This window comes from Anas acuta, chromosome 4 (assembly GCF_963932015.1).
Source record: "Anas acuta chromosome 4, bAnaAcu1.1, whole genome shotgun sequence".
In the NCBI taxonomy this organism is placed as follows: Eukaryota; Metazoa; Chordata; class Aves; order Anseriformes; family Anatidae; genus Anas; species Anas acuta.
This window is the reverse complement of record NC_088982.1, coordinates 58,339,834-58,392,062: the sequence shown is the minus strand read 5'-3', so window position 1 is coordinate 58,392,062 and position 52,229 is coordinate 58,339,834. Positions and strand designations below refer to the sequence as shown.

Below are 52,229 nucleotides of genomic sequence, written 5' to 3'. Positions count from 1 at the left end.
GAAAAGTAGATAAGAAAACTAAACCAGAAGAAAAACTTTATTCTTTAATATTCCTGCTTGCATCAGAGTTTCTAACATTATTTCTAGCTTAGTTTTATGATATCACAGAATCACAGAACTGTAGGGGTTGGAAGGGACCTCAAAAGATCATCGTGTCCAACCCTCCTGCCCAAGCAGATTCCTCAGAGCAGGCTGCCCAGGTAGGCGTCCAGACAGGCCTTGAATATCTCCAGAGAAGGAGATATTCAATATAGGAGATACAGCTTATTCAGTGTATCTGCTCCAACTTAGAGGTCCTGTTTATCTTAAATTAGGGCAAGGTTTTTCTCAAAATAGTTAATAATAATAATAATAAAATCATGAATTCAGTTTCAGTTAGTTCTATAATGTGACTATATGCTTAAGGAGACATTTTAGTGATAATTCTAAATACTCCTGAAATAGCCTGAAATCTGAATAGAATAGTTTAAGTTTTATTTTTTGTTTTTGAGTCTCCCCAGGTTTTGAGAGTGGATTTTAAAATGGCAGGTTGGAGAAGAGAGGTATGATTGTAACAGCAACATTTACTTACTGTGCAGGCTTCAAACTCGTGGTCATACTGTATGCAGAGGACAAGGGAAATACAGGTTTGTGTTGTCACAATATGAAAATGAAACAAAAATGAAAGCTTTTAATCGTGAACTTTACACAGGAATCAGTAGACTTCAAAGAGGACATACATAGAACAAGAAGATCTGTGCCCTGTTTAAGATGAAAATTTGGTTAATGTGTTAAACAAGCTTTAAACTCAAGGAACAGAATGAGCACAGATCATTCCAGGGCAAGAATTCAAGAATGCTGTACATGAACAATACCTTTTAATGGATTTGGCCTGCCTTTGGTTATCAAATTTTCACCAAAATGTGACATCCAGTAGTATTTGCTTAGATTCTGTAAAAATTATAAACTGTTAATGAGACCAAGAGATAGTGCAGCTGTGCCACTGGGTTTGCTTGGACAAGGAATCAAATTGCAGTTGAAGAAATATGCTTAAAATCCATTGTAACTTTGGAAATGAAACAATGGTTGGCAGTGTTAGATTAAAATTCCTATGAAAGTTAATGTTGAAGCCTAAAATTATGCTCAAGGAACAGCTGTCTATTATAATATATGTCAAAATTAAAAAAGAAAGTCTAGACTTACTGAAGTATTGATTAAATATCATTCTGAATGAGACAAGGTAGAAAAAGGAGTGCTTATACTAGATATATTCAACACCAGCACTGTACCTCACAATACTCTTAGAGAACTGAATACTGACCTTTGGTCATGCCAGTAGAGATGATGTTACTTGCAGGTGGTGGGTGTAGCAGGGAACAAGTCTTTAAAAGAGAAGTCTTTGTGCTCAGGATAGCTTTTTGCAGGGGATCTTGCTCTGACACCTTCAGGGACAATAAAGAAGCTTGGTATAATGCAGAAGTAAGGTCTCCAGTTGCAACTTCTGGATTAAATGCTCTGTTTTCAAATTTCATGGATGGAACTGAGGAACATTCCTTGTGGTTGAAGAAGCTGAAAATAGTAAAGACACTAAAAGTCATAGCATGGCTGGGGTTGGAAGGGACCTCAAAGGCCGTCTAGTTCCAAGCCCCTGCAATGAGCAGGGACACCTCCCACCACATCAGGTCCCACAGGGCCCTATCCATGGTGGCCTTGAGCACCTCTGGGGATGGGACATCCACACCTTCTCTGGGCAGCCTGTGCCAGGGCCTCACCACCCTCTGAGTGAAGAATTTCTTCCTTACATCTAATCTAAATCTACCCTCTTACTCTAAAATCCTTACTCCTTATCCTGTCACTACATGCCCTGATGGAGTCCCTCCTAAGCTTTCCTGTAGGCCCTCTTTAGGCACTGGAAGGCCACTATAAGGTCTCCCTGGACCTTTCTCTTCTCCAGGATGAACAACCCCAGCTCCCTCAGCCTGTCTTCACAGGAGAGGTGCTGCAGCCCCCTGATCTTCATAACACAGTGACAACCGTGGAAATGGGGAAGCTGAGGTGTTGAGGAAAGAATGAGGTAACAGTAACCAAGCATAAGAAATAACAAGCCAACTTGTAACATTCTTAAAAATGCCATATCTTTATTGTATACTGACTACATATGTATGTGACGTGTATAACATTGCAGAGGGCTCTTGTATTATAGTGTCTGTTCTGTGAGCTGTAATTGGTTAAGGAAATCTTAGTTACAAAATGTCCATCTAAAATACACTTTTACAACTCCAAAATAACATCAGATTTCTATACAGAAACAAGATTTTTGTCTTAGTTTTTGTTAGTAAGCTTGGGGGAAGGGTATAAAGTCTTCTGTCATGGTGGAGTGTTTTTTTAAGCATCTTAACAAAAATTGAAATAGCTCTTATACTTGTTTCACTGCTCAAAGTGATGTGATGCTGGGCTGCATGTCAAGCTAGCCCCCATTTAGTGAGTCATGTGAGGCAGGAGAAAGATAATCAATATCAACTGCTTTTAAATGAGCTGAAGATACAACTTTTTTAATAGAAAAAAACGGCAATGTTGGTTGTGTTTCTCTATCATGAGAGTGACATGAAGAGGGAAGCCTCTCACAATTCTCCCAACCTCTGACACTGTGTAAGTCAATTCTCTACGAATCTATCTACTTTCAGCATTCCTTTGTTCATATCATAGAATAGCTAAGGTTAAAAAGTAGTGTTGGAGACCAAGTTGTCCAAGCCCCTTGCTCAAGGATGGCCACCTACAGCCAGCTGCTCAGAACCACATCCAGACAGCTTTCAATTATCTGTTTGGCAGACTCTACAACTTCTAGGCCACCTGTTGCAGTGCTCAGTCACCCTTATAGTAAAGAAATATTTCCTGATGTTCAGATAGAACCTATTGTACTTCAGTTCATAGCCATATATTCCATTATTCCTTGCTAAAGGAGTAGATTTACCAAAGGAATTAAGGTGCATCTTCTATGTAGTCCAGTTCATAGAATCATTAAGGCTGGAGAAGCCCTCCAAGATCATCCCCCCTACCACCAATGTCACCCACCAAACCATGCCCCCAAGCATCAGGTCCAACCTCTCCTTGAACACCCCCAGGGACTCCACCACCTCTCTGGGCAACCCATCCCAATGCCTGACTACTTGGTCTGAGAAGAAATGTCTCCCTATTTCCAACCTAAACTTCTCCTGGTAGAACATTTTTTTCAGTGTTAGTAGAAATGATCTTGCTTAAAAAAAAATGGCAGAATGTGAATGAGACACAGAAAGCAGACTTCTAAGCATAGCTTTCTGGTTGATAAACTGCTTGCTTATCAGTCCGGACCAAAATTAATAGTGTAGTTCACCACTCAATATGGGCATGTTGGAAAAAATGGGGAAGGTAGCTGCTGGGGTGACTGACTAAATGGCTGTCTTGTAGGTCACACCTGCTCTACAGCCTTCAGTAAAGAAAAAAAAAGTCATCTGTGAAGTGGGAACAACCATTTTCCTGAAGCTATTCAAGATTCTGAATTCCAGCATACTCTTCATCGCTTTAAGAACAGTTCTGTGAAGCAGTAAGTACAAAGTATTCAGATAATTAAGAAAGGTAATATACCAGAGCTGGTTCTCTTGTATAGCCAACAGAATTTAGTAGCAACTCTTTGCTTAGAGGAAGGGTGCTGTGTAACATTTGTAACAACAGTATATCTGTGTGGTGAATGAGCCAAAAAGACAATAGGATGCACTGGTACAGAGCAAAACCAAATCGTGGTGGAATTCAATTCATATTTGCTACAGAACTACCTGCTACTTTTAGGAGAAAGGTGCAATAATTGATTTCTTAAGAGTTTGTGACATTGCTTTTGAAACTTTATTTTCATCAGATCATTGTATTCCATTGTGTCCTGGAATGATTCATGTTCCAAAACCCCTGGTTACAGCATTTGCACAGTCTAAGCGTTAAGACAACAGAAACCCCACAATAACTTGGGTTACTTTCTCTGCAATGCTAGTATTCTGAACTGTAGGTGGCTACTACAGGTAGCATTTAGTTGTGCTGTCTTGTATAACAGCAAGGAATTCAAACAAAATTTAACCCATTTATGGTAAATTTAACACCAGAACTTAAGCTATTTTTGTCTTAATTAAAAAGAAAACTTTCCTCACTCTACACATTTGCATATTCACTATAATAGTATTTATTCAAAGACAGACTGGAACATTTCTTGTCCTACCTTTATGTAAGCTTCCCTCTCTTCATTTGTCATGAGAGATACAAGCTCTGGATTTTCACTAACTTCACTGTACGAGTAAGGCTGACCAGCTACCATTAAAACAGGATTTAGAGCTTCCTGCTCCTCCTCTTCAAAGTTGCTGCCTCCTACTTTTGTTAGTGCTGTTCCTGAGTGCTTGGCATCTTCAGACTCACTAGTGTCGCTGCCTGATTCGGGTAGTTTGCTTTTGACAACAGGAGCGTGGTCTGTGCCAGACAGTGACTTGGATTCATGGATCAGAAGAGTCTTGATGATTTCATTCTCAGGGATGGTTTCTTTATTACTTTCCTCAGTTTCTTCAGAAGCACTTACTCCTAATACATAATACATTAGAGGTTTCAATAGTTTTATTGAAACACACAGCCATCCTGTGAAAATATTTTTTCTACCTTTTTTTTTTTTTTAACCCCTTCCTTTAGAATTTTCTCAAGTGCAGGTGTTCCTGCTTTAGAAGTTAATAGCACTGGTACCACATGGTTAGAGCCAGAACATTTCAGGAGTGGGTGGCTAACTTGTGGCTTTAGGAACGCTATCTAAACCAGCCTAAAGAATAATTTTTCAGAAACTAGGTTTTGATAGACACTGGTCCAGAATTAAAGGCTTGTTCTGGATTTTTCAACTAAGCTCATTACATTTTCAATAGGAAATCTATATTTAATTGTAATAAAGCTGCTGAATTGAATTATTTGCCAATGCTCAAAGCTTACCAGCAATATTGTTGATGACTGTTGTTGCTCCTTCCACAGTGCTCTGTGACATCCAGACAGGTTGCTCTTTAGTTGCTTTTTCTCTCTTTTTCTTCTTGGGCTCAGAATCTTGGACATCAATAACTAAGTTTTGAGTATATATGTTGCCAAACGATGAACTTCTGGTGGCCCATTTTTCAGGTCTGACACAGGGTTCCAGCATACTTGAACATGTCTTCTGATCAAAGCTGAACAAAATGTTATCCATTTTGGACAAATCATATACAAGCAAAACCCCCAGTTCCCAGTAAAAAAAAAAATTGTTAGCTGCTTAGCATTAACCAATTCTCTCAATTTTAAAATAATTTTCGTTCCCCGTCACCTCATAACAGAGGCATGTGATTTTGAATCATTGATTTTTGTATAGTTTCTTCAGTAATGTGTCTCTAGATGAAGCATACTATTAGAGCAGCACTACTTATGCACAGGAAGGGCTATGAACAATATTAGCCAAAGGAGAAGTCTGGAAAATTGTTCCTTGAAACAAAAAAAGGAACAAAAATAAGACTATAAATGCATAATGTAGAATAATTCAAGCAGTTTATAGTCATGTACAGTAGCTACTGAAGAAAGCAAAGATTATGTATTTCAAAGATTTTACAACAGGAAAGTTGTTGGATGGTTTTGTTTTGAGTAGGAGATGGAGAGTTATGTTTATACCTTTCTGATAATTCTGGGATTTCTGTTGGCTGAGGCTCCAGCAAGTCATATGGCAGAACAATATCTTCAGTCTCCCGCAGTAGAGCAAAGATAGGTTCAATCTGCTCATTGAGTTTTGCTAGCAAGGTCCGAGCATCTCTCTTAGGAAGCGCTGAAGCATCTTCCTCTACCTCAGTATTGCAGTAAGTGCAGCGGAAAGTCTCTGCAGTGGTGTCAAAATTGGAAATCACATTCATAGGATGCAGTAACATGCTAAATCCACAGCCTGGACAGGTTCCAAAATATTCTGACCTTCCTAGACTTTATGCATTTGTTCATATCATCCAAAGGAACTCAAGTTCAAGGTTTTTGTTTGTTTTTGAAGACAGCTATTCACATGCTTGCTATGCAAGAAAGAAATACCTATATTGGGGAAAAATGAAGTTGGCTAGATATGGAGTAACATTAGATAGTAAGTTGTTTTTTTGTTTTCCTCCTTTTCTGATCTCATGTTTTTCCATGCCACATAAATTGCAAGCATAAATAGCCTATGTTGGTTTTAGTGCAAAGTTTAAAGTTCAAAAAAGACTTGGTCAAAACACATGCTAAAACCTACATTTATGTCTCAAAATTAAAGTAACACATTCCATTAAAATGCAATCACCACTGAAACGTTTGCATTTCAGTAGGTTGTCACAGTCTCTGCACTGAGAGCAAAGCAATGGTTTGCTAACTGACTGTACACTAACTTGACCTTTGAAATTTCAAGTTAGTCATTATAAAGTATTGCTCATTTTCCCTGGCTCTCCCTTCCTTTTTAGATGCTGTGACCCAGATGTTAGCAGTGTAGCTGTAGAGTAATATATTGCGATATGATGCCATTTTAACTTATTTTGAAAGGGTGCTCTCTAGTTATTTTGATTTTAGAGAAGAGAACCCCCTGAGCTCTGATGCCTTGTCTTTTATGGATGCCTCATTTTGCCCTGCAAGGAGCCTGAAATTCTGTTTCGAGTACAGACAGCAGTGATAGGACACCTCTCCTCTGCTGCTGATCTGCACTATGTTTATTGCAGTAGGTGGCTGCAAACTGTTTTAACCATTTTATCCAACTTTTCCATCAGAAAGACTGAAGACACAAAGATGAACAAATTCAGAACAAAATGAGTACAGTTTTCATTTCCATGTGAGGAAATGGGACTCACAAGGTGGATGAGTAATTTTAACCCAGGTTAAATGTCTTGTTCCTAGAAAAGATGAGGCCCATATCAGATTCCCAACCCCACCTCTTACACTCAAGATTATTATTTCCTCTTGCTTGGCCTGTTCTACGAAGAGAGCTTTTCCTCTTACCCTCACCTCCCAGCTCCTCCTGTCCCAGGTGCTGCTCCCACCAGCAAAAAAAAAAGTATATCCTAACAAACCTACTTTCAATGCAAAGTTCCCACAGGAGCAAATTTTATGTTACCATAGTTATTCTCAAGGTTAGAGCAAATAAACACCTGTAAATACATCAAAGAGCTGATTGACTTCCAGATCCGTGTAGGTGCTGGAGCAAGATGGACATTTAAAAGAGGACCTGGTAGTCGAATCCCGCTCATCCGCTTCTATCTTCCGGCGTATGTGGTCCAGCTTGTATTTTATCACATCCACCAGCACCTTGTAATTGATGTAGTAGTAGTTGTGCCTTGTGCTCTTCCCATTAGGGCCCGTCTCAACTCGCATGCGCAGCTTCACAAACTTGTCTGCCTTGAGCGTGTTGAGAACAGTACGCAGCTGTTTGCGTTCGTACTTCAGCAGCTCTAACAAGTCATCCTCTTTCACGCAGGGGTGGCGGATCAGCACATCAAGGGCCAAGGAGTACTCAACTCCATAGAAGCCACGCACCATGTATTTGGCCAGGCGCTTTAAGGCTGCTGGGACTTCGGTGATAACACTTTGCTCTTCCATCAGGAGTTGAACCACTGCCAGAAAGAGAAGCGAGAAGGGTTGTACAACAAACAAGATGGATGTGAGGTGTAGTAAACCTTTCTTAGAGTTCACCATCATTTGCTGTGCTGCTCTTCTGCAGGAGAATAGGTTAATATAAAATCCTTAACCTGCACCTGGGGAAGGGGAGGTATCAATAGATATCAAAGATTGGGTAATTCAGGTGGTTAAATGGAACAGGTGACTGCATCTCAAGTATTCACATCCTCCTGTGTAAAAACAACCAACCAAAAAAAAAAAAAAAGCAGCTATCTAGGAAAATAGATAACAGAGGCTTCATGTTAATCTTCACAGAAGACAATGTCTTCATGTGTAGGCCTTCCTGAAGATACAAATCCATTTTTCAATCAAAGCCAGGCAAGTAAGATCTGAAGTGAACAGTATATGCCATAAAAATTACAGCTCAGGACACAAGTCAAGTAAAAAATCTTTAGTTTAATTCATAACAATGTGAAATGGATGTGATTACACCTTTTGTGACAAAACCACAAGAGGTGTTTGAGCACCTTTTCATACACTTTTATTTCTTTTTTTTTTTTTTTCCTCTCTGTTGGCTGTGATGGTCAAGTGAAGGCCCAGCTGGAGTACTTGGAGCTCCATCCTGTCTGTCACTGCCCTCACCCAGCACAATGTCCAAGGCTGAGCCTTGTTTTTCACCACACCCAATCACTGGGGAACATTTGCAGCAGAACATTTAGGTCCTTGGTACTCTTCTACTCTATAGAAATAGAGCTTCTGGCAACAATCAATTCCTAATCCCATTAACTAGAACATAACTAATTTTAATCTCTCAAGTCCAACTGTCCTAACCATTTCTTATTTGTAAGGAGTGGAGGGAGAAGAAAAAAAATAAGGTAAGCTTTAATGAAGTCATATCCCTATTCCCTTGTTTGAGGCACATTAAAACCCTACAGTAATTTTTGACATCAGGGCCTCTAGCCAGACTGCCTTGCAGAGAGGCATGCAGCATGTGGCCGAACGGTGCTGGTAGAGCTGCTGCTGGGCCAGAGGGTGGGTAGGCGGGTGGTGGGACAGCACGTTATGGCATGGTAGGTTGCCAGTGGCATCCACCGCTGAGGGGCACCATTCTCAAGCCCAGGGGATTGTGTGCTGCTGCACAGAGCTTCCAGGTAGCCTTCAACAGAAATCTGAGTTATGAAACAAACAAAACTATTTGCAGTAGCCTAGTGGTTAAGCCATGATTAAACTTACATTATAGGGGATGCACTACCTTTCCAGTAAATCTATATAGTCCTGCTGGTCTGAGGATAGAAACCCAGAAGGAAACAGCACCACCCTGACCTAAATTTCCCCACAGGAAGAGCTGGGGAGCACTGCAATAGGCTGCTCAGGGAGGAGATTGAATCTTCACCTGGAGAAGAGCCTGAGCAACCTGACCTGGCTTTGAGGCTGGCTGTTCCACAAGCAGAGGTTAGGCCAGATGGCATCCTGAGGTCTCATCCAACTTATATCTTCTGTTCCAAGAGTTAAATTTAACCTTAGTAAGGAGAGAGACTTTGGCAATGTCAGTCAGTTCCCCCAGTAGTCCATAGACCGTAAGAAGAATGGTTTTATGGTTTTTCATAAGAACCTCAAAGAAAAAGCTTTTTTTTCCCCCCTCTCTCCTCTTATATTTTTCCTCTCCACTTACATTCTTTCCCTTCTCTTTTGTACTCATCCTCCAAAAAGGTTCAACTGATCAGCATATCTGACTTTCACATACTAGCAGGGCAGCGTATCTGAATACATGATAACACTCAAGGTGTGTATACAGAGTACCCTAACTCTTCCTTTTTCTAGCCTCATTTTTATTTTTCTGTGCAGTGGCTTACATTCAGCAGGAAGGTGAGTGTCCTTGGCCACCCTCAGCTGTCTTTGAGTTTCCTCAGGCTGTGGAGAGAACTGAGCCCTTACCTGTTGCTAGCTAATCCCCTACAGAAGGAGGCACTGTAACCTGCATTGTGTGCCCAACAGAAAGCAGTGATCTGCTATTTCTGGAACTAGGGCCAAAGAGAGGCAGGGGCAGCCTCAGCAGCTTCATGGGATACAGTACCAGTTGTGCAGTGCCCTGGGTGTATGAGTCTGGGCTAGCATCTCAGAAAGGACTGAGGTGCCCTCTGCACGGATTACTAATTTTGTTTTATTTTTTAAATAAAGGCCAACTAGATTGTGGCACTATAAAAGAAAAAAACCTTGTTTGCCTCTATTCCTCGACTAATGTGGGGCAGAACCATGACACTTAAAGGACTCCTCTTAGGAGCAGATCTCATGACTGTTTTTTCTTACCCTAAATCAAACAGTATTAAAATGACTTCAAAGGGAGCAGGATAAGTAGATAACATCATTAAAGAAGAAGTCAAACCTGAGCTGTAAGCTTGGCATTTGCTGGCTTATGAATTCCTCTGACTCCTTACCCCAGACTTACATTAGGTACTTGAATCTGTAAAGCAAGCAGTACTCTGAAGTGCTAAGAAGTCTGCATTGCACTGAAGTGCTTCCAAACACCTTGATGTTAAAAGCTCTTCAAGTCTGGACTATTACAGCCATATGAACTATTTAGGGGAAAAAAACACCACCAACCCCTCAAAAAACCAACCCCCCCACCAAACAAACCAACCAACAAAACAGCACACACACACACGCACCAGGAAAAACCACCACCAACCACATGTAATGTAAGTAATGTGAATATATACTAGGAAAAGAGTTAAAAGTTATTTTTCAACACATCCATAAATTCACTGTTCATTTGCAATGGAAGTTTAGATATACAAACCTTTGGTTGAATATAGAAGGAAGTGGCTTACCTTTTTTATTTTTACAAAAAAGGTGAGAATTTGCCTGGAATAAACGCCATGCATGGAGAACAGAAACCCATCAAGAAGCATTCTTTTAAGCTACAAAAGGACCCAAACTGTATTCATTTTGTATTAAAAATTATTTAAAATCAGAACAGGTATGGGGAGAAGAAGCATTCTCTATAGCGTTTTGTTATATCTGAGGTTATGTTCTCTAGTCCATTTTGCTGTGTTTCCTCATCTCATAACTCCAGCCTGGAGTCTTGCAGTTCAGGGGAACTGCTGTTTTTTAAATGCTGTTCTAGTCTTCCCTCTACAGGCAGTAGTTCTCTTTTAAGGAGAACATGAGACCAGCCTTGTCAAGGAAAGGAAAGGAAAGCAGCAGCAGCTCACTACAGACACAGAAAGGCTTTAAGCAGGAACCTGCTCCAGATCCGAGCTGCAGTCTCCATTAAGAAGAAAGGTATTTTGCTGTTCATACATTTTTTTTTTTCAGTATTGACAAGGTATTTTACAAATAATGGTCTAGCTTCTACTTTTAGCTACTTTTGAAGTACTTATTTTTATGGCAGTGGCAGCTCACTTTTCATAATGTTTTATGTTTTTAGTATTACTATTTTAGATGTCAGAGCAGCCCTTCTGGTTAATACAGAGCTATTAAAACCTTCATCTAGGAGAGAATACAAGAACTGCCTTTTGGACCATCCTTCTGCTTTAGGAAACCTACTCTGAGTTGCTCATTGTGTTCTCAGGCAATGATCAAAAGCAGAATTTCAAGTTAACAGACATCATACAGAGCAAGTTCTGCAGGGCCGATCTGAAGCCAGCTGCTGAACTAACATATTACTTGAGTTGTCTGAGCCAACAAGCTATGCAAATCACTATTTTTATCACAGCTTATGCTTTAAAAACACTAAATTAGAAAGATTTATTAAAGCAGTCTTTTATCAGGCTTACTATAACCATATTATTTACAACTGAGTTTAAAAACTTATTGTTACCAGTCCTGTGTATACAGAAATCTTCAGGCTGCTGCCACAGAAGGATCACTCCTTCCTAAGAGCTAAGAGTAGCTGCAAAACAAGCTTAAGTATTTCCCAGCCTTTTCCTAGACCTATCTGTGATAAGCCCTAATTATCACCCACCTGGAGCAAGAGTCCCCAAATCACATTTCGTTAGGAACTGATTTAATTCTGCCTCATATGCCTTGCATCATAATAAAGTTACAAATCTTATTGCTCAATGAAATACACCTTACACCTACAACAGACCAAGGCTGGAATTTTAAGTGACTGCAATCTCTGATTAGTGTTTTCATTAGCATGACTTTAGAGGACTAAAAGTAACATGGTAATTAGCTATTTTTTATTGTTGCAAACCAAAAATGTAGCATAGGTAATTTATATAATCTGTGTGTAGAAGCTTCATAATCAAACAAACCTGGCAAATTGAACGTCTTCAGAAAAAACAAACAAACAAACAAACAAAAAAACCACAGATTTTTATCTAAGATTTTCTAGCTTTTACATTTTTGCATGTTCATCTTTTTAGGTGGTTTATGTCTTCAAAAGAAACAAAAATAATTTTTTCACTGTATTTCTCTAGATGATAAAATTATAGATCCTTTCATTTCCTTCTATGAGTGAGACAACTGTGGTTAAAAACAACACTAAAATAAGACTGACAGATGCTGGACAGTCCGGGACTGAAGAGTGAATTCTCTTAGAACTTTAATCATCATATTTGACCTCAAATCTATGTCTTTCATGTATTTTTTTTATATGTGCACAGTGGAGGTTGGTCCTATGTGGTACATGGTTTGTGTCATAACACGTATTGTACCTTTGTTGCTGGAGCTCTGATTTTCCAACTTGCTGGTGCATGGAGAGCCCCAGAAGTGCAGGAGTTTGTCTCCATTGGACAAGTTGTCTGGCTGGCGTCCATCAATGTGGCTAGCAGAAGGTAGTGCCTCTGAGAAATACTCAGTACCAGAAATGAAAATTCATAAATTATTAGCTGCAGCAAGAATTAAGATTTCAAAATAGTTCAAAGGTTTGAGCCTGTAGGAGACAGCAATTTAGAAACTGGGGGAGCAGGTGACTGTAAAAAAACCCTGAGATTAGCCCTGCTCCTGCCTGAAATTAATAGTATAAGAGGGGTCAGTTTCATGCCTTATGCTGCGAAAAATCCTACTCCTACTCTTTTTTGTTCCATTGAATAGAAAAACCATCTAGCTGATACAAGTGTAATCGGCATAAATTTTCAACTGCAAATTAAAAATGTTCATGTGGAACAGTTAAGCAGGTGTACCTCATTCTGTGTAGTGGTTCCTGAGCATGCTCCTTTGCTATGATGCTATATTATAAAATGCAAAGTTGCATGACTGCTTGCTGGTACCTCTTGATTTTAGCCTGTGGGAAAGGTTGACAGTGCATAATGCCTGTGGGTTTCCTCGCTGAGTGTTTTTTACAGGGAAAGTGCCATGTAACCTCAGTGCTGTTATTCATGTGACAGTCCTTGGCCGGCGTGTGGAGGTGTGGAAACATCACAAGAAAACACGAAACAGCTTCCTAAATTAAGGTGTGTGATGGCCTGGCTGGTAGCGCTGCTTTCAGAAAGAGGAAACCACAAGCACCTGAGCAAGCTGTGGCTGATAAGGAGAGGGCTGGTGGGTAAGGACAGTTAGCCTCCTCACGGCAGGGGTAAAGCTCTGTGTGGCAGGGGCATTGCTCAGCCCTGTGCCTGCCTGGATGGTAGCTGGGAGATTACTCTGCGTGGGCTCATGCTCTGCTGCCTGTGGCATGAACACTCAGAGTGAAAGCTGTAAGTAAAACTTAAAAAAAAAAAAGTGGTTTGAGCAAGTGTTTCTGCCTGCATGTAGCCCTGGCAGTGAGGACCGTGGGAAGCAGGATTCATGCTGTGAAGTTGTTGTGATGTTGTGCAATAAAGGCATTATTGAAAGTAGGAGCTCGAGACGGGGCTAGGCGAAGTCATCTGGCTTTGTTTCAAGCCCATCTGGCTGGCTCTGAGGTTGAGCTTGAATGGCACAGGCACTGCGCTGCACTTGCAGGCTGCTTGAGGGAAAGAAGGCAGGGAGTCAGCCGAGTAGTCCTAGGTGGGAGACATAAATAGGGAGCCTGGTCAGAGGCTGAAGGAGAAAATTCAATGTATGGAGCAAAAGTGCGCTCAAGAGCCTCACAGTGCGTGCAGGATGTTTGACTTGGCTGTTGGCAGAGCAGAGGTTGGTGCAAGCAGCCTTGTGGCACGTTGTGATGTGCACCTTGGGCAAGTGGGAGCTGTCGTAGGATGCTTTTTTGTCCTCTCTTGGTCCAATTCGTGCCCCTCTGCCTCTGTCCTGCAAGGCACATGGAAACTAGGTTCTGCTCTCTTCTATTTCTCTGTGCCAGCTGATAGCCAAACCTCCCTCCGTTTGCAGAACGCAACTGCTCGCCATCTACATACATTTGAGCTCTGTGAAATGTGAAGACTTCAGGGTTAAGTACGTACCCTGCTCCCCTGTACACGCAGGGCTATGGGTTGCACAATCGCCTCTCTCTTTCCCTGTGCTGCCCCTTTTGCAACCTGTGCCTGTGCCACCGCAGCAGGCACTACTTCTCAACAGCGTGCAGCCCCAAGCCCTGTTTGTTTTGTGAACCATCCAAAGCCTGCACTGAGATGATTTATCTTCTCATCTGTTTTCCTGTGGTGCTCTCCCCACATTACCTAATTCCTGATCCTTGAAGGGATGCAGGTGTTAAGCTAAATCACCTTTGAGGGCTACAGACCTCTGAGTAGTTTGTTACAGCCTTCCTGATAGCCAGAAAGACAGAGGCTGTTGTGCTTCCCAAACACAGCCCTTGGTGCCACAGAGTGGGTGCTCTCCCAACCTGCTCGGTTGCCATTGCAGCATGGGGCAGAAACACAGGGAGAATTCACCTCTCTCAGGAAGTGCTTAGATTTGTCTGTCTGCATCACCATCCCTTCTCTTGCAAAGCATTATTTATTTACTGCCTTGAAAACCGGAACAAAGCATAAGCCTTTCTGCTGTCCTCGATCATCACGGCCTGTCCCAGGCAGTGAATGAAGCAAGGGATTTCCGTAAGAGGAAGCTTGGGCTCAAGTAAAGAGGTGGTGTCCCTTCCAAAAAGGAAAGGGGGTGAGTGGCTGCCACGCTTGTTGACCTCTGGACAGGTTCCTTACAGCCTTGGTGTTCTTTTCATGTAACTTACCCTGCTCTTAAGTCTGAGGAATGGTTGCTTGTGGCACTTTGCATTTTTAACTTCCGTGTTTTTTCTTAGAGGGTCAGTTTTAGATCTGCTGTCTCTCAGCAGGTAAATACATGAAAAAAATGTGGTGGTGGCACACAGGCTGGTGGGGGGGGGAGGTGCGTTTTGGTTGGGGTTTCAGATGACAACACAAACATTCTTAGTTTTGGGAGCAGTGGGGTCAGTAAAGAAATATACTGTGGTCCTAGATCTTCATAGCCTGCCACCCTTACCTGTCTTCCATTTTACTTCTCTTTCCTCTGTCATCTCCTGACATCTGGCTCCTGCTCCTCCCTCTTTCTGTCTCCCCCTCTCCATCCCAGCGGCGGCTCCTTTCTCCCACCCGCCTCGTACCGAAGGCGTGTGCCTGCTGCAGCAGCTGGATGTGGCTTTCTTGGGAGAGCAGTTTCCAGTCTTCCGTGGCTGTACACCTCTTGCAGGAATGCAGATGTAGCATTTCAGGAACTAAGCTGATGCAAATGAAACCTTTGAGTAGTTCTGTGTAACTGCTGGTGTGATTCGGGTGGTAGGTGTGGCCTGAGAAAGGGCCGTGGCTCACCTCAGCACCTCCAGGTACCGGATGGTCCGCTGTAAAAAGGAGGTGGCATTCCAGCACCGTCACAGCTCGGTGCTGCTGATGGCTTTATTGTCCTACTATAGGCAATTTATTTTCTTCATTTAAATTTCTCAAAGAGAAAAATGACTTTCATTGAAATATTAGGAGGGAAAAGCCTAGGAATTATTATTATTATTTTTTTCTACATCAGGTGTCTACGAAATGGAGAAAGCTTAGCAAGATCAGAAGAAAGCCAAAACCCTGCAAGTGGAAAGCCCTGAGCAAACCTAATGACTGTAGTTACCTTAAACACCGCACACCCGTCGGAGGCAGTCTTACTACTAGGATTCTCCTTACGCTCACGCATAACCCTTGAGCTAAGAGAACAAACTTTGCAAAACAAATTAGAGTGAGAGAGGTTGTCCTATATACGATTAATCTAATTCAGAGCTGATTCACTGTAGTGCAGAAAATGGCCTGAGCTCCTGGTACTCAGTATGTAAGCAGGCCAACTCCTTCATAATTAATTTCATCTCTTTTAAGTAACAGGGTGGGAGCAGACTGAGCTAAAAAGGATCTTGAAAATTTTGGATACTGCAAGATATAGTGCTCTGAACAACTGGTAGGCAGACTTAGAGGGAAGTACGCATGGTCTGCTTGCTTCTTGGTCACAGATTTGACCAGTTTGCGTGTTGTGTTTCCAGACTGTTCTGACAGTTGCAGGGAGCTTTTTATAAAATACGTAAATATCTGGAGATTTCTTCCCAAGGCAAACTGTGGTTTCTGCCACTGCTTTGATGGAGCATTATTCTTTCTGGCTAATCTTGTTCTGCTGGTGCAAAGGATGCGAGGTTTTGCTGCTTGGTGAGCTTGGGCGTTCCTCTCTCACCACCATTTCTGGTCCTCCAAAACCAGAACAGCTGATGAGCCTCAGCATTAGCAGGTCATTTGCCTGCTGTTAACCACTAAGGTGAAATCCAAGCTCTTTTGTTTGCATTTATTTTTTCTCCTTCCACCTGTAGGCTGAGGAGCTGTCTGGGTGGAAGGTGGGACAGGTGTGCTGGGAAGGAGTGGGATTTTAGGACTCTCGCCTCTGCTTAGAGGTCTCTGCTGCTCTGCCAGTGCCCTCCCCATCACGGCTGCTTGCTCCAACTTGTTTTCTATTGATCTTGCTCTTTCCTTACAGCTATTTTCCATGACATCTGTGGGCACTGCTTCTGCAGTTCTGCTTCTGAACAGAGCCTTAACTTGTAACTGACTCAAAAGCAAACTCAATTTCATGTGTGTCCCAAAACCTTGGATTGATTTGAGGTGAAAATTCCTTTCCTTCATTCTCCTGTTCTCACTTGCTGCCCATGTTTTGCTTTTTTGAGTGGGAGATGTCATTCTTTCTTCCCCTGAGATGGCACAATCTTCACTGTGTGGCTTTCTCAGATTTAGAGGTGAAAATTTTCTTGACAAACTGACATTCTTGCATTCAAATGCCAGTGTCCAAACAAATGCCTTGTTTCCTGTAATGCCTTATTTAATGAAGCACTGAATTAACTTTATTGTATTTATAGCAACAACAAAAATCTGCTGGAAGCTAAAATACTGAAGCTACTCCTCATAGAACTAGACTATGCAATAGCAGTTAAAAATAAGTTTGTCTTGATGCTTACATCATTTTTTCTTTCTCTCTCTAAGCATCCTGATATAATGGGCCGGTGGCTTGGACTGCTTCCTGCTCTCTGGCAAAAGAAGTCTTGTGATTTTTCACATCAGACCTAGGAAAGCTGTGTGAGTCTCCTGTACTCTGAATGAAATGCATGCTGCTCCTGAAAGAGAAGCAGGAAACTGAGCAAATGGAAGTAAGGATTGCTAAGCAGAACCTTATTTAAACTTAAAAACAAACAGAACCTTGATGCTTTCAGCATCAACAGGTGATGGTTAAACCAATAAGCAGTTAATTGCACTAATCACTTTATACATTAAGGCAGACATAGCAAGACATACTTTTTTTTTTTTTAATAGCTTTGATTGTTTTTGTCAATAGCAGCTGTATTTATTGAGGCTCTGGATAGATCTCCACAAGATTTGGCTATGATTTTGCAATTGTAAAGCAATTTCCAGTGTGGAAAGGTAGATTCTCTTGCACAAGGGACATGCCAAAAGCACATTAGTTAATGGCTGTGAATAGTCTACATGGCCTTGCTCCACATACTCTAAAGTGGGACAGGGCTAATTAAGCAAGTAAACTTACTGCTTATTTTTAAATGGCAAAGTAATTTGATTATGCCTGTTAAGCAACTAATTCCAAATGAATCTGAACAACCCCGTACCAGATTAAGGTGTGAACTCAGCAGTATCGTGACTTCATGGTACTGACTGCACCATTTGACTTGATGTTTTATATGAATCATCTGACCCAGAAACTCCATTTTACACCACGTTGTTTTTTTTTCCCCTAATCTAAAATGTGATTTTACCTTACATAGGTTCAATATTCCAGAGTCAGACTGAAAATAGACTCTGGTAGTGCAATCATTCTAACATGCTTCTGCTTGCTTATGTTAGCTGGGAAAAAAATAGATACACAACTAGTATCAACCTTTTGTTTTTAAGGTCAGTTTAAATAGTAGGATGCTGATTTCTGTATGGTGTTACTGTGCCACTGGTTTACATCCCTTTGATTTGCTTCTTGCTCTGCTACAACCATTTTTTCTAAGACCTAGGATGTTTTTTTTTTTTTTTTTTTTTTTTTTCAGCAAGAAGGCATGTTTCCTAACATAGCAGATGCTAAAGATATTTGGCTAATTAGCATTACTTTCATCTCCACTTCTTCCGTTTCTGTTGTTGATGAAAGGAAAGCTTATTAGAACTGACGACTTTGCTGTTAGCTGGTAACCTGGTTCCTGAAACAAGGGATGACAAAAGGTTAGCTTTAAATACTTCCTTCAGAAAAGGAAACAATACTAAGTATAACTTAGCCAGCCAACTTGGATGAGAGGTGACTCAGTATCTCAAATTTATGGGCAGTTTGTTTCTTCTTCTGTAGATTCCTTAGTGTCGGTTGCTAAATATATACATATATTTAGTAATATATAAATTACTAGACTTTAATAATTTGACTTCACTGTTCGGAACAGGAGACTACTATTATCCATTGTTCCAAGCTTCTGCAATACACACTTTTACTGCTTTGAATATCTTGGTTATCAAGAATCCAGTCATAAGTGTATGTCATCAACTTCTGAACGCTGTAGGTAGGCAGAATGACTTATGCAAGATAGTCTGGAGATACCAAAGAGACACAGCAAACGCTTACTTTATGCCAGTGGCAATTTTAAATTAATGGCTCTACTATCAAGTGGAATATGAATAGCATCTTTTTCCTAGGGTGGTTAAAGTACTACCCATGAACCAATATGTGTACAGGCCCCTATGCTTACTCTCCAGTGTTTCCTCTTTGTGTATTATAAAACAAGAGTTGGCATTGTGTTTTATAACTAGGCCCAGAAATGATCTACTGACATAGATAAAAGTATTGCCTTCTACACTGTCTGCTTCCTAGGATATGAAGGTGCCTGCACTTCTCCCTGTTTCTGAAGGACCTGTGACATGTAATATACCCGATGACTTCCAGTGAGGTATGAAATTGATGCATGTGTACTGTGGTCTAAGACAGAAGTTCTTCAGAGTATGTATTGTATTAGTATTTATTTTTTTCTTAAACAACAGAAATCTGTATTAAAAATATATATCTGTTAACAGGCCAAGAAAGAACTTCAGCTAGAGATCTACAAATCAGTGAACAGACGTTTTAGGCTCAGATCTAGTTTTAGATATTTCTCCAAGTGCTTGCTTCTGTGAATAGATATAAAATAACCTGCCAAGAAGTCATAACAGGGCATTTTAGACATACCATCATACTAGACCAGAACAGTACCTATTCATCTTGAGTGCTTAGGAAAGAATAACATAATGATATCATCACAGATGTCCCTTTAATACACAACTCTTTTCAAGCTTGGTAGGTGCCATTTTAACTCATTTGTGCTTTAGAAGTACTTCAATTAAAACAAAACAAAAAACACAAAACCACCAAATAACCCCCCAACCAGACTATTGTCAAGACTGAAGAGATCTAGAGCTAACTGCTGAACTCCTTTTGCAGAAACAGCTGAAATCAAAACAGATATACATTATCATATGTTTCTTGCCAGCAGAACTGCTGAGCAGAAAGCAAGAAGGTCCAATGCAAGATAAGGTCTTCCACTGTTAGACGCTCATTGATGTTTCTATAGAGCCATTAGATTGCTGAAGAAAGGGGTTAGGCTGAGGAATCTTTTTTTCCAGGAGTATTTTTTCCTTGGAGGGCTTCCATTTCAGACAAGCAGCTTCCAACACAGGACAGATACAGGACTACCAAGGACTGCAGGGATCTGGGCATTCCCGCAGGTAAGTCTCTGTATGACCATTATACACCTCCATCAGTGTCGTGCACACTGTCAGCTAATAAACAGGTGGGAAGAAGGAAAAAAGCCTCATTAGAGGAATTACTTAAAACAAAAAACAAAGACACTAGCTGAACAGTTCAAATAAAATGTGCGCTTATCTTATTTAACTAATTGCGTAAGTCTAATCTCGAGATCTGTTCACCAAGTCAACAACATGTAAGTAGCTTGTTCGCAGCCAAGAATGCTGCCTCCGCTGAATATAGTAACTTGTTGTTCAAAAAAAACCCAACCACCACCTCCTCACCATCTCAGTCTTTAAAAAAAAAAAAAAATACACACGAACAACAACAAAAAACCACTACTTCCCTTCCCATGCAGTGAAGGACAATGCACCTGAATCACGCACATGCAGGAAACCTTCCTGTACAACTCCATGCCCCTTCTCCCTTTTACTTTTTGCTCTGTCTTTCCAGTAGAGCTACTCTGTTCTCCTTAAAATCTAGTTTTAGTTGGGCTCAGGATAAGCAAACCTTCAGCAAGCTTATTTTGAAAGGAAATTATCAGGTGGAAGTCTTGTGGGAGGCCATTAAAGGCTTTTAGAAGGTAGACCGGTTTTATTTTTAACATTTAAATTCTAGCTTCACTTTTAATACCTTAAACTTCATTTACAGTACAAATTTAGCCCTCCCACAACCTGTCAGTGTGGTAAAAACTGAATGTATCACTGTGACCTCCTCCTTAGAAATGCAGTACTTCCTGGTCTGTTGCCCCTTTCACCCCTCTGCTCTAACCTTTCTGCGAAAATAGAAGCATTACCTTATTGAGGACAGGCTTTGTAGAGAGAACATCATAAATAGTTGGCAAGGAGATGTTCTGAAAGAAAGGAATACATTGATGTTAATGGCTATTAACCTGTTACTTAACACTGTGTAAATGCTGTGAACTGTACTATTTGTGACTACTTACATAGTAAGATAAACCTTTAAGAATACAGAAATACTGCAAAGACTTGTGTGGACTAGATTTCAATACTGCAGGGGAAAATTGAGTGGCAGTGGGAAAGTTAAAGCACACTGTCAGGTAGCAAACTAGTGAAGTGAGAAAACACTTAAACCAGGAGATACTTTGAGAAATATTATCTCTTTGCATATGCAGCAGCAGAAAATGCTTGTAGGAAACCCACCTACAGTAAGAGAGAGCCTGCAACTAAAAACCAAACATGTGAAGAGCCACCTGGTACCGTATTATCCAGAAGTGTAGACAAATTGTCACAAAGCCATTAGTCACTGTCATTACAGCTGTGCTTCCAAATGCCCTAGATATCAGATCAGTATAATAAGAGTTTCACAATAGCAAGGTTAGGTATTTGGAGGATGTTTACCTCTTGTGTTGTCTGGTTCAAGCACCTCATTGCAGGTGTTCTACGATTATCCAAGATCAGCGGAGGCTTCCAGCGATCATAGTTTGTTTCTAACACATACCACGTGCCCTTCTTTATATCAAGGCTGGAAAAGAAGTGTACATTTGTGTTTTGCTTCTGTTACTATACATTCAAAATACAGAACTGGAAGATTTTTTGGCTCACTACAGATATATTTCAGTGATGCTAAAGGACTGAGTTCTTACGCAACAAAAATCAAGACAAAAACCTGTGACAATTACTGGTGGAATCTGTCCTCTGCTGGAACGAGGAGTCAGGTATTAGGTCAACCATACTCACTCCCAAATATCCAGAGCAGCTGTCCTGGAACGAGTTATCACACAGCCTTCTCCAGAATTTTTTCCACCCAGTATAAAGTAAGCGGGAGCCAGCAGTCTTGTTTTTGCCAGTTTCTCTTTTGCATCCTGGTAGCTGCAAATAAAGTGGTGTTGGACTATTAAAGGCTATAAATGGTTCAAGTACTGAAGAAAGTTCACAGACAGGAAAAGTTTGGGTACACCTTTCTTCCCCTTTCAGGTACTGCATGAGAGATTATATCACAGTGAAAGAACGCATTTAAGTAAAGCCTCTCCACTGAGTTCATAGTTGCTGAGAGGTGTCTTTTGTCTGTTCTCTACATTAAAAATGAAGATGTGCTACAGCAGTGTTACTTTCTAACTAAATCATTTACTACATGTGAGCTTTGTGGTGGATGTATTTTGATGCAAAATGCTGTTACACATTCAGACACCAGTAGCTTCATTAGGGAAAAAAAAGTCAGAGAAAACAATTTTATAAGTCTTTCCCACCACCAGAGTACCAGCAAAACCAGAATTATTTAATGCGCAGGCTTCTAGGAAGGTATCAATATCATTAGATACTAAGCAGGTATTTACAGTATTCATGCCAGTCAGAAGCAAAACAGGGTAAAGCAGTAAAATGTTTACGTGGAAAAAAGCAATACCTTGTAGCATTCTCTAGTACTGCTCTGGTAAGAAAGCCCATCCACATACCATCTCTTCTCCCAAGAAACCACTCAAAGATACCTGAAAAATAGCACTGGTTACAATATATTTTTCAAAAGGTTCACTTGTGCTATTCTAACTTCCCTAGCCTTTAAAATGAATCGTGTTTTATCCTACTCATCTGGAATCTTATTGCTATTTGTGTGACTGTTAAAGGTAACTGCAATGTCTGAGGTCTGGAGGACTTGTACTGAAACAATGGAAGAATTACTCACCAGCTTAGCGTTACTCACCAACATAGCCACCATCCAGACTGAAACGCTCGTTCATTGTCAGAGTGAACAAATCCTGAAAAGCATTAAACAAATCAACCTCCATCTGTCACTAACCCATCAGTATCAGTAACAGACAAAAGGCAGTGTTGCAATTTACATGCCAATTGAGCTTCTTGTCCGTTAGACTACTCCCCACTGAGTAAAGAGCTGCAAGACCAACCCTATGTGGAGAAGAACCTCATTAGTATCTGCTTCAGGAAGTATAAATGATCATTCGTCATTTCCTGACCTAGCATAGCATGTACGTGTAGTTTGCTGGACTGCTAATCAAGTCAAGCCTCTGGCCGTTTTTCTCTTTTTCCATGTTGTATGACTGAATCACCACCTCCCCTTGCTGTACTTTCTTCTCAGAGCTCCAACTACTGTTCTAGTTTGAAGGCAGAATTTTAAGTGCCTATGCTAAGTAAACCCTGCCACGTTGCTGCTTTTCATATGGGCATGCAGCTGCACATAATTCGTCGTGCACTACTTGCAACACAATTCAGACTCACATCCCAGGCCTCTCCCAATAGTGTTTCTTTCAGAGGAAAGTTAAATTCAGCCATATTGAATCATTTTCAGAATAGAGTCTTGTCAGTTTACTGAGATCAGAAGACAAGAATAAATTGATGCAATGCCAATGCTCTACTACGAAAAGAGCCAACTGTAATAGAGGATAATGGCAGAGGATGTAGAAAAGGAAGAGCTGCGGTAAGCCAAAGTTCTCTGCTCAAGTTCTCTGCTGCTGGTTTTTAAGGTCTAGATAAAAACCAGATTTAAGAAAAGAAGAAGAAAACAGCATTGCATTTTCCAAGAAGAATTAGAGAACTGAAACAGCACAAGTATGTGGTTTCACCTCTGGGATCACAGCACTGTCCTTCCATTTGCTAGTGAGAAACAACAACCGCTTCAGCGCTTTATAGTCACTCATTTGTATGTTCAGAATTCAACATATGTTTAGGGATTGTCCAAATGCGTTCCATTTAGCCCAAATTCTTTTAGACGGAACAATGCAGCACTGTTTCCTTTCATCTTTCTTCAAATATCTATACTGTGTACTAAAGCAATTAGCTCACTAATCAAAATATCACAGTACACAGGATTAAAGTAGGAGATTTACATCTTAAAGGGAAGCTTGCAGCATTATTAACAAACTGACAGCCTCCCCCACCATACTTACTGGTTTGACTCCGGACACCATGCCAATATAGCCTGCAAAATTTGTAGACCTAAATACTGTTTTGTTGTTTCTCTGGAAGTCCAAGTTTACCACTGTAGGCTTCAGTTCCCGAGTCAGAGTCCAGGAATTGTTTTTAACGTCCCACCTGAGGAAGATGGCACAAAAATTTGAATTTTTCCCTCCCCCAGTAGCTTTTAAAGCTTGTAATTACAAACCATGGGTTTCTTGTGTGTGATGCCTGTGCTCTGATCTTACTCATACCAATAGACAGTATTGCTCAGTGGTTACCTGAGCAGCATGAGCAAGGGACAACCAGAAAGTCTAAATGCGTGGGCAGTCAATGAAGAGAACCAAGTTTTAGTGAGACCAACAGCACAAATACTACTCTGTATTAAACAGCACCATCAGTATAGCTGGTTTGTTTTAAGGTAATGATGATGGTAACTTCTCAATGATAATTTAATTCTATTCCTACTGCCAGGGGGAAGCCACTACAATACTGATTGTGACACTGAACCTGTTTTATTCTGAAAGCATACGTTGTTTGTGCTGCAGCAGAATGAACCAGTTCCCTCAAACTCTTTCATTTCAAAGGCAGAAAACAAATGCGTGCAATTGGATTTGTTCTACATGATGGGAAGACCCAGTGACAGCTTGTAAGGTAAGCCAGAGCAATCTGTATGTGAGGAGGTACTAAGGAATACTTAATAGACAATTACATTCTCTGGAAATAATCCAAGTTCTGGGAACAGCTTTGCAAAGTTGCCTTAATTTTCAGGGAGCACATTCCCAGTCTTTCTGGCACATGGGAGTAGTTGCACACAAGCCTATTAAGGGATAGGTGCAATCACAGTTGACGGTATCTGACTATTTGACAGGCAGCTGAGAAGTTTAATGAACTTGTAAATTCCACCTGAACATTAACAGTCATCTGAGTAAGTGACATTACAAAATATACTGTAATATAATAAAGGCATACATGGGAATATGAATATACTCAGAAAACAAAATGAAATACTCAATTATGAAGTGTGAAATGAGAACTAAAAGAGAATCCAGTCAAAGTTTGTATGTCAAGAAGTGATAATGCCAGATCCATGGAATATAAATCACCGACTTTGAGCAGAAATGATGATAGAAAATGCCAGTGAAGCACAGTACAGAAACTGCGGGGATAATTTGGAAACAGCAAACAAACAAACCCACCCTCGACCAACCCCCATTTCACTGCACACCCTAAAATTGATGCTTCTGTCCCATCACTTCATGAACAAGATACACTGTGCCTCTGAAATAAGGTTACACAGACTGTTCTTTGCTAGAGATGTTTGAGATGGATTTAACTGCAGCTGAGAAAGCACTCAGTAACAACAAACAATTGTTTTTGCAAAGTCATTCCTTACAACTGCAAAGCAGCTTGACATGTGATCACAGAACAATCCTTTTGTTCATTTTAGCCTTTCTTCCACAATATGTAATGCAGACTTGCTTGTCACTGTTTCTAACAACGTTCAATTATGCTCAAGGAAGGCATATAGAAATCTACTTGGCTGACTTTCTAATCTCTTTTTCTTTTTTAAACCCAAAAGGTACAAGTTTATGTACTTACCCAAGGAAGAGTCCAAAATCCAAGTTTCTGGCATGATAAAGCTTCCCTTCAGTAAAATGAAAAAATAAGTAAATATATACATACAAACTTTCCTAAAGAAGAAGACAAATATCAGTTTAGAAAAAAGAGAAAACACACATCAGCAGGGAAAATACCACTGCATAGTTTTCCTTTTTTTAAGCACAGAACAATGGTTGTTTTTTCCTGTTTTACCCAGAGTAATGTTTTACCTAATAACTAAAATAATAACCTAATAACTGAAATCAACCAACTTTTAAAATCACTATCTCAGCCTTATATACGTTCCAAATTGTTAATCCAACAGTAATGTTGGATTAACCTCCAGCTTTCTCTGAAAGTGAGACTTTTGTTAAGCCTTCTGAGAATCCTTCAGAAGTTTCCTAAATAGGAACAGATGCAGACAAGGGCTGCAGAACTGATTTAGAAAATGAAACCATCTCTTATTTTCACTCCTTCCTGCCATAGAACAAAACCAAAAGCACAATTCTGGGATACATTACCTGTTTTATCTTCTGCCACTATTGAGGTACACACGGTAAAAATTTCATAAAAGATGTTAAAAATAACAATTTCCCCTAGAAAAGAAGAAAAAGAGTAATTTGAAACTTTTGCTAAAAAAAAAATAAAATAGAAAAAAGCATACTGCAAAGTTCAGCATTCTATCCTATTTCTCTTAAGAATTTATTTAATCACATTTGATATTTAAAATGACCAGTTCAGCTTCCTGACAGGCCAACAGAAAGATGAAAATCTCTTGGCCTTCTGCCTTCCCATATAGAAAGCTGACAGTCACTGCTACTTCCTACTCTGGAAACTTCAAAACAAACTGTAAAATTCTCTTTAAAGAAATAAGCTGCTATATGCACAAGTTCTCCCTTGCAAGAAATGGGCGTCTGGCTCATATACAAAGAAGCAGTGGGAGCAGGTCTGTGAACCTTCTCTGTCTAGATTCTGGAAGAATTCAGTGTCTGCTTCTTGCCTGGGATTACATTTCTTCTGCAGGGGGTGCAGAAGACAGGCAGGAACATGTGATAAGGATCTCAAAGGAGAGAAAGCACAGCATGAAAGCGAGCCTCGCCTTGGTACATCAACAGCAGATGCAGCTGAACAGGCAACCAAAGAGAACCAAAGAATCCCCAGATTCCAGGTGCACAGAAGCCAGAACTCCCTCCAGTTCCCAAAGCTCAGGGGTAAGAAGTTACACAGAGAAGGCCCAGCCTAATAAAAGGGTTATGTGATTCATTGCCATTCCCTTCTAAAATACTGTTTTCACTTAGTATGGGATGGAATTTATTGCTTTATTCTACTTAATTAATAATTTATTTGTTGAAGTCACAGCTTGAATACAACTATACAGCAGATTTTTAAATATACTACTTTTAAATGAGTCTAGATTCCTAGTTTTCCATTATGTTAAGAAAATATTGAAGACTATTACCCAAAGGAACTCCAGATGAATTTGCAATCCCTTGGAGCTCTTCATTGAAAGGATACGGAAGTGTTTCGGTTAGGTGTGACTGAAAGGAAAAATTTTATATGTTGTTCGTGTAAGTAAAGGCTATTTGGTTATTTGAAACAAACCTCTCCCCATTCTTAGCACTATAAAAATAAGTATTTAATTCTTCTACAGTCTGTAGAACTTGAGGATGTTTGTAGAGCACTTGGAAGAAAAGTACATACTTATGGAAAGAAAATACTATTTACCAAAATATTGACAAGTGAGCAATGGAGATTAGCACAATATCTAATTATTGTTAGCAGCAATAGACAGCATTAGCAGGACAGCAATAGCAGCATTAAACAGGACTCAACAAAAGAGTTCAACTGAAACTGAGCCTGAGGTTGTCCGTATTTAAGGGAATCTCTAACATTGGCATGACTACCCTTATATGGTAGCTTTATGTCAAAATAGTGTATATGCCCAGTATGACTAATTCAAACTTGAAAAGTTCTTGGAAAAATTAAAAGAGGTGGAGATAAGCATTTTAGGATTGATGGCTTCAGAGTAATTTAACTCTTCAAAATAACATTTTTGTTCTGAATAATCCAAGAGGAAAAATTATTACATATAAAGGTCTTTATTGCCAAAAATTAGTAGCATTTTAATTCTGGTACTCAGAGCACACAGTAATAAAATAATTAAGCTGAAAGTACTTACTACTTTGTGATCCACTATGTCAACAATTTTGCCACTAGGAAAGAAGGTATTTGCTATATCTTTTATATTCTGGACTACAGTCTTCAACTAAAAAGAACAAAGGCTTTTATTGAATAGAAGATCTTGAGCATAACAATTGCTAGAATACTAACAAAACTCTTTCACATACTTTAACATCTTGTTAAAAAACACATATATTTAAAGAAAGTGCTAAATATGATTTTGCTGAGAAAAACACTCCCCACTGCCCATTTAAGAGTTAATTTCCAAGCTTTCTTCAAATAACATTCTAGATCAGCATCTACATATCCCTATTTTGTTTAGAAAAAAAAATTACAGGAAAAGGCCATTCTTGTATTCTGCTCATGTGATCGTTTTTTAATATTCTGCACTGTTCCATCTTTTAAACATTAATTATGAGCTCTTTGCTTAAGCATTGATATTTTTAAATTTAAAAAAAAAAAAAAAAAAAAAAAAAAAAGACGACGACTAGATAGCTTCCTTAGGAAAGTACAGTAGAAAAAGCTTTGTTTGCAATATGAGAATGGCCACAATGACAGATCACCACACTATGGGATGTAACTCCAAAATGTACGGTAAAACCCCAAAATGTATGGTAAAACCTTTCAGCATTTAAGATGCAACCTCAAGCTTCCAAAACCCACTTGTACAAATTGAAAATAAAAACCTTATTGAAGACTTTTAAAATAAAAATCGTAAGTAGAATTTGTCTAACTTTCTGAGTTGAAAGGTCAAAGTCAACAGCAATACAACACATAGCAAAACCATCAATAGCAATATAGCCCTAGCCTTTTTAGTGAAATTTAGTATTACTGAATTGCATTTTCAGCAATCTTCAGGAGAACAGCTATAGCCTGAAAAAGCATCAAGTATTTTAAAGGTTATTTACCCTGTAAAAACCCCAGCTTTGCAACTAACACCCCTAAAAAGGGTGAGACATTCTTCATTTCCCTCCACCATTTCATCATCTCACCCCACATTTTCAGAGAAGTGTGGATGCATAGAGAAAGGATGCTGTCTCAGTTTCACTTCTGCTTACCGAGGCTGTTGCTTTGATATACTCCTCGTCTCGTGCTGTATTACTTCATGACTAAAGACCTTTTATAAATTAAAGTCTGCTTTATGTTGCACCATTTTCATTTGTCTGTGCCCCAACCGTTAGCGCCCCTTGTTCAAGTGTTGAACAGAAGAAAGTTCAGTCAAACAATTACCATATTCTAGAACCATTTTAAACATAAAATAGAAATATTCTATTCTATATATAAACTAGAATAAAAATAATAGAATTTCAGCACAGTATTTCTTATAACCTTTTCAATAATAAAAGGACACATGCCAGTCACAGAAGCTATGCTGAATGGTAAGCTCTGCTTTCATACCTCTGTCTTTTTGTCACGCATCAACTCATCCCATCTTTTGCTGGGAGGCAAATCAAGATTTATGATATATGTGGGTACATTCCCTTTGAACCTAAAAGAAAAGTGACAGCGCAGATTTATAGGAAGTTTGAAAATACATCTGACAAAACAAGCGCTTTTCACTTGTAACTGGTATTTTCTGTATCTGTAATGCGAACAAGTCTCAACAAAACACGAATTGCTGACACTTGCAAATCGCTACTTTTCTGCAATTAGTTAGACAGGTCCAAACAGATTACTTACGTTGGTCCTGACGGAGGGTACGTTTTAGTCTTGCAGTCTTCTCCATACTGTGAAGACAGTAACAGATTACTGCTTAGCTTCTTTGTTACAATATTTTATTGTTCTAGAAGACTTAGTTTTGATTTGGACCTTTAAGATGAATCAACTGATTTGATCTATAATGACTCAATAATAAAGGAAGTGAAAGTGTTGGGACTTTGGAAAAGGAGGAGAGGAGAATAAAAGAGGCAATGGGTGAACTGCAACTTCCATATGCTACCTGACTGAGCTTCAGGTCACCAGTCCAACATAGCCCAAGATAAACCCAAGTTTACAACGAATGTACAAACCCATTTTTATGCAATGTGACTCAAACACATGACCATAAGAGCACTTTAAAAGCATTTTATTCAGAAAAACTCAGGCATCTTGAGTCTTGGTATGGGCCAATTTGTTCTGTGTAGTGAGTTAGTTTCACTTTATAATGCCATTCATAAATATGTTCAGTATTAAGCTTCACCTACATGGATATACACACCAGCATTATTAAGGCATGTATTACCCGCTGCAATACAAACAAATGCCTGTTAGTCGCATTTGGGCTTCAAACCAGCTGAGCACAGACCGCATTTGCCCCCCAAGCTACTTAAGCACATCACCCTTCCCCCACTTCCTTGCTGATTTCCAATTTTAATGTGGCTGCGGCAATTAGATTAGTAACGAGTCCTTGTAACATGCTCCACAATAAAAACAGGCAGGATCTCCAGCAGCTGTGCATCCGCGTTCAATAAGCTCCCTAATGGCCACGTTAGGGCTAATCACACGGCCTGTTCTCAATGCCACGATCTACAAAACGCACCAGCTGACACAGTGCCACCACCTTTAAGCACTGGCACAATTTGTTACAATGGGAAATGGGAATTTTAAAGTCACATTGATTTTTATGCATTATCACAGCATTTTCTTTTTGTGTGGGTTCCAGGGGCTGGGAGAAAGTGCAAGGTGAAGGCTGGCTTTCCCACACATATGGCTAGCAGCTATGCCCTTCCTAGCCCTCAGTGCAGTTAAAGCCTCGGCATTGCTGGAACAAAAGTCAGCCACAAGAACCCATTTAATTTTCAAAACGAGGAAGTTTCAAAATGAGGAGGGTGGGAGAAGATATCAGGTGACTAATTAGGCAACAAAAGTCAGAGGCTTCATGCAAAGACAAGCATATGACAGTATTAAAGCAACTGTCTTGGGAAATTTTCCATCCGTCAGTACTAAAATAAGTTAGAAAAAACTATGTCCCATATACATCCTACTGCAATGATTGCACAAATTTGAACCTTCTGGAGAAATCTGCTGTCAAGATCTGCTTCCTGACAGGTGACGGCTACAACCAAAAATAATCCCAAAGGGTCCCTTTCCCACCCAGCAGGTAGGCTGTCTTCAACGGGAGGACAGGCTACAAGTCCTGGGAACAGGACTGGTGCCAGGTTAAGAGGAACACACACTCGTGTAAGTGATGAATTGCACATGAACAGGTTTAGGTTGAGATTGTCACGTATTTAATGAACTTCAGCTTGGAAATCCTGCTTCCTGGAAAGGTTACTGACAGTTTTCTCTGTCAAGGAGTTTGTACTAAGCACTGCTGGATCCTTCCACCATAAAAGCTCAGTTATCTGTCAGCACAGTCTATCTGTGCTGACAGCACAGAGCAAACAGTGGTGGCCAGGCAAACTGATTTCAGAGTGCTGTTCCAGGTACTAATTGTTATCTCATTCCTATCTCCCCTGAGATTTTAATCTTGTATATGATGCTATTTTTGTCCTCTGCAGTCCTCTGCAACCTAAGCCACAAAAGAGGTGAGGAAAGGAACAAAGGAAGAGTTAAAAGAGAGATATAGAGAACAGAGAAAATATCCCGTCCTTGTATCTCAGTAATTTCTGACTTCTTACCTGCCTATGTATAGAGCAAGCTAAATAAACAATGCCCCTTCTACATCTCTCAAACCTGCAAGTGTTGCTTAAGACATCTGATGAAAGCCAAGATTATTAACAATTTTTTTACATAAACTATTATATGCTGGCAGACAAATAGTAATCTAAAAGGATCTCAAAACAAATCAGAAAAAAATAATATATATATATTTCAATAAATTTCTGCCAATGGACAGAAAACTGTTTTCTTTTTCTCTTTAACAAGGTTAAAAAAAAAAGAGAAAGTCAACTTTTTAAAAACACTTCAGTGTAACTGAGCTTCCTGCCTCAAGAGGCTGATGTCACAGCCAACCATTCGTGAGCTGGTGCAGTTTTCCTGGGTCTTCAGAAAGATCAAACACTCCCGCTGCTGCACTAGATTTCTAATTTCCAGCACAAACCTAACTAACTAGCTATTAACCTAGCTAAAACCTAACAACTATTTGTTGCTTGAGGGACTCTTTACCAGAAAAACCACCAGGCACTTTCTATCACCAGGACGGAATAAGCAGCTGTGAGGTTAGTGCTGCGTCAGCGAGATCCTCCCCTCTGCAGAGGCTTGACACTGGAAGAGCAACAACACTGCCCAGGAGAAGCACACGCAGCCTCCTAGCACCAAGGAGGGGATCACCTTTAGTTTCAGGCTTTACAAGCTGCAGGTGGTCTCCTAGGAACAGCCAGCAGAAGCTCCCTAGCACAAGGAGGTCACTCTGAGATCACTTTTCAAACATTGAACATTCCTGTGAGGAGTACAATTATTCTCGAAAAGTGATTAAGTGATGTCTATCCCTGTTTTTATTATTAATAAAGTCACCTTTCGCTAGTAGGTTGTGTATTTTCATTATCTGATGTACAGCTGACTTTAGAATTTGTAGGCACATAATGATACAAAAATGGATGCTTAGCAGCAAAAGACCAAAACGCTAAAAGAAAAAGCTGGCAGTGGGGGAGAAAGACAATGTGGCATGGGGAAGGATGGAAATAATAATTAAAAAAAAAGGAAATAATACAAAATAGTTTTGTTATGGCCTATTCTATGAACAAAGTAGAGTGGAGCAGAAACCAAACAGCTAAGAAACTAACACAGTGAATTGCTGCCTGGAAAAACAACAACAAAACTACCTAATAACAGTTATTATTCACTGTAGTAAAGACAATTAATGCATGGTTTATAACCGCTGAGTTATTAAAACCTTGCCTGACTTCATTAATATAAATAGGTTGAATGTAGCTTGTCCTGTTTAAACAATGCTCTCGCTAAGACTTTCTTTATTGCCCTCAAAAATGTTTTTGACATAGACGGTCATCTCGTCTCCTCCCTTAATATTCAGTGCTTTTTATCTTCCTATTTCAAAATAGTTATAAAACACTCTTCATGCTGTGAAATACTGTCCTGTAGTTAAAGGACACGACATTCGCTCTGTCAGACAAAATACCCTGTTCTATTCAGCATCTTTTGGTCCGTGAACCCTGTGGTCTAGAACATTTTCATCTCTGCTCCTCTCCCCTGGCAGGACAGTGCCGACATCCTGCCGTGCTGCAGCACTCCAGGTGACGTTCACCTTTCTGTACATGGAAGTTCAAAGTCCTCCGGCAGCACCAAAGACATGGGATCCAAGCCAATTTAAATCACGTTTTGGACAGAAAAAAACAACCAGTGTGGCTGCAGAGACCTACCCAAAGCTAAAGGGAGTGAAAGTCTGCAGAAGTGTGATGTGTTTCATGGCGTAATTCACAGCATTTGGGCGGCGTGTTCTTTGCTAACAAAAAGACAAGAACCCGAGCAGCTGCATGGAGGACCAGGGAGCGTTGTTCATCCCTCGGTGACCGTGGCAGGCCAGCAGCTGTGGCACAAACCAAACACCCGAGCCTGAGGTCTGGCTGCCCAGCAGCACCACTTGCAGCCTGGACACCCCGTGGCTGCTGTGTAAGCGTGAGGATTTGCTGAGTGCGATGGGACACAGGAATGTGCTGGTAGCTGCCACCTTCCCCTCGCGGAAGAGGAGGAGATTTGGGAGCTGAGGAGGTGAAGGCGTGCTTCGGGAGTGAAAACCAGCAGGAAGCACGAAGGGCTCTGCTCATGCACTGAGGAGGGGGAAGCCAGCCCTGTCCACACACAAACCTGACATTGCCTCTGAAGGTGAAATACTTCGGCTGGGACAAAAATAGTAATAAAACCGGGAACCCAAACCCACCTGCTCTAAACTTCTCCTCTGGGATGAAACGACAGCAAGCGCACTAAGTAGGTTCAAAAGCGTGTGTACTTGTAGCAAGCCCTTCATTTTCCTTTTGAAAAGCGACATTTGGGTGTAACACCGCAGCGTTTGTTCGACTTATTTACAGGAAATACGCCGCAGCTACAACAAGGCGGGTGGGGAGCACGTAAATCAAGCCCGATAAACACCAAAGCAAGCGACCACCGCCGCCAGAGCGCCGTCTGCCACCACAGCCACCCAACACCTGCAACAACGAAGGAAAACGAAGGCGCCGCCGCCCCGTCTCCCCTGTCCCTGTCCCTGTCCCCTCAGCAGCCCCGCCGGGCCTCGGCCGCGCCCTGGGACTCACCGGGTCCGGCGCTAGGACAAGCGGCGCCAGGACGAGCAGCGCAGCGGGCGGCAGCAGCGCCCGGCCCCAGCCCGCCGCCATCCTCCTCCTCCTCCTCCTCCCTTCGCTTCCCTTCCCGGCTGGGCTGGGAGCGCCGGTCATGTGCGGCGCCCCACATGACAGCCGCCCGCCCCGCCCGGCCCTTTCCCGCCCGGCCCTGCCGTGAGGGGGCGGTGGCAGCCCCGGGACGGCGCCAGGCGGGGCCCAGAGAGGGGCCGAGCCCTCCCCGTGCCTCAGCGGTGGGCTCCGGGCCCCCTGCCCCGGCTGTGCCGAGCCCTGGGAACCCCCCCCCCCCTCCTTCCCACCACCGCCCTTTTATTTTCGTTTTGGTAAAGCAGAGGCTTGGCTTTCAGTCATGAGTTTAAAAAAAAACACAAACCCCACACACCCTGTTTCTGGTGTTCATTCCCCCTCCACTCCCTTTTCAAAGCTTTCCCTGGGAAATGAGGTGCTTCCCCGACAGGCTCCACTCTCATTTTCAAGTAATGACAGCATTACCACCTTCCCTTGCCTTAGCTGCCCTGACCTGTTCGCATTCCAGCAGCGGCAGAAGTTTATTACCTGGAAATTTCTCAGAAACACAGTAAATCCAGTACCACAGAGTACTCTTCACTTGCTGCACTAGCTGAAAAGCAGGCAAGGAAGGATCTTGCAAACCAACAGTGGAAAAAACCTGTAATGTGTTTAACCAATTTTTGTTCTAAGACTGATATGTTAAAAAATAAAACCCTAAAACAACAGCTGCAGAAGTGGCCAGCTGCACCATGGACCTGCCAGCAGCTGTGGCAAAGGGAAGCTGCTAGGAAAGCATAATGCGAGGAAAACTTCTCCAGCAGCTCTGCTCAAGAAAACCTGAAATAAAGTTGTGTCTCTCAGGCAATGCTAAGACCAAACCTGTGGCACCAGTTTTCACTTTGTATAGACTGTGATGTTTAATTGCTCTCTGTGCTTGGGAGATTCTCAAGCAGGCAGTTTTTATGGTAATGGGAGATGCAAGGCAGTCACCTTCTGCAGGAGGAAGGAGGTTCTTCTGCCTTGCCTGCTTAGGGATGCAGGAAAAATGCACGCGCAGCAGGGAGCACTTCTACTACAATGAGAATCAGAGAGTATTAGATCCATCCCCCTACACATTGCCTATTAGTTATTTGCTACTATAAATAAATGTTATATTTGTTCTAATATGAAGTACAAGTCAGCATCAGAGTAAGACGCATACTACAAACAGCTTACTATGAAAAGTATTATATTATTGTGAACAGGTGAGTGTATAATCTAAATGTTAGCAACAGACACTGGAAAAAAAAAGTCCTGCATAAATATTAAAAACGCTCTAGGACCTCTGTGTTTTAGTTTACATCTCATGCCTTATCTAGTGCCCAAATCAGGTTCTATACATTGTATCTTCCTATGCACAAAGAAAACAAGCAATACATTCTTTAATATCATGATTTAATTGGCTATGCGATTAATTCTTATATGAAACAGAGAGTGGCAAAAAAAATAAAGTAAGTCCCTGGCAGATGGTTAATTGGACGGTTGCACGGCGTTGCAGAAACAGGAAAGGATAAAATAAATGCATTATAAGGTGTGAAAGCCTTGGGCAAATGGAGGGTGTGCAACAGTGTGTAGGAAGAAATCAGCTCAAAACTTAAGCTTAGAATTGCACAAAACTTTAGGTGTCAAGCAGAAGAGTATTATATGCTCAAGGAAGAAGGTATAGAACCAATCAAGGGATTTAAGAAAGAAGGAAAATTACAGAGTAACGCAAGAAGCTTGAGATTTTTGTGACAGTGTCTTCCACAAATAGGAAATGAAGCAGTATATGTAGGCCCCAGACTTTTTTTTTTGGTTGAAAACAAATACCTGTAAGACAATTTTATATTTACTTGCATGTACATGAATATGTTATGGTCTATGGTGATAAATAACCAGATTAAAACAGACCTGCTATTTTCTAAATACGCAGCACCTTTTGCTTAAATTTATTTTCTGGGGCACAGTTTAAATGCTTTAGGAAATTTACCTTTTGGACATTTTTAACTGCAGAAAAGCAGTAAGAACTTTGGGAAACTACAAATTCTGAAGAAAAAAATGTCATGGTCATGTTACACATGCATGACTTACTTTTTTGAAGTCTCTTTGTACTTTGATTTAGTTCTTTCACTGAAGAAGTTCAGAGTTTAGGGAACAGTTAACATACTTGAATGCCTGTGTTTATCTGACTACGGCTATTCTGCCGGGTTCCTATCAGAACACCTGGTCTCCAGGATCCATGCTACATCAGGTCCTCCATTTTGTTGTCGAGGTTTCTTCCATCAGTTTTCATCAATTTAAGTCAGAAGAAAGTAGTTTGAGATGCGTGATTTACTCATTAACTGTACTACCTGACGGCTGGTGACACCACTTAGTGACACCCTTAGAAGTACTTCATGTCCACCCTTCTACATTCTCTTATTCGTCTATCCAGTATCTACTTAGTAGATATATTCCTTTCTTTAGAAGTACAGCCTGCACAAATTACTTATTTCCTCTGTGTTTCAGTTGAAGCTTTCTGCTAACGCTGCTGCCAGGAGACCTCTGCCAGAAGACAGCATCACCAAGAACAATCCATGAATGCCTCCACACTGCTTACAGCAAGAGTTTAAGAAAAAAAAAAAATAGGCATAACATGAATTGGAGGTATAAAACGAATAAATTCCAATGACTTAAAGGAGAAAGCCCTGTGGCAAATCTCTTTACTCAGACTGGATAGAGCTGGTTATGGAAAATTTAAGAGTCCTCAGAGAAAGGTCTAAATTTTCATTTGCTTTTCTAGAAATACACATTGAAGAATCACTGCATTGCATATGTATTTGCCCAGCCCATGATTTTTTTCCTCACAGAGTTTCTAGGTTGGAAGAGACCTCAAGATCATCGAGTCCAACCTCTGACCTAACGCTAACAGTCCCCACTAAACCATATCCCCAAGTTCTACATCTAAAAGTCTTTTAAAGACTTCCAGGGATGGGGACTCCACCACCTCCCTGGGCAGCCTGTTCCAATGCCTAACAACCCTTTCGGTAAAGAAGTTCTTCCTAAGATCCAACCTAAAACTCCCCTGGTGCAACTTAAGCCCATTCCCCCTCGTCCTGTCACCAGGCACGTGGGAGAACAGACCAACCCCCACCTCACTACAGCCTCCTTTAAGGTACCTGTAGAGAGCGATAAGGTTGCCCCTAAGCCGCCTCTTCTCCAGGCTGAACAAGCCCAGCTCCCTCAGCCGCTCCTTGTAGGACTTGTTCTCCAGGCCCCTCACCAGCTTTGTCGCCCTTCTCTGGACCCGCTCAAGCACCTCGATGTCCTTCTTGTAGCAAGGGGCCCAAAACTGGACACAGTACTCGAGGTGCGGCCTCACCAGAGCCGAGTACAGGGGGACGATCACCTCCCTAGCCCTGCTGGCCACACTACTTCTTATGCAAGCCAGGATGCCGTTGGCCTTCTTGGCCACCTGAGCACACTGCTGGCTCATACTCAGCCTACTATCAACCATCACTCCCAGGTCCTTCTCTGCCTGGCAGCTCTCCAACCACTCATCTCCCAGCCTGTAGCTCTGCTAAGTAGTTCTCCTTTTGTAGTTCTCCTTTTGGTTTCATGCATCTGTATGGGTTATCTCCTTATTTATCCCTTGGCTAATCTTCCCCTACCAGTTATTGTTTCAATCTTGAAAATTCAAGTCAGTTTAGATAATTACAATGCACATGAACTCTCTATTCTTTTACTTACGATCAAAATAAGACCCATTTAAATTGCCACTACTGCCTAGACTTTATTATCCTGTTCTCATGCTTTTTGCAGACATTATCTTGCATTAGCTTATGGCTTTGTACTACTACTGCAGTTCAAACTGACAGCTAGGAGAGGTTTTACGGAGGTAACTCAAATTATCATCATAAAAATCCTCAATAATATTACCAGGTAATCTTTATGAAGCAGATTACAGAAATGGAGAGAGTAAGTGATCTGAGGTAGTTCCTATGGAGATGTTTTTATTGAAAAACTTGGGAATCAGAAGAGACACGGAAAACCATATTTTATACAAGATACTAGGAACATGTATTACACTATGACCTTAAAAAAAGTTTTTTTTTTTTTTTTTTAAATTCAAGTCCATACTCTCAAGAAACCAGCCAGTTTGATTGAAATGAGTCTTCCCATCTTGTAAAATATGCAGCCTGCTAACACAAGCCAGTCATTCCCTTTTCTTATGAGACACCCGCATTTCCATTTGTAACGGGCTTCTTGTAACTTGTTCACACTTCCACCATATGGATTACATTATTTCTCCATCAGACAGTGGGTCTGTTTTGAACACTGTTTAAAGAAAGACTGAATATTCTGGCCCCTACCTGATACAGCACAGAAAGGCTCCACAGATGTCCTACTCAGTTTCTGATATGATGTATTCTAAAACATCCATTTGCAATTGTTTCCTCTTGTTTGTTGAGGACAGTTATGCATTTCTTAATAGTTCAATGTGCTAACAATATTTTCCTTTTGAGCTTTATCACCATTCTAATCTGCCCTTTAATCACTGTAAGTTCAGGTTCATTTCATCAACCTCAGGAGATTCTCTGGATAGAATAATTTGTCTTCTGCTAAATAACTATCTTGCTATTCATTACTAGAAGGTGACACTAGTTCAATGTCTAATTATAGTTCTCAGGCAGTCCTTTAAAAATAATAAAATAAAAACATCAGCAAAATGTGTTTCATAAAAAATAATTATAAAACACTTTACTTGTGTTTTCAATTTGACCATATAATCAAAGACGCAGAGGAAAACAGCCCAGCTGGTTGTCACTTGCAGTATCTGTCTGCTTTCACTTTTGCTCGCCTGTGTGGAAAGAGTAATGAAACAAGACTTAGACTAAAACCAAAGGTGATTACATCTGAATGTTTTAACTGCCCCAAAGTCTTAAACAGACACAGAAAGCAGTACTCTCAAACTTTACTTCAGAGCACACATAAAAGCCTAACATAACTGTTACTTTTTTTTATTTAAAGGAGCTACAGCTATAACAACGTGTAAAGTTCACCTTGTCTTTCCTTTCTAATCAGGACCTGTGTTTTGTCAGATCACTCAGGGAGGGAATTCAACCTGAGTGACAGTTGAAACTGACACTCAATCTATGATAGCCATGGTGTGTTTTCACATCACAATAATACAGTATCAGAAGTCAACTTCTGCATTTCACCCACTGAATTAACACAACAAATATTTATACCATACAAAATATTTTAAAAGTTCAAGACAGTTTCTGTATTCTCAGCTTACAGGGAAAGATTTATTCCCACGAGATAATGTGAAGACTAGTTAATAAATGCTATTTCTCTTTAAAATGCAGTTGTCTCCTTTCCAAAATGTTCTGGTACTGAAGGTGCTGAAAACATGAAAAAAATATTTTTTGTTTTTTTGAAAGATTTATCCCTCACTTCTGCTGTACTCCACAAACTGAGCAAACTTCTTTATAGATGTCCAAAAGAATTCACTTCTGCGTAAATCCCAACCTGGGAAGTTCAGCCAACGAAGTGAGAACTCAGAATAATAAAAAAAACAGAAATGGCAGAACACCAACCAGGGAAAAAAATGTGCAACACCCACACCTATTCCCTGAAATCTAGCCATCTTTTGTACTCCAAATTCACTGCAATTCCATCTCCAAATAGCTTTTAAATCAGTGCATTATTTCTTATAGAGTACCTGTCGAGCAGTGTTTCGTGGAAAGTGCCTTCTTTCCTGGCTTTCCTGAGAGCTTTCGTATCTTCTTTGCTTATTTTGAGCTTTTTGTCTTGAAAACTTTGGAATTTCTTTCTATAAAGGGAAAAAATGGAAGAAGTTAACTTCTTTAAAATTTTATGTTTCAGTACAAACTGTGACGAGCAACTTAACTCCTGTTGTGCAACTGGCCTAATAAAATCCAATAAACCATTATACTATCAAGTAGTGCTGTAAGACTTCCCTAGGTGAAACACACTCAAGCAGTTGAGGTGCTAAGTAGGAACAACACCATACATGATTAACACAGTGTGGTTACAAGTTCTGAAGAACTTCAGCTCCTTCTACTACTAGCATGACAAGTCAGGACCGAAGGGGAATAGAGGACTCTGGAATGAAGCTGAGTAAGGGGAAAGACAAACATTTTAGTTTCTCACTACTTACATCTATTTTGTTAGTCAATAAGTTAATTTTCTACAAGTTGAGTCTGTTTTAACTGCAACAGTAACTGATAAGTAAGCTCCCTGTCTTGATTTTGACTGTAAGCCTTCTCAGTTTATTTTGTGTCCTTATCCCGGTGAGGAGGAAGAGAAAGTGAACGAAGAACTGTGTGGGAGTTTAGCCTTCCAAAGAAAACCCCAAAGAAAAGAGGAAAAAAGGTACTTAAAACTGTTAAAGGCTCTCAACTACATACACATAATTGATTTCACACTGTTTAACATTTCCTTTATCTTCTTGTGGGATGTCATCCTTCTTCTTAGTTTCTCTTTCAGCACAAGTTCGAATCTAGTCATTGAGAAGAAAAAAAACAGAAGTTGCAGGTTAAAGAAGATAATATATCCTGCATAACTTAAAAAAAAAATCTGTGACTGTCATTCTGTTATCACCTTTGAAAATGGTTAATTCACAACCAGAGGAAATAGCAGTTAACAGCAAAAGCTGCCTGAAATATGAAGTATTAAACATAGTCCTTAATACTACTTTAAGGCACAGCTGCTTTCATCTCAAAGAAGCACCATTACAGTTTATAGAGTAAGCAGGGCTAGAACACCTTGTAGAAAAACTGACTCCAGAGTATTACTGCTCTGACTAGTACATGCTTCCCTGTTTGGAGGGCATGCTTTCTGTTGGACATGAAAGACAAGATGGTCCTTCCACATCCTCTTACATAAGAGGTCTCCACACCTGCATCATTCTGGCTAACCTTTTTTTGTCCCTGGTTCTGTCAGATTTCATCTCTCTTGTTGAGAGATGAGCTGTTGAGAACTATCTGCAGTACCACACAAAAGGTCTTACCCACCATTTCTTTAGTGAAACAAATACAGTAAACAGGAAAGTATCTTGTAACCATAGAGTAACTGTACCATACAGATACTTAACTGTAGAAAACGGATTACCTTTATCATTTCTTCTTCCCCTGCTGTTTTGCTTTTGGCTTCTATATCTCCCTCTTCATTACATCTAATAAAACGGCTGTTTGCTGCTAGCAATGCCATCTTCTTCTGCAGAAAACAGTATCACACGATTAGCATAAGGAGTTTGTATATAAACCTTGATTCATAACATTTACTTCATTCCTCAGAAAGCTCTGTAAACGTGTCCTGTTCTTTGACATATAAACACTTCAACAGCTAGCTAGTGGACTCCTTTGTTCTTAATTTGTATGTTAAACTGCACTAACTTCAGGTACTTTAAAAACTTAAGAAATACAGTAAATACATTGTAGGCGGGAAAACAGAACACTAGAAGTTACAATATGGAAGAGACTGCGAAAGTGCAACACACAGTAAACATCTTATTACCTGTCAATATCGGCTGCAAGTCAAAATACAGTTACATGTTGGGAATCTCAAGAAAGTTGTCTGAAGCAACTTACATCTTGAAAGACAGGTTCCCATTGCTCTCTTGATCCTATAGCATCTGAACGTCCGACAACAAGTCCATCTGAATTTATACCGAGGTATTTGCCATAACCAGACTTCAGAGCAATTCTCAAAGGGAAAACGAAGTGAAACAATGAGGAATGTTTTTAGAGAAAGCCATTCACAATATTCAACACATCACAAGCATATTTTTTTTTTGTATGCAATTTTTTTCCCCAAGAGAAAATTAAAACTTGTTCATACCAGAAACAAACAAAAAAACAAATATTAAGACTTGAAATATTTTGTTACAGTAGTTACCTTGTATCAGACAACTTCACTGCTGTAAACTGTTCAGGAGGACTAGGGCCTTCATCACCTTAGGAATGAAATTTTCATTAGTTAGACATTAAGTATCATGCATACAGTATTTAAATTGTTAATACTGCAGTTTCAAACAAGCTGAAAAATTATGCAACAGCTTTTGCTAAATACTATGGAAAGCTACAATACTGCATTTCTTTAGAAATTCCTTTTGAACATTCACACTCTTAAAATAAAAAGCAATGCAGGAGCTTATTTGCATTCATGTATTTGGCATGCTTTAAATAATACAAATGCAATCCTTGTGTCAAAAAAAAAAACAACAAACAAACAACACAGAAAACGTGATCTCCTTATAACATTATTTTCTCCATACCAAAACATACTATGGTTCAGCTGTGGTAACCTTATTTCTTATCCAAAAAGCCACTACTCTCCATCTCTCAAAACCTAAGTGAGATAATACTGTCATCATTGTTTTTATCTCGCTCTGGAGATGAGGCACACTGTCAGTGTTTTGGAACAGTTCTTTTCTGACTGATGGTTCCGAGCTTCAAATTAAGAGACAAGCTGATTATCTCCACCACCTTAGTAGTCCACTTGCACAGCAACAATACAAATACAGCACAATGAGGATACAGCAATAATCCTTGATGCTCATCTACCTTGAGTTTCACTCTTCAGTTGACACCAGATGCATTTTATAGAATTTAATAAAAGTTATACTGCTTTTTATTCAGTAAGCTGTACAGCCTTTAACAGGTGATCCTTTCCAATGCAGTTCAATTTATTATACACATAACACAGCAACAAACTAAGTAAGTGAAACTGATTGGTAGTCATTAGGTTTCGGTCACGCTACAGCCAACTTTATTGCATTACATGTAATAACTGCCTTGAGCTGTAAAACAGTTTGCCTTAAAGTGATGCTATGTTCATGCTTTTCATTACTAAAACTATTTTTTTCCAAGTTTCCTGAAACAAACCTTTATGCGGTGCTCCAAGTGTAAACAAGCCATTATCAAGGGCATGGATGTAAGCTCCTTTATCCATTTCTATAGCTATAGTTCCTGTAATTTCACCGAAATTACTGACAGCCCACCAGTTTCCTAAAATACAAAACATCATAGTTAATGGAGTAATTACAACTTCTGATTACAGTGGTTCAAGAGATAGTAATCCAGTACCTACTCTGAGATTTGGCACTCTATAGATAGCAACAGGCTCTTAATTGCAGGCTCCTGCACTCCATCCTCTCTTAGTGCTGTTAGGCCATGGAGCGCATTGATCCATCCAGTTGATCCAGCAGAAGATATACCTTGCAAGGAAGTTTCCTTCCCCCGTTCCCACCCCAAACTGCTTCCTCCAGTTTTGTGGTCACAGTCAATTACTAGCGTAATGATTTCTGCTGTGCTGGAGAACCTCTCATCTTGCTGCTGAATTAATTCATGAGCTGCATTCCTTAGACTTAAAGTGTTCTGGACAATCAGTGTTCAAATGTTCTGGCCCCCCAGAATCCAAACTTAAAGGCTCACATGTATAAATTGGAATTATGATATTTGTATTTTTAAAGAGCAAAACTTTCTCCTGGTATAATCTTAATTATCTTAGACAGAAAATGTATCTATTTTAAATTAATCAGAATGACATTTTTTTTCAGCAAGTTGGTCCTGAGCAGAAATAATGTTCCCCTAACTTCATACAACATACAGAGCAAATAGGCTTGTCCTATAACGTCATGGCTTAGAGATCAGCATATGAAATTTCTAAAATCTCTTTCAGCATGTCTTTTTGTGACATTCCTTTAGCATAAAATATAATAGCCTATTTTCTCATATATGGTATTTTGTTTTAACAGAAAAATAGGGATAACTCCCCTCGCACTGCTTTGGATTATGCCTGTGCACACATAACAGAAAGTGCCATTTATCCTGTAACATGCACTGTTACAGTATATATCTGTATCTCTCAGGGCTTCAAGGTTATTTCTTTAGCTGTTTTTGTGAACTGTGATAAATCAAGCATACAGCAGTTCCAGAAGGCAGCACTTAGCTAAGTTATCACTCAAGACCATACGCACTTTGATCCTCCTCCTCCACAAATAAAGAAAAAACACCATTATATTTGGATACTGGTTCATGTTTGTCATCTTCAGTTTCAACTACTGATAGCAAGTTTGTAATGCGAATACATCACAGTAATCATGACAAACTGAGAACAAGTAAACAAACCAACCAAGACTTCTCCTTTTTAGCGGACTGAAGGTTTGAGTGAACTAAAGACCCCAGGCGAGAAGCAACTGCTGGCAGAGTAAGAGCAAGAAGTACAAGCACCCCATCTAGTGAACTTTCAAGTAACAGTAACACAAGACATTTACATACACAAGACATTTACATACAAGCAAAAACAAAGGTGTTACAGCGCTAAATGTAAGTCTCTCTACCTGAAACAAATGCTCTTGAGGAAAAAAAAAAAAAACACGAGTTACAAGCACATAAGGAGCTTGAGGTTATGTAAACAAATAAGTGCATTAAAAAGATAAATACTTGTAAAATCGATCCTACTGGTGTCAGAAATTCCCTCTGGTACCTAAGAAGGCGTGACTTATAAACAGTGTGCTGTGACAAGTAGCTAGAAACCTGCTTTAAGCGCCCTACAAGCACCTCATAAACTTGTGCTATCCCCTGCAGCTTCCCCACTGCCACACAGCTCCTGCAGGGCCGCTCACCGACGATATCAAGCTGCTCTTCCGCATCCTCCTCCCTTTTCCTTTTCTTCTCCTTGTGCTTCTTCTTGCTGCGAAAGGAGAGGCACAGAGGTGGGCACACGCCTCCCACCCAGACCCCCGCTCCGCCACAGCCCCCCAGGAGCGGGGCACCGGGGGGCGAGAGGCAGCGCACCCCAAAACCCTCACCCACCCGGAGCCCCTTTACAGCGACCTCCCCCCCTCCGTGCCGAAGCCGGTGGCGAGGTACCGAGCCGGCAGCCGAGGGACAGGACGAGCCGTCCCCTCACCTCTTCTCCTTCGCCCCTTTGAGGACCAGCTTGGTGGACTTCACGCAGGAGTACTCCGCCATGTCGGACCCAGGGCAGGGCAGGGAGGGTCGGGCTGCGCATGCGCCCGGGGCTCAGCGCTCTGCTGCCGCCATGGCGCCGCTCGGCGGTTGGAAGCCGAGCCTGAGGGGGAAATTGAAAGAATCAGCCCGCTTTCTCTTACACCAGAACAGACTCTTTTAGCCCCACTTTCTTAACAGATACCATTCGTTCTCCTTTTGGGAACGACCTCAGTAGCACACGTGTAATCAGGCACCAAATTGCAGCAGTCGTTTTTAATTTACGTTTTATCACCCAGCCTGTTGTTTCCACTTCACACCAAACAAAGGGGTTTTGTGCCCCAAATGTTGTTTGCTTCTGATTAAACTGGTCAAGTGAAGGACACCACCTCTGTCAAATCTCACGGACGCATACCCAGGTGCTCACATTGTGTTACTTCCCTCTGACTTCTCATTTCATCACCTGCCGATGCTTACAAAGCTCCCACAAGTAAGTTCCTCCTGCAAGTAATAAATGAGGTTCGTGCAGTTATGTTAAGGTCTTTACAATCGCTGAAATCATGTCTGGGAGATAAAACTACATGTGCAGCTTCTCTCAGTGAATGACCCAGGAGTTTGCTGATGACTGCAGATGTCTTCTGCAGATACTCTGATTGCATCCAGGACCCTGCGATTTCTCACAGAAATGCTTTTAATTTTTATCTATATGCCTAATGAGAGTAACCCCACATTTTTGTCTGCAAGCTGTGTTGGAGTGGTTACATCTGCCATGTGAAATGAAGACAACAGTGTGTCTGTAATGGACACAGGAATTTTTGGCAGGTCTCCCATTTTGGAGCTTTGGGGAGAAGGAGGCTGGGAAGAGGCATGGGCTTGTCAGTAAAAGCAGTACTTGAATCAGGCTGCTGGTGCACGTAGATTCAAAATGCTTTTTTATTGTGTCCCTGGCGTACTGCCTTTCTGCCTGTGTCTTCACCCGCTGTGGTTTGTTACTGAAAGACACTCGTCTCTTTGGTCAGCATTTGGGAAGTGGGTAACTTGAAGCAGGGCACTACTGTAGTAGACAGTAGGTGACTTTATGGATTTATTGATTTCCCAGTCCCTGGAACGTGTATCTCTGTAATTAGGGCTTCAAGTAAAAACTGAAAAAGCAGAGACTACAGAAAGCTTCAGGCAATGATGGGCTCCTTGCTGACTGCTTCTGATTTCTTAATGGAGCTCAAATCAGGGAATTGTGTTTGCAAAGGCTTGTATCCAGTGAGGCTGTGAAGGTCCCACATGTCTTACCATGTGTGAAGGGCCAGAGAACATCTGTATTTTCAATTACAAAACTGAGATACCTCGTTAAACTGCTAGCAACCCATCCATTGCTTTCAACCTCATCCTCACATACATTCTGTTTCCAGTTTTCACCTTTCTAGAGATTACTGCCTGACTTCTAGAAACCTTTTGGCACTGTCATCTTAGAGTTTTACAATCAATAATAGAGTGGTTGTTACTTAGTTTCCTTCCTTGGTTTTGGTGGTAGATAAAATGGCTTGTTCTCAGTCAAAAAGTATTTTCAGTATATCCATTTTTTGTACTACATACTCTTGTCTGCAGGCGTTTGGAAACTAAATCAAGCTAGCATCAGCACAAAGCAATTTTAAAAAATGTAATTTTATTTGACTCATTTTATCATTAGCTACTTTTTTTTTTTAACTGATTCTAAACAGGTATGTGTAAATTTTAGTAAAGCGAATAAGAAAAATAAGAGAGCAATTTGTGTAGGAATTAGAAACAAGCGCAGAAGAAGAGTGAAGCAAAAAGAATGCCTGTCAGCACACCCGTCGCCCTGCTTTGACACTGCATGCTAAGTTGTTCTTAAGTGTTTTGGTTGTTCTGGGGTTTTATTCATTTATTTATTTAAGCCTTGATTCTGTGGAGAGAAAATCATCGGGGGGGGGGGGGGGGGTTGTTCCTATTGTTTCCTTAGCTCTGGTTATTTACAACTTTATTTATGATTTATTACTTTTTGATTGCTTAACTGTGCAACCTTAGCATAAGGGCAATATTTATATACTCTTGTCAAAGCAGGTCTGTATACATTGATTTGCCATTACCAACACTTCAAAAATCTTAAATACTTTCCTGGGAGGGATGATGGGAGGGGAAAAAGGTAACATTTTAGTATTTTAGGAAGCAAAGATATCTTGCCCACTCGTGGTTAAGAGTATAAAGTTTTCGAAGTTCAACATTTTCAGTAGTTACCTAAGGCAATTGTCATTTTTCTTGTTAACTTTTAAAAAAACAAAAGCAAGTCAAAGTGGTTTGTATTTTAAAATATGTGTTTATATGATGGAAGTGCATGAGATTTATACTTTGCTACTTGTCCACCAGAGGCTGCTATAACCACAAAAATCAGAGCAGATTAAAAAAATCTAAAAAAAAAATAAAATAAAAAATGAGTGGTTTTATTTTCATTACAGATCACCTTTACATATCCTGATCCCAGAAAGAATTACACACATACTTACATTTTTGCACTGGGAATAGCCCCAGTGAGTTCAATTAAGCAACTCAATGTGTGAAGTGAAGCATGGCCATAAGCTTCCTTAGGATGAGGCCATATCAATTGTGTTTGCTGGTTTAATTTCCACGTTGTAAAGAGATGGAGGAACAGGCAGAGGGACAGAGGCCATAAACTTCTAATTTTAAATGAAAATTAACCTCCTAAAATATGAAATATACCTTCTTATTAACAGATACATTTTTATTTACAATTGACCTATTTTAGGTTTCTTTTTTTAATTTAGCGACTGCAGCAACAAACAGGCATCACTACCATATATACAGAAGACAGTGAAATCTTTTCCTGCAGGGCAAAGTGATGCCCTCAATCAGAAAACCGTATCTAAAATGGTGCTACTTTAGAAAAGCCATTTAAACTCTAATTTGCTAGTTAGTATTTTTGAAATTAAAACATTTCCAAAATGTGCTGGCTACAACTGTTTAAAAAAATAGAGCAGTCCATTTTCCTTATGGCAACGGAAATAAATGGAGCCTTTGTGTTTGCAAATGTAGAAAACAAATCACTTTTTTAATGACTGGACTTTTTTCCTGCCAGCTTGGAATTTGCCGCATGTGCATTTTATTTTGAATGCCTAAAGAGTGAAATCATTTGCCATCTCTCATGCAGATGGGGCAGCTTGGCTGAGGTGTCATTTGCAAAATGTGCACTTTCATCGTTTAAGTTTGAAGGGGATCATTACAAACAATGTTTCCTGTAGACACTATGGAAGTGCAGAGCTGAAACTGAGTGTCCATGGATGTAGCCTCGTGTCCTAAGAGCCCGAACCAAAACTTGGTCACGTTGGAGTTTTCTTCTGTCTCGTTTATTTATGTTAAGAGAGAGAGAAATACCTTCCCAAAGCAAAGAAACTTGAATTAGGTCTCTTGGTAGCAGAGTTGACAAATAGTCTGTGTGCTTTTTCTTGCTTTCATTTATAAGTATGGGGCCCTTGTGAAATATCTAAGCTGCTGACTGATGTAACAGTGAAGATTGATCCAGTTTTGTTTACTCATTTACAGAAGGAGTGAAATCTGATGTGAGTTAGAACCAGAGCAACTACATTTTAATTTTTCCCGGTGGGACGAAGTACATACGCAGGAACGTTGCGGTGGTTTCTCATAATGTTCTGCAGCAGTTGTGTGAGAGTGTTGATGCATCCCCAGGACATGATGGTGCATATCATAGTGACATGACAGATGTATATAAAAAGCTAATTTGATTCTTGGCACTTCAAATCCTGCATGCTGAAAATGCTTTTATTACGCCTTCTCAATTTTAAATGTGACCCGAAATTACCTTTTTTAAAACCTAAAATGCTAGTGTTAGTTTTTTTTAGCACAGATGAGTAAATATTCTCAAAATGGCATACTAGTTGGAGCATTTGGAAAATAGGAAGGGGTTTTGAGCCCGTCAGGGGCAGGATGGAGCCCCAGTGCTCAGGGCTCCTGTAATGGTTGTGGCTTCTCCGCTGCTGCTCTGCCTGATCCCTGTCTCCCTCACTTTCCTCCATTCTTGCTCTGTAAAATTATTGTGGGTATGCTTTTGCAGGTAGCCAGACCTTCCCAATGTCTGCTTCTCCAGATGTTGGGACCACTGCAGTACAGCTTAGCAGGGCAGACAGTGCACTCTCCAAAGTCCCTTTCTGTTGGACAGTGGGGAAATGAAAAGAGAAATAAATAGGAAACCTTGAATGTACAGTAATCTCACACAGGCACCAACTCTGTATGGCATTTACTTGGCCTCAGGCCATCATACCATTTCCAGTGCCATATCATGTCTACTTTTTACACATTCTGGGATTCTTTTCCACTGGTTGCTCTGATTTTTATCCTGATTTACTAAGGAGGTTGTTGTATGTATACGAATGCATTTCTCTCTCTGCCTGTTGGTCTCTGTTTTTGTATCAATATTTCTGAACTGGTCAGTTGAGTTCTACATTAATGGATAAATGGAAGTCATGAAGATAATTAAACTCTGGTGAGTTCTGAAGGAGTTGTTAGGAAGAAGGCCTATAACTTCCCTGATGGATGGACAGGCTACAGTGTGAACTCCCATATTAGAGATGGGAGAGAACCCTCATATGGGAAAGAGTCTGTGAGGAAAAACTCCTTGTAAATCATGGGACACTAACGAGTGAAAAATCAAACTGCATTGCTTCCAGTGCTTAAGAAACAATTTATTGCTATACACTGTAATTTTGTTTTTTATGGGATGGAAATTTGATTCTGTAAGTTGAGTGTATTTGATATTTTTTTGACGTTTCCTGACAAATAACTAGCCTGCTTGATGCAAGTGTAGTTGAAAGCCCATTCCCCAATCCACTGGTACTGTATTGCAGGTAGACTCACATATAAATTAAACATAACAGGATTTTGTGGCAAGTTACCTGCTTTGTGCTGTGTGTTCCCATGCAGACTTTTACCTCTCTGGAATGCACTTTTATTCTCGTCTCAAGTGAGCCTCCTTTCCCTTGTTATTTGTGGTTGAGTTTATTATGTCTTTAGGAAAGCCCCAACATCCATGGGGAAAGAAAATGAAGTGGGCAGTCTACATTTCATGTATACAGACTGTTGTTGTGGTTGTTCTCTTTTTTTAGCCTATATATATATATATATATGTATTTCATTTAATCTAAATGTCATTTCTGTGTAGTGTTTATCAAATGCTTCAAAACAGATTTCTTCCTTTTTGTATTTCTTTTGCCACTTAGTACGAAATAAACAGGTGGTTTTGCATGGGCTAGGAAGAGTTAAGGCAGCCTTCCATCGGCAGAGAGGTGGCTTACAGGGGGATGTACCTCACCTTTCCCCACTGGTCCCTTTTGTGATGGTACAGCTTGTCTTTTGGCCCAGACCAAAGATTTTTAGGGAAACAACCAGCCAGAGCTCTTGTATTTTTTTTTTTTTTTCCTAAAACTGTTTCTTTTCTTTATTTTTTTTTTTTCTTCAAGAGTATGTGAATTTCCTTCGGGCCATATATTTTTCTTACCCTGTGTCCTGTGAGACAACATGGATGTCCTTTATAAATTCAATGGGGATATGAATTGGCAGAGCTTAAAAGGAGAGCAAATCCTTGGCAGGGTGTTCGTTGTCAGTGCTGCCGTCCTCCCTGGCCATAGAACTGTGCACTTTTTCTTTGTAAATTATGTTTCCTCTCCCCCAGGATTACCAGATAATTTCTTTCTGTATTTTTTTTTTCTAAAAGGACAAGCTCATTTACCCACTATGATTGTTTTCATTGCCCATTTGAATTTGAAGAGCTATTCTAAGTGATTTTCCTCTCTTATCCTCCATAGCTCCCGATTCCATGTAATTTGTCATGAATGCAGATGCACTTCCCCTAAAAGGCAATTTTATTAATGCAGTGGCAGTGAGTGTGTTTTAAAAATGCTTTTGTATGGACGTAGCAATTGTGGAGGTAGGAGGGAGACCTGTAGGCTATTGCATACAGAATAGGTGCAGGCTAGGCAAAGGTAGAGAAAGCTTTTTGCTCTGAAGGAACTTCTGAGCTGTTCGTTCTCCCTGTCCACTCACTTCCTTGTGAATGTATAGGATTAAGTGATAGTGTTTCCAAATGTGTTTTATTTTCCTTCTTGGGCCAAATATAAAAGAGAAATAAACACACTCCTGCATATTTGTGGCAGCCTAACTCAGACTGTCATACTTGTTTTTCATCCAAAGAGCCTCCAAATTGTAACAATATTTATTAGGTTTTGAAGCAGTTGAAAGGCAATTTTAGAAATTTTAAGAAATATTTACCTTAATCAGGACCATGATCAATATCTAGCTGTTCTTTTGTTGTTAATTTTGCACGGGTATCTAGTAAGTCTGTTTTGCCCTGCTTTTTGTGTTATACTTTCTAAAAGCAGCACAAGCAGAACAAAACAGGTCCTGAGTTCACACTCATTTCCATTAGGAAATAAAGTTTCTAAGCCATAACACAGTATATGGAAACTGTTTTGAGATGAGGCAGACAGAGATGGCAGCATTCTCCGTTCTAATGCAGCTTGACTGCTTGACTTTTTTTTTTTTTTTTTTTTTTGAGCTTCAGTAATTTGAGTGAATGAGTAATGTCAGGCTTTTAACTTCCACCGAAAAAATACAACACAAAGCAGGGTTCCTCTCCTTCGCGTTTATGAAGAAGACATAAAACCTGACTGTAAGAGTGTAAAACTTTGAAAGGCAGAACAAAAGGCAACCATATGTATTGTTTTTTAAAAATACTGCTTTTATATGCCATTGCTGTGAGGTTTTTTTTTTGGTCTGACTAATGATTGTTGAGTGCTTTGAGTTGGCAACATCTGTTGGCTTGTGTCCTGTCACAGCAGGTAAGTGAGTGGGAGTTGAAATTGCTGATCTTCCCACATCGTGATCCTGAGAGAGAAGGAGAGAGAACATTTCAGCATGCATCACCTGCTTTCTGACTCTTTTCCCCACAACGTACCGTCAGATACATCAGTGTTTTGCTTACAGTCTACGTGCAGAACAAAATATTTTTTCCCAGTTAAGCTTTGTTGTGCTGAAGGGGTCTCTCCTGCTCCTGAAAATCCCAAACCTAATTTGCCAAAGATAAAAATAGCCCTTTTGCTGTCACAGCTTCATGAAACTATGTTGTGACAAGTTGTGATCTGGTTTAGATCATAAAAGGTGAAGTCAGGGAGACTGGCTGAGGTGTTCAGTGCATCCCAGCGTAGTGTCTGGCTGGAGCGGGGTCCCAGGGAGTAATCCAGGCAGAGTTCTCTGGCATGTGCAACAGATGTGGTGTAACTTATGCAATTAACTTCTTAATGGAGCACTGAGCCCTATCCATACTGTTTCTTGACATCTCTGGGAGTCTAGAGTCCCTAGGGGGGCTGCATGTGAGGGTCTGCTGTAACCTGTCTGGAGCACTAGACCTGAAAGTCACCCAGGGCCTGCCTTGCATGCTTATTCTTGTGCAATGTGTGTCAGTCAGATCCGGTTGCGTTGTGCTCCAGGGGAATAGTTTAGCACTGGTAGGGCCCTGTGTTGCCATTGTCTTTGCAAATGATCAAAATCTAGCTCAGGCTTCATCCCTGCCTGAGGTGTCTAGAATTACTGTATCTCAGAGGTATGAAATATCTGGT

The 52,229-nt window shown here is 40.4% G+C and overlaps 3 protein-coding genes and 1 long non-coding RNA gene across 5 annotated transcripts; 1 reads left to right on the top strand and 3 right to left on the bottom strand.

Moving 5' to 3' along the window:
* Positions 1–3,454: 3,454 nt before the first annotated feature.
* On the bottom strand, positions 3,455–11,543 carry LOC137856267 (general transcription factor IIE subunit 1-like). Of its 2 annotated transcripts, none has more exons than XM_068681487.1 (5): positions 11,429–11,543; positions 7,143–7,604; positions 5,665–5,866; positions 4,966–5,192; positions 3,455–4,572 (listed from the first exon to the last, which is right to left on the bottom strand). In XM_068681487.1, exons 2-5 carry the CDS (start codon positions 7,588–7,590, stop codon positions 4,184–4,186), a joined length of 1,266 nt encoding a protein of 421 aa, XP_068537588.1. In that variant the 5' UTR covers positions 7,591–7,604; positions 11,429–11,543; the 3' UTR covers positions 3,455–4,183. The 2 variants fall into 2 exon arrangements, with proteins under 2 accessions (XP_068537588.1, XP_068537589.1); XM_068681488.1 differs by lacking the exon at positions 11,429–11,543 and adding an exon at positions 10,406–10,470.
* Positions 11,544–12,374: 831 nt separating this feature from the next.
* LOC137856262 (uncharacterized) lies at positions 12,375–18,294 on the top strand. Its single transcript, XR_011096319.1, has 3 exons — positions 12,375–13,250; positions 16,935–17,098; positions 17,996–18,294. It is a non-coding gene; the product is annotated as an uncharacterized lncRNA (long non-coding RNA).
* A 636-nt stretch (positions 18,295–18,930) lies between these two features.
* Positions 18,931–33,715, bottom strand: ASAH1 (N-acylsphingosine amidohydrolase 1). The gene is made up of 14 exons (XM_068681458.1): positions 33,542–33,715; positions 29,037–29,083; positions 28,755–28,845; positions 27,355–27,441; positions 26,635–26,713; positions 25,697–25,771; positions 25,176–25,221; positions 23,567–23,711; positions 22,366–22,420; positions 22,072–22,153; positions 21,408–21,539; positions 21,069–21,192; positions 20,504–20,560; positions 18,931–19,742 (listed from the first exon to the last, which is right to left on the bottom strand). Exons 1-14 carry the CDS (start codon positions 33,680–33,682, stop codon positions 19,653–19,655), a joined length of 1,251 nt encoding a protein of 416 aa, XP_068537559.1. The 5' UTR covers positions 33,683–33,715; the 3' UTR covers positions 18,931–19,652.
* Positions 33,716–37,580: 3,865 nt separating this feature from the next.
* FRG1 (FSHD region gene 1) lies at positions 37,581–44,734 on the bottom strand. Its single transcript, XM_068681459.1, has 9 exons — positions 44,537–44,734; positions 44,250–44,317; positions 42,508–42,630; positions 41,519–41,576; positions 41,212–41,326; positions 40,733–40,837; positions 40,030–40,121; positions 39,321–39,431; positions 37,581–38,453 (listed from the first exon to the last, which is right to left on the bottom strand). The coding sequence occupies exons 1-9, from the start codon at positions 44,596–44,598 to the stop codon at positions 38,417–38,419; spliced, it is 771 nt and encodes a 256-aa protein (XP_068537560.1). The 5' UTR covers positions 44,599–44,734; the 3' UTR covers positions 37,581–38,416.
* Between the last annotated feature and the right edge of the window lie 7,495 nt (positions 44,735–52,229).

Coding starts and splice junctions, on each gene's coding strand:
- LOC137856267 (XM_068681487.1), bottom strand. CDS start 7,590: ATGGAAGAGCAAAGTGTTATCACCGAAGTCCCAGCAGCCTTAAAGCGC. Junction 5,867..7,142: donor GCTCTTTGATGTATTTACAG/GTGTTTATTTGC, acceptor ACACCACTGCAG/AGACTTTCCGCTGCACTTAC. Junction 5,193..5,664: donor ATCCCAGAATTATCAGAAAG/GTATAAACATAA, acceptor CATTTTGTTCAG/CTTTGATCAGAAGACATGTT.
- ASAH1 (XM_068681458.1), bottom strand. CDS start 33,682: ATGACCGGCGCTCCCAGCCCAGCCGGGAAGGGAAGCGAAGGGAGGAGG. Junction 26,714..27,354: donor ACATAGTGGATCACAAAGTA/GTAAGTACTTTC, acceptor TTTTCCTTTCAG/TCACACCTAACCGAAACACT. Junction 21,193..21,407: donor GCTGCTCTGGATATTTGGGA/GTGAGTATGGTT, acceptor CTTCTTTTCCAG/CCTTGATATAAAGAAGGGCA.
- FRG1 (XM_068681459.1), bottom strand. CDS start 44,598: ATGGCGGAGTACTCCTGCGTGAAGTCCACCAAGCTGGTCCTCAAAGGG. Junction 41,577..42,507: donor ACTTGGAGCACCGCATAAAG/GTTTGTTTCAGG, acceptor TTCATTCCTAAG/GTGATGAAGGCCCTAGTCCT. Junction 39,432..40,029: donor CAGTGTGAAATCAATTATGT/GTATGTAGTTGA, acceptor TTCCCTTTATAG/AAAGAAATTCCAAAGTTTTC.